General features: G+C 31.0%; 4 protein-coding genes and 1 long non-coding RNA gene across 6 annotated transcripts; 4 read left to right on the top strand and 1 right to left on the bottom strand.

The window, feature by feature from the left end:
* Positions 1 to 8,789: 8,789 nt before the first annotated feature.
* On the top strand, positions 8,790 to 19,891 carry LOC128042857 (uncharacterized). Its single transcript, XR_008198330.1, has 3 exons — positions 8,790 to 8,853; positions 18,197 to 18,277; positions 19,774 to 19,891. It is a non-coding gene; the product is annotated as an uncharacterized LOC128042857 (long non-coding RNA).
* A 10,527-nt stretch (positions 19,892 to 30,418) lies between these two features.
* LOC105790361 (myb-related protein 308) lies at positions 30,419 to 32,115 on the top strand. The gene is made up of 2 exons (XM_012617928.2): positions 30,419 to 30,784; positions 31,275 to 32,115. Exons 1-2 carry the CDS (start codon positions 30,652 to 30,654, stop codon positions 31,928 to 31,930), a joined length of 789 nt encoding a protein of 262 aa, XP_012473382.1. The 5' UTR covers positions 30,419 to 30,651; the 3' UTR covers positions 31,931 to 32,115.
* A 5,623-nt stretch (positions 32,116 to 37,738) lies between these two features.
* On the top strand, positions 37,739 to 51,479 carry LOC105793518 (probable F-box protein At3g61730). Its single transcript, XM_052634485.1, has 9 exons — positions 37,739 to 37,836; positions 38,295 to 38,492; positions 48,869 to 49,155; positions 49,239 to 49,283; positions 49,548 to 49,712; positions 49,845 to 49,892; positions 50,485 to 50,655; positions 50,772 to 50,879; positions 51,129 to 51,479. The coding sequence occupies exons 1-9, from the start codon at positions 37,739 to 37,741 to the stop codon at positions 51,209 to 51,211; spliced, it is 1,203 nt and encodes a 400-aa protein (XP_052490445.1). The 3' UTR covers positions 51,212 to 51,479.
* Positions 51,480 to 58,956: 7,477 nt separating this feature from the next.
* LOC128042888 (non-specific lipid-transfer protein-like) lies at positions 58,957 to 60,396 on the top strand. The gene is made up of 2 exons (XM_052634239.1): positions 58,957 to 59,322; positions 60,250 to 60,396. Exons 1-2 carry the CDS (start codon positions 58,982 to 58,984, stop codon positions 60,254 to 60,256), a joined length of 348 nt encoding a protein of 115 aa, XP_052490199.1. The 5' UTR covers positions 58,957 to 58,981; the 3' UTR covers positions 60,257 to 60,396.
* Positions 60,397 to 61,192: 796 nt separating this feature from the next.
* LOC105790360 (uncharacterized) lies at positions 61,193 to 66,082 on the bottom strand. 2 transcript variants are annotated; one of them, XM_012617926.2, is made up of 9 exons: positions 65,781 to 66,082; positions 64,821 to 64,924; positions 64,483 to 64,638; positions 64,233 to 64,338; positions 63,835 to 64,017; positions 63,145 to 63,301; positions 62,302 to 62,627; positions 62,015 to 62,104; positions 61,193 to 61,606 (listed from the first exon to the last, which is right to left on the bottom strand). In XM_012617926.2, exons 2-9 carry the CDS (start codon positions 64,833 to 64,835, stop codon positions 61,539 to 61,541), a joined length of 1,101 nt encoding a protein of 366 aa, XP_012473380.1. In that variant the 5' UTR covers positions 64,836 to 64,924; positions 65,781 to 66,082; the 3' UTR covers positions 61,193 to 61,538. The 2 variants fall into 2 exon arrangements, with proteins under 2 accessions (XP_012473380.1, XP_012473381.1); XM_012617927.2 differs by having other exon boundaries at positions 62,302 to 62,612; positions 65,781 to 66,075.
* Between the last annotated feature and the right edge of the window lie 219 nt (positions 66,083 to 66,301).

The following is a 66,301-nucleotide window of genomic DNA, read 5'->3' as shown; positions in this document are numbered from 1 at the left end:
CAAAAATCTTCATTTCGAGAAATCAATGCGTCACATCCAATACGTTAGGACCCAACGTGTTGAATTCCCAATAATGAGTTATTATTTTTGATTAAAGAGAAATGCTCGATCGTTGGATTTAATGAAGAAAATCGGAACCCAATACGTTAGGGCTCAATTTCCTTGAAAATCCTAAATACGAGCATTACCTCAATCTTGGAAATTTTCTAATTTTAAATTTGAGTAAAAGATGATGTAACGTTATATTATACATACAAATGCTATAATAATAAATACAATAATAATAAATACATTAATGGCATAAAAATAATATAAACAAATAAATAAATGAAATAAAAAACAATAATCCATGACATGCAAAGCATTAAATGTAAACACAATTATACCACAAAGAAAGCAAACAAAATAAATAAAAATCGAAGACATATAATATACACATGGAAATTATGAAAATTAAAATATACATATAATTTACAAATAAATTTTGGGCTATGAAACTTATACATACATGATGCATTTATGAAAATAAAAGAAAAATATAAATTATAAAGTATATAAAAAATATATTTTTATTTTAAAAATAAATATATTCATATATATATAAATATAATATAAAAAGAATTGGTTAAAAATAGTAATATGTATACATACATATATATACAAAGATAATTATATACATATATATAGTTTATAAAAAAAAGCTACATATAAAAAATAATTACATTAAAAAAAATATGCGTATGTATATATAATATGTATAAGAAAATATATATTTAAAAAATAATTAAATATGAAAAATAATTTTAAAAAAATTAAATAAAGAAAATAAAAAATGGACTAATTTGAACTGTGAAATAAAAAAAACTGGGGAAAATTCGCAAATGATTGAAGATTGGAGGACCTTGTTGAACACGCTAATAATTTAAAGGGGCTGGAAGGGGCAATTTTCCCTTCTCCTCTAAACGGCGTCGTTCCAAAAGGACTAAATGGAAATGGAAGATAAATTAAAGAGCGAAATTTTAAAAAATGAAAAAAACTTAATTATAAAAATATTTAAAGGCGGAGGGGCTAAAAGCGCAATTTACCCCTCCGCTAAAAAACACGCTGATCCTAGGCTGGGTCGGGTCGGTTTCGGGTCGGCCTCCCCAAGACGACGTCGTTTTAGCGCCTGGGGAGGCCCATCGAAACGGCGTCGTTTTAAAAGGCTATTTAAGCCAAAAAAATAATTAAAAAAAACTTCCATTTTCCATTCTTCTAAAAAAAAACCAAAATCAGAACAAAAAAACTCTCTTTTCCTCCGGGCACCGGCCTCCAGTCCGGTCATCGGCCACCGCACCGGCCGCCGATCTCCGGTGCCAGCATCGCCGTATGCGGTGGCCGAAAAAGGTGAAAACTTCCTATTCGGCTCTTTCGGCCTCCCTTAACCCAAATCTGGGCTCAAATCCTCCGAAAATTGACAAAAATACCCCAAAAGCCTTTGGAACCTCTCGACTTCCCCTTCGTCTATCCTCGGAGACGAGCCTCGGCCATCCAAACGGTGTTTCAGAAGTAAACGAAGATAAGTGTTTTTATCCTTTATTTATTTTGTTTTAATAAAACAATAAAAAATGGAAAATATAACATGAATCGAAACTAAGAAAAATATATCAACCTTCGTTTCCGATTGAATCTCTGTTTGTATTCTTTGTATCCGGTTGTTTGTGAAAATATTTGTGTATTTTATTGATTTCTGACTCCTCCCTTTACAGTATTACAATGGCTATTTTATAGCCGAATGAAAAATAAAGAAACAAATCTCGTTTGATTTGATTTACGAATCTTTGATTTTCTTTGCTGTTTATTTCTTTCCTTGTATTGTTTGTTTCCTTTGCAGGTGAAGACCACGGAGATCTGGCGTTTGGCTTGCGGCGGGAGGCTCCCTTAGAAACCCTAGGGTTTCTGAAATTGCTTTGGGCCTGGGTCTAATTTTGGGCATCTGTTTATTTCAGTTTGGGCCTTGTGGCCCGTTTGTAATTTGGGCCTTTTACCCGGGCCAAAATCGGGTATTACAACCTATTTTTTCCTTCTTTTTTTTAAATACTCAATTACTATAACTTATAATGCTTTAACAATAAATTTAAAATTTATTTAATTTGTGCATCAATATTTTCAAGCATGGTATAAAAATTAACTGTTGACTATAGATCGGTTTAAGGAATGTTTTTTTCATTGCGAAAATAGAAATCCAACAACAACCACAGCATATTTAATATTTATGTATCTTGAAAATGTAAGGTTTCTAAACCATCTATTTTACATTTTGATCATGATCTTTTGGTGTTCTTTACAAATTATAAAATGTCTTTTCATAAAAGATCTTATCGCTTTGAGGTTATGTAGACCACTAATCTATAATGTAGATAATTTGTAGAACCATCTTGGTCAAGTTCGAGTGCCGAATATGTTGCTTTTTCATTGGTTAATAAACTTAAGGTCACCAGGGACAAACTTAGGAAATGGAATAAGGATATTCTTGATAACTTGAAGACGTGACGTAAAGAGTTGTGATATTGAGCTTGGACTAAGAAAGAAATTATAAATCTTAGAGGAAGAAGAGCAACTCCATTGGTTCCAAAAATCACGAACCAATTGGAATATTGATGGAGAGAGAAATACAAAGTCCTTACATTCTGTGGCCTTAAGACGATGTGTAATTAACTTGATAATTCAGTTGCAAGACCATCAAGGTAACTAGAGTGAGGATCAAAATAAACTTTGAGAATTAGTGACACAACACTTTTAGAAGACTTATGATACACTGAAGGTTACTAATAGAAATGACATCCATGCAATGCTCCAAGATATCAATTTGCCATCTCTCTCACAATTAAAAAGAAAATTTGGAGTGTCCATTCTCGGAAGAGGAAATCAAAATGATGTTTTTCTTAAATAAGAGCTTATAATTTACCTGGGCTGGACGGTAAATTGGATTTTTTCTATCAACACTTTTGGGATATTGTTGGTCATCAAACAACACAAGCTTGTCTAAGATTTCTACATATAGGGTTCCTACTCATGGAATTGAATGGAACACTAATAACGTTAATTCCTAAAGGACCTACACCAATAAGAGTAACTGATTATAGGCCAATTAATCTTTACATTATAAAATTTGTGCCGAAGTCTTGGTTAACGGATAGAAACCAAGGTATTGATACCTTATTTCTGTATCGATACTATTTTTAAGTTTCATGTTTCAGAAAAATTTGAGGGAAAGTACAAAGTACCGATACTTGTACCTAAGGATTGATACATTAGTACCAAATAGACCTGCTTATGGGTTGGGCGGGCCGACGGGCTTGGGAGGGTTCGGGTAAAAATATAGGCCCAAAATATGGGTTTGGGCAGAAAAATAGGCCCATTTAGAAAATGGGCCTGGTCTCGGGCAAATTTTTTTTGGCCCGAGCCCGGCCCGGATATAATTAATATATATTTTTATTACATTTACTGATTTATTTTACATAAACATTTTACATTTCCCATTTCCCCTCCCCATTTCCCAGACCGCGTTTAAACTTCAGATACAAATCCCTAACCCCTTTCCTTCACCCTTTTTTTCCCCCAAATTGAAAACCCACCTCCACCGATCCACCATCCCACCTCCGGTGTCTGGTCCTCCACGACTCTAGCAGATTTTGACCAAAACTAGGTGGCGTTGTTGTTCTCTTCACTTCGATCCTTCTGCAACTTCCGACCCAAACCCTTCAAATCAACAACTTCAAGGTAAGCCAACTTTAGTTTTCATTTCAATTGAAATTTTCGAGCTTTACATTTTAATCATGTACTTAAGAGAAGGCCGCTCTTTATTGCTGAAAGTTAAGAAACCTTCAATCCCATTCGTTTTAAACACAAACCTAGTTTCAACTCCCATGAAAGAACCCCAATCCGATCAAACTCAGTCCCAAATCGAAGAATCCCAAGTTCTCGACGCATTAAAACAAGAACCCAACATTTACCCTAACTACAGCCAAACAAAGTAGAGTCAATGTCTTGACGTAGCTATTATTACATTCATGACTGCATTTTACCAATAATTTTATAATTGGGATAATCTTATATTTGATACCTTTAATTTTATAAAGTGTCCAATGTGGTACATCAATTATTGATATGTATTTTATTATAGTACTTGTACAATCATAAAATGTTAATGTGTTATATGTATTTTGAAAAATATCTAATATGGTACTTGAACTATCAATACATGTTTTATTATGGTATTTACACTTTCATAAAATGTCAAATGTGATACTTGAACTATTAATGTGCATTTTATGATGAAACACAGATTAGACACATCTTGTGAAATTACAGTACCATAATAAAACATATAATGATAGCGGTAGAAAATGAAAATTTAAGAAACCTTCAAAACTTTGAGGTGCTTCAGAAGTAACACACAATTTTTTTAACCATCTATAACCAGAAACTGATATACTGATAGCAGAATAGTAAAGATTCATCAGCCATGCATCCTCTGGCAAATGGCCATAACCTAACCAAATAAACAAAGCCATGATATGAATTTTTCTTAGCTGGTCATATTTACAAAACACATGATTATGATTTTAATCTTTATCAACATGCTTCTTTTACATTTAATAGTTAAAATATTGTGCCCATAGTTCTTGGTTTGTTCCTCTGTCCCTCAAAACCAACTTATTGCACTATATTATATTTAAACTCTTAGTCTTTTGGATGAGAATGATTGTTATTGATTGTTTGGCTGTAGTTACAAAAAATTATTATTGGATGAGAATGTATGCTGCCACGGGTTTTGTATTTGCATACAAACAATATACGTGCATTCATTCACTCGAGCCTTGATCATCAATTTGTTTCTGTAGCAATGTTCTCTGCATAGCCATTGAAATTTACTAATTGCAAATTTGTAATCAAACAATTTTGAGCTCCTGCCAAATTTTAATAACAATTAGTTTTAAGTCAAAAAAAGAAAAGAAAAAAAAGGCCGGGCCGGGCCGGGCCAGGCCTGGGCTTCATATTTTTTTTCCACGGGCTGGGCCTAGGTAACATCTCAGGCCCATATTTAAGACCGGGCCGGGCCCAGGCCTAGTAAGTGGGCTGAAAATTTTTTTAGGCCCTGCTCGGCCCGGCCCATGAGCAAGTCTAGTACCAAATATGTCAAAATCTTACATTTTGGTCTCTTTTTCATGCCTAAACCAACACAAACTCAATTGATGCTTAAAAGCACACACCATAAACCTACACAGAAACAATTAATGGCATACCAAAACACCTCAATTCAACAATTTCTCAATCAACCAAACATTAAATATCAATTAGACACTTAATCATGTCATTTCTACCTATGAATTCACAAGCCATTTAAGCATGCTTAAGCATTCCTTTCTATCATTTAAATCAAACTAATTCACTTCCAAATTTGTCATTCATATGCTTCATCTATAGCTTAACTTAATACCAACATATACACTTATATATATAATATTTGACAAATCCCAAAATCAAGCATTAAATAAGTTTCAAATCAAACTATCATCAAAATTAACACACATAGGTTAACACATATGTACCTCTCAAACTATTTGTCAAGCATACCTAATCAATAAGACAATTAACATGGTCAAAAATCATGTTTCAATCCCAAAACTACTAAACCCTAATCACTTTCATGCTATTATCATTTCAACCAATTACCACACATTTCAATTCATACATTTACCTAATTTCAAGCTATAACCTTATTCAAGTCATCATATACAAAGATCATCACAAGCTACCAAAACTCAACATTGGCATTTATACCTTTTTATACATATGCTAAAACACTTATAAACATTAGACTCACATTCAAACATCCTAGAAATACATGCCACAACCAAGATTCAAAATGTTCATACATCTACCAATTAGTATAGGATAGTGTGAGCTTCAAAACTTGATCCAGCTTGACACGTTTCGCAAAGTGATCTACAAGGAAAAGAGAAAGTAAATGAAATAAGCATATTGTATGCTTAGTAAGTTCATAGGCATTAAACGACGACTTACCTCAATTTACGATTTAATATGGCAAACTACTAGCTTCTCTATTTTTGCCTAACATGACAACCACATATCAACAAGGTGAGTTCAACATTTATCATATCATTTAGCAATCCAAACATATAACCCTTTAATTCACTTATTCAAACAACATTTAATCAATTCACTAACATATTCATATCATTCCACCTATTTATCAACAATACATCCAATTTCAATTTAATGTTAATCACTATATCATTTCATTATTCGAATTCCAGGTTGAATTCATTGATTCGTCACATTTTCATATCGGCCCTCTAGGCTCATATAATGGGTTCGCATGATCTTTTACCTGTTATCGATATTCGTTTATCGCAGTATGTATTTGTATCATCAAATCACAATATCAAATCAATTCTACTATAATTTATCCAAATTACATTTTATACCCTTATTAACCTAACTCAGACTCGAATGGATATGCAGATCAAACTAGCACACCAATATGACACTTAGTGCCTCATCAAACAATTTCGAAGTAAAAAAGTTGTGCCCTACGCTTATTGATATAACCAAAGTGAAAATGTGTCCGGAACTCATCGACTTATAGTCAAAGTAACCCATACTCGATCTATCTTATGGCATGTCAATTATATCTGATTCTACCCTAACAATTAATAGGGTAATAACCATTCAATTTTCAATTATAGTCAAATCACCATTTATCATATTCAATTCATCAATAAAATAATCATTTAATTCATATAATAGCATAAATCATCTTAATTTCAAGCCAATTCCATGATTTCACAAAGTTACACTATTTTCAAATTTATTCAATTTAATCACTTATCTCAAAAACTGGTCAAATCCATACCAATATGATTCAATCAATCATAATCAACCATGAATTCATCTAATATCTCAAATTACAATTCATCATATTCAATTTATCAATTCTTTATGATTTAGTCCATATATCACCTTTTGTACCAAATTGTAAACATTTCAAACTACTACTACACATAGATAAATTCATAAATCAAATATAAAAAAATCATACCGTATGAACTTACCTGGTTAAATCAGCAAACAATTTGAACTTCAAGGACTATTTAATAATTTTGTCTTTTTCCGATTATTTTCAATGTGGTCCAATTTATGATCTATAAAATAATTCAATTCAATTTATCAGTTCCAAACATCTTATATTATTCTATTGCATGTATATATCAGTTCAATTTCATTTTGAATGCCCTTGAATTTTTCATTTTATTCAATTTAGTCCCTAACAATCGAAATTGCAATATCTTTCAAATTTGAGCTTCAATTTCAAAACTATTCTCAATTACATCCTTCTAAGATCCTCTACCGTCCATAATTATAGAAATTTTATACCAATTTTGAAATATTTACACTTTAATATCTATGTTAAAAAACTAGCAATTTTCACCTTACAAACTAGTTTTTTTTCATATCTAAACTTAAAATATAACAAATTCATATTAACTTCTTCAAGCATTCATTAACGGTAAATTTTAGAAGCTTTAACAATTTTGCAAATTGGCACATGGGCTAGCTAAATTAAGCTCCCACGACCTCAAAAACATAAACAATTATAAGAAAATGACTTAATTGAATATACCAATTTTATGCCGAAAGCCCTCAAACCTATTCCTTCTTCTTTTGCTACGGTTGAAGAAGATGATGAATAGGAAAAATGTTTTATTTTTATTTTATTTTAGCTTTTATACATATTTGAACTTAGTAAATTATGATTAATTGTAATTAAACATAGAGTAATTAATCATTAAGCACAATTAACTAATTTAGTGGATACTAGCTAATCTCCACCCCGCTTGTTATAATTAAAAGGCCTAATTGTTTAATTGGTCCTTCAATTAATTAAAAATTCATAGTGATAAACTTTTACCACTTTGACAATTTAGTTATTGTACCTTAATTAACTATCCATTTGACAAAATTAATGGACCAAACTTTAATTAACCTTTATCCTAACCTCGTAAATATTAAATAATAATATTTATAGACTCGAACATAAAAAATAAGGTTTCGAAACCTCATTTTTCGACACCACTGACTCTCGGGTTGTTACATGAAAAGTAAACGTGGTCACGGGTCGTTTGTCTTTGTAACAGCCCAATTTTGGGTCTAGTCGGAACAGTGGTTTCGGGACCACAAATCCGACGAGGAAAAAAATGTAATGACCTGAATTTTCAATGGTGTCGGAATGGTGATTCGAGATCACTAAATTCGACAAATGAGTAAAAAATATTATTAATTTAGTGAGTATAAGTTAAATGTGAAGTTAGGAAAAATTTTGAAATAGTGAATAGTGCACTAGAAATAAATATTAAAATAATTAGAATCGAAAACGAGGTATTGAGACCTCAGAGATTTTAAACCGAGCCATAAATATTTTTATAAATATTTATGGAGTGTTAAAAGTTAGTATTAAAGTTTCACAAGAAATTTTAAAGTTCGATAATTAATTGAACAAAAGGACTAAATTGTAACAAATGCAAAATTATAGTAAAGGATTAAATAGCTTAAATGATAAAAGGAAGAGGGCTTAAAGGAAAATAGACCCAAGGTCTATTTGGGCTGGACGGCAAAGGCAGAAAATCAGGAGAATTAAGGGCAAAATTGGAATATTGCAAAATTTACTTAATAAAGTTAGGACCAAAGTGGAATTATCTAGATTTCTCTTCATTTTTTCTGCATTCTCATCAGCTAAAACACCATGGAAGGGTTTCTTCAAGCTGGTTCTTCATATTTTTACTGCAAGTAAGTTCAATTCTTGATCATTTCTTGAAATTTTTGTATTTTTATGACTTTTACAACTAGGCCCACTTGTTGAATTCATTAGTTTTTAATTCTATGAAAGAAGTTGAAAGTTGATATGAATATTTGCTGGAAGTATATGATGATTTAGCATGAAATTAGAGCTTTAAATTGTTCATATGCTGATTTTATTGAAAGAATTGAATAGAAAGTGAATGTTTGGAACCTAATAGTAAAAGAGTTTGAAGTTAGAGCTATATGTGGAAATTCTGAATTTCAATAGTTGTGAAATAACTTATAATGTCTACGTAAAGTATTAATTGAGAGAATTAGATCAATTGAGGGGCTAATTGAGAAAGGACTGAATTGTATAAACTGTGAAATTTGGGGCAAAATAGACATCAACATTTTGCTCTAAAACAGTTTTGGACAGCAGCAATAGTCTAACTTTGAAAAATCACCAAAAATTGTAGAGATTTAATTAGAGGATGAATAAAATATGAAATTAAATATTATTGAGTCTAGTTTCTTATAAAAGAAACGGTGTAAGCAATGAAATTGTAAATCATGAGATATAATGGATTTTGTGAGACAAGGTCAGAATGAATTCGGGTTCCCCTGTTCTGATTTTGGAAAATCATTAAAAATTGTACAAAAATGATTATGAGTTATAATTTATATGGTTAGAATCCTTAATGAGTCTATTTTCAGAATAAATAAATGGAAACATTATCCGAATTCTGTACAGTGAGACAATTAATTTTTAGTGAAGAGTGGTCGAAACTGTCAGACAGCAAAACAGGGGAAACTTTAAAGAATAAACTGTACTATTTTGCTAAACCAAAAATTCTGAAAATTTTATGGTAGGAAGATATGTGAATCTAGTTTTAGGGAAAATTTACGGATCTTAATTTGGATCTCTGTAGCTCCGGATAAAAATAATTTAGTGACTCTGACTCGGATAAACAGTTTTGAATATACATTTGAGTGAATAGTGAAATTATAGTTAATGTTGTTTAAGTGTATTATACACATTAAGGATGTGGAATGGAGAGGAGGAGGAGGAAAATTGGGAAATGTATGAATGATTTGTGTATAATTGGTCATATGCTTGATTATAATTGATAAACGATAAAATAGAAATGATACTTATATTTGTGCATTATTGGATATGGTTTAAGCTCATGTGTGAAAATAAAGTTTCATAGTACGTGTGAATAGTATATTTGGTATATGATTGGGCATGAAGTAATGTCATGAATGGTTTATGAATTAACATCTGTTGGTAAATGTGGCACATTAATAAATGTTGTGCTCATCCATGCTTCTAATGCTTATGTTATATGTGTATTTGGCTAACATATTTGGTATACATGCTTAGGCTTTGGCCAAGTAGTGGCTGAATTATGTCACGTTAAATTTATAAGTTATGCATTGAAATGTGATTATTGAATGGAAATTGAAATGGTTTGAATTGAATTATTGAATTAAACTGGAATATTGAAATTGGTGATTGATATGGACTTTATTGGAATTGAAACTGAGAAAGTGGAAATTGATATGTGAGACCGACATCTTGAATCAATTACGAATATTGAATATTGTTATGTATAACGCATTGAACTGTGAAAATACTGAAATAATGAATTATCGCAATATGTGAAACTGATTGAAATAAGAAATTATAATTGATACTGAACTAAGATGGAAATTTATATCGAAAGTGAATTAAATACCCTATTAACTAGTCGGGCTAGTCGGATATAGTTGGCATGCCATAGGATATGGAAGAGTACGGGTATTTGCCGGCCATCGATTAGGCACTTATGTGCCGACTCATCGTTATCACATCGATTCGGCACTTTGTGTGTCGAATCATCGTTATCGTTATCATTACCGACTCGACACTTTGTGTGCCGAATCATTATCGTTATCATATCGACTCGGCACTTTGTGTGTCGAATCATTTATCAAGTATCGATTCGGCACTTTGTGTGTCGAATCATCGTTATCATATCATTATGATTCAGACTTTGTGTGTTGAATATCATCGCTACTGCTTCGATTCATCGATCTTGGTGTGTTTGGTTGGAATCTGTATCCGTCGAGTCCGAGTTAAGTTAATAGGGCAAATGAAATAAAGTTACCGATAAAACTAAATCGAATGATAAGACATATGTGAAAAGTGAAATTTGAAATAAAGAAATAAGAATGATAGTTATATATAATTAGTTGATAATATTAAAAGATTGAATTGTTTATTAGTAGTGATAATTGTAATGAAAAGTATGTGTGTGATTTAATGTCAAATAATGATAAATTTTATGAAATAGATTTTGATAATATAAAATGATGTAAAATGAGAAGTGAAAATGAAATAATTTGAAATAGTGAAATAATATTTGAATTTAATTGAATACAAGTTATTGAAAAATATTTATGGATTTAGTGTATGAAGTGAGTATTTAAAGACTCTAACTGTAAATTGATTATAAAAAAAACGAATTGACAATGGAAATTGATGATGGATAAATTATTAAAATGGAATGGGAAATTGAAATGAATGTGAAATAATTACTAAAAACTAATGTTGTAAGGTTTAGATATGAAATAGAATAAGTTATTGAATTGAGAATTTCATAAACGTGTTAATGAATGGTATAGTCAATAAACATTGAATTAAATGGTAATTACGTATTAGTGTTAAACTTAGTGGCATTGAATTGTACGTGAATTAAATGGAAAATTGCTAGTGATATGATTTAAATTGTGAGCATGAGAAATTGCAAATTGAATGAAATGGAAATGAAACATTGACTTGCATGAGTATGTATCGGGTCTCATAGGCCATATTTATTAAGATTATAATATTGTGAGGATATATTGTGAAAAGTTATAAAAGCATGTTAATAATTTTGAAGTTTTTAATTTAGATGAAATTTTATAACTCGGTTAAATACATTTACAAGTGTATGTGTTCTGGTAATGCCTCGTACCCTATTCCGGTGTTGGATACGGGTAAGGGGTGTTACAGTCTTTGTGATAAATGACTTGATTACTATTTGATAGTAATTGAGTTGTCATGAAGCAAGATGTAATGGTTTCCATGGGATTAAATAAGATCATACTGAGAGAAAAAATTTATCCTAAAGAGATTAAGGATATTCTATGAGGGTAACACATTTATGACAAGGTCATTAAACGAGCACTGATTGAGTAGCTTTCGTAATGGTATGTAATAAATGAGAGCTCAGTCACGACACTACAGTGGAATGACTTCGTAATTAAATAAGTTGATAATTAATAGGCGAAAAGATGGAACTTAATTATAAATTATTTGAGTCCTAATTACATATATCCAATCGGTTCTTCCCCTAGCTCGTTGAAACTAGAAATGAATTGTATGTAGAATCAAATGAACAAAAATGGATGGAAACGATAAAGTTAGAGAAACGTGTCACATTCACAAATGAATGTGTTTTCTCACTAAGTATAGAAATAACTTGAAAATTAATTTATGATGTATGAATTATTATTTAATTAAAGTTAGAAAATGGAATTAAATTACTTAGTCATTGTGAATCATTTGAATATGAAAATTAATCTATCTCCTCATAGGTTTTTTATGGTAAAGTTGCCACGACTTTAACGAAATTAAAATTGAGTTGAGAAAATTATTTAATTAGAAAATTTATTTATCTAATTAAATAAATAATTTTATTTTGAGAAATAGAAAACATGTATTGGGTTGGATGAAATTATAAAGTGTTGAGTTAAAAGTCTAGGAATCACATATAATTGGACTGAATCGAGATTCTCCTATCTCCCCCTATAAATAGATGCCACTAGTAGAACCATTTACATAAGTTTCACATAACTTTGATATATTGATATTCTGCTAGAAACTAGAGATAATTTATTTTCTAAGTATAAAATCTATTTTCTGGGAATCACAATTCTATCGATTTTTATTGAGAGATAATTAGTTTCCTACTAAAAGTAATAAATCGTTTCTGGTTCTGTGTTTGGTTCATGACTGTTTGAGCTCACACTCAAAATAATTTGTGATGCGAGAATAGTAGAGAAGGTCGTTCGATTGAAAATCGAGAATGTCTAGGATCCGTCTCGCTCAAAGCACATGTACTTTTCAGGAAAAAAATTAGTATAAATATCACAAACTTACTCGATTTTTAAAATTTTAATTTTTTACTGTAACTGGAAACCATTTTTCTGAACCGAAATTTTCTAACAACAAATCATATGGCTAAAATAGCAGAAAACTTGAAACTATCACATAATTAAATATATATATTTTTTATAAAAAATATCGATAAACCCAAAATAATATACTAAAATAGATCGATAACAATATACACTATTTCCGATAAAGAAAAACAATACATCCATCGATACAATACCAATCACCTTAATTTTGTTATTACTTAACTATGCAAGTGGGAGATGCACTTAACCTTCAAAGCCTTTTGCAAATCAAATTTAAGTCACTAAAGATCTCTCGTCTCGATAGAGTCTAATAGCTTGTGGTTAAGAGTTATGTATGGAAAAAATTAAAAGAAAAATGAAAATAAGTGGGGCCTCATTGTTTCGTATAATGCCGTAATGGGTGGTGCTACTGAATAATGGACCATCTGCTGCAGAAATAACTTTTTGGACCACAGTCAACAGTCAACACTCATTGCCTGTTTCCATTTTTCCGAGTGATACGTTTTTTTTTGGATCCTAGTTCATGTGCTAGGGTTTATGTACGGTTATAGCTATGATTACGATAGCTATAAGTACAAACATGTGCTATAATTTTAAATATTTTGATTAATCAACCATTCATCAAATTTAACTTTTATAAACAAAACTTTTTCCATATAATAAAATTTTCAAAATCATTTTTATTCGGATTATATTTTATCTCTTTTTTTTATTAAAATAATAAATAAAATAATTTTTATATATTAGTTCGAAGAGGAAGTTAGTTCCTTCTATTAAAATTTCATCCATGGCGTGTCTTCTATTAATTCTATTGCTAAAAATTAACTTACCCATTTTTGAGTAAAAGGGATAAAATGCAATTTAACTTTTAGAGCACGTTTGGTTCGCTGTATTGGAATAGAGGCGTAATGGAATAGAGGTGTAATGGAATAGATGTGTAATAGCAAATCAACTGTTTGGTTGAATGTAATGGAATAGAGGCGTAATAGTAATCTTGTGTTTGGTTGAATGGAATAGAGGTGTAATAGCATAATGGAAAAAACTAAAATGACTAGAATATCCTTAGCATAAATTTGTTTTGGTAAATGATTAGTGTTATTGTTATTTAAATTTTAATAAGATTATTATTATCAATAATAAATAATTTAATCATATTTAAACATAATTATTATTAAATATATTATAATTAAAATATATAATTTAATAAAATTCTTAATAATCAATATTCTTATATGAATTTACTCAAGTCATAATATATGATACTATAAAATATAAATTAACATAATTATTATTAAATATATTATAATTAAAATATATAATTTAATAAAATTCTTAATAATCAATATTCTTATATGAATTTACTCAAATCACAATATATGATACTATAAAATATAAATTAACATAATTATTATTAAATATATTATAATTAAAATATATAATTTAATAAAATTCTTAATAATCAATATTCTTATATGAATTTACTCAAATCATAATATATGATACTATAAAATATAAATTAACATAATTATTATTAAATATATTATAATTAAAATATATAATTTAATAAAATTCTTAATAATTAATATTCTTATATGAATTTACTCAAATCATAATATATGATACTATAAAAGATAATTTTAAATAATTAATATTAAATATATTTTAATTAAAATATATGATTTAATAAAATTTAAAATAATTATAACTAATAAATTATCTTATATGAATTTATATAATTTAATAATAATATATAATTTCATAAAATTCTTGATAATAAATTTTCTTATATGAATTTATACAATTTAAAATAATTAATATTAAATTTAATTTAATAATGATATAAAATTTAGAACACACGAAGCAAAAAAGTATCTATTCTATTTTGATATCGTTGTAACTTTAATTTCATTTCTTTAACAATCACCCAAACAGTAAAGAAATTATGGAGCATGTATAATTGACCTAAAATTAATTGTTGGTATATGTATAATTGACCTAAAATTATAATGCATGCTCAAAGTTTGAACATTGACCTAAAATTAGGGTTATATTTTTAAAGCTATATATAAAGTTTACTCGTTATGTTCCTATAAAATAATCTTATATACAATCAATGTATCAAATATAAATTTTATAAAAATAATTGAGGGACAAACAAACTAAAAATGAGAGCAACTAGGTTTTATGTATATATATGTACATAGTCCATGTTAGGGCTAGAGAATTAAGAGGCAAAGAGCTATATTGGTTTTGGAATGAAAAAATTGGTACAAACTGCAATAAAACCTGAAATTAGGGGAAGAAAAAGCTAAAGTCCACAATGTAGGTAAAGTAATTGATTAAAACAACAAACATAGATGTTTGTGGGAACCCATGGTTTATTTTTCAGCATCTGCTTATAATTTTGTGTCATTGAATTTATGATATAAAATTTCTTTAAATTCTTTTTTCATCAATTAATTTGGGGGTACCATTCTAGGCTAGAGGTGCTCATGGGCCGGGCCGGGCCCATAAAATTTTTTTGGCCCGAGTCCTAGGCCCGGGCCCGGCCCGAAATATGGGCCTAAGATTTTGCCCAGGCCCGGCCCGGGAAAAAAATCATAAGCCCGGGCCCAGCCCGGACCATTTTTATTTAAAAAATTTTAAAAAATTAAAAAAAGTATTTTAAAAATATTTTAAAAATATTTTAAAATTAAAAAAAATTAAAAAAAATATTTTAAAAATATTTTAAAATTGAAAAAAGTATTTTAAAAATATTTTAAAATTTAAAAATTAAAAAGTATGTAAAAATATTTTAAAATTAAAATATATATATTTATTAAATCAGTAGGGCAGGCCGAAAAAGTGGTGCTTGAGGTCTGCCCGCTTTCTAAACGGCCTCATTTTTTGCCCAAGCCCATATTTCGGCTTATATTTTTACCCAAACCCTCCCATATTTCGGGCGGGCCGTCGGGCCGGGCCGGGCCGGGCCGCCCGGCGCATGAGCACCTCTATTCTAGGCCAATGCCCACATGCCTTCATTTATTGCTATTATTTTGCTCTTTCATCATTTGTGGTTCTCTTGGTTACTTCCCCATCTTTTAAGGTACCATGAATATACCATTCCTTCATGCAAATTTTTATTTGAGCTTAAAGTTAGCACAATTTATTTTAATAATGTTTAAATTTGAACGAGATCTTTGAAAGTATCAAAATCGTTAAATAAAGATCATAATTGATATTAATACAAGAATTGGTACTAAAGTTTGATGTCCTTTTTAAATTGTAACGATCTCATCATTTTTGATCCATGTAGTACTCACATTTTTGATATTAATACAAGAATTGGTACACCATTATCTTTAAGTATCAAAATATTTATCAAATACAAATAATAGATTAAAAAAGAAAAACACAAGTACCAAATTATATATTGCTCCTTTTATAACAATATTCGTCTGTGAATTTGTAATGTACAAGTACTTTACCTACAAGATTGAAATCATAAGGTCTTTGATATCTATGTAACTCCACCATGTGTATGTTTAATTATTTTAGAAAAATGGAATACTTGAAAGATATTGAAGTATCAGTATCTTCATACATATATCCAAACATAAACTACACATACATATTTCAAAAAGAGTGAAATGTAAAAGCAACATATGGGAAAAAACTCTCTTAGTTTCATAATTCCACACCAACTTGGAGATCAAATTAGCAGTAAATGTACTTGGGTGTTAATTCATTTCAAACTGGTCGTATTAACACACATTCAATATTTATATATATTAAAACATAATTTAGAGAATAGAGGATCATTCACGAAATTAGTCTGTCTCCATTCATTTATCAGTGAGCAAACATTTCAAAGCATTCAAAGTTGAAGTAGTCAAGTCAGTTTTAAAGATGATTAACAAACCTGCTCCCTTCATACTTTTCAGTAAAAAGATTGAAAAAGGTAAATTTCATAAATAAAAAAAATACATTAACAGATAATGTATGCATTTCTCAGTATTTTAGAAGGAATTACAATTACCTTACCCATTTAGGCTCTAATTAACCTGCTAGTGCATCACTAATGAAGGTATCTCAACTTTGATTAATTACTTGTTTTCTATGTTATCAAGATACTGATGCAGTGATCTTGGTTTTCAAATTTCAACATCCTAATAACATGGTATTACCTGTAACAGCCCGATTTCGAATCTAATCGGACATAGTGGTTTCGGGACCACAAGTCTGAGTTAAAAAAATATTTTAATATTATTTTGTGTGTTTATTATGTGTGAATTTAATTGTATGAAATTTTCGTGTTTTAATTTCGTCGTTTGAGTGTCCGATTAAATAAAAGGATTAAATCACGTAAAATAAAAATTTAATGGTTAAATATGAAAGTATCTATTTGTTGTTGTCTTTATAATTTGGAGGATTTAAGAAGCAATTAGTCCACCATTAGATGAGTGGATGGCAATGGTCAAGAATGACCTTATAATATGTGTTATATATTATATTTTAACAAAGGTTAATTAAGTAAATTAAATATTATGGTTAATATATGTTAAATATAACAAATTTAAAACCATGTTCTTCATCTCTTTTTTTTACCGAAACTAAGAGAGAAAAATAAGGGTTTAAAGCTTTGGAATATTTGGCACTTACAAAGCTTGATTAAGGTATGAATTTTGTTCGGTTTTTGATAATTTTTACGTTTTTGAGATCGTTGCTTTGAATACTTCAAAACCCATGTCTTAATTTTGTGAATTGTTGATGATTTTGAAATATGCCATTGATGAATGCTTGAACATTGTGATAGTTGATGATGAAAAATGAAAGAAATGTGATAGATTAACATGTTTTGTTTTTGAATTTTTAGTGAATTTGAGAAATTAGAGCTAAATTGTGAAAATGAATTTTTTGAGGGATTAAAATGTGAAATAAATGAAATGTGTGGACTTGTATGAAGAAAAGGAACATTTGGCCCTAGCTTGGTGTGGGCAAATTTTGTGTATTTTGTGCAAAAAGGACTAAATTGCAAAAAGTGTAAAATGTTAGGGGCAAAATGGTAATTTGCCCATTTATGTATTTTTGGATTTAATTGAATGTTTTGATGAATAAAAATGTTAAATTTGAATATGTTTAGATCGAGAAACGAAGAAAACGGATTTGGATCGAGGAAAAACGAAAATAGTTGAATAGTCGATCGTGTCCGCTGATATCTGAGGTAAGTTTATTAGCTATTTAATTTTATTAAATCAGTTTATATTACATGTATGAATATCAAATGTATTTATGTTGAGTTAAAATTAAAAGTATATAAATCGAATGAGAAGTATGAAAATTATGTATACATATGTGTTAGGTTCGAATGAGTATGAATATACAAATATATATACATCAATGTCTTTGTAAATAATTTGGGTATGGAACTATAGGCATGTGATGTATTCAACATAGGTATGTATATATGTCAATAAAGTTTTAATTTAGTTAATGTTAATTGTTTTATATGTTTACATGATGTTCGAATAGATATATATAAAGATGTATATATGTATCAAATATTTGTATAAGTTGGATTGAATAAGCATATATATATATATATATATGAATAAATAATTATATTGAGTATAGGTATGAAATTATATTTATATATATGTGTGTTAATTTTGAATATGTATGTGTATAATGTATAAAAGTACAAGTTCTTGTTTGAATATAAGCATAGAGTAATATATATTTGTTAGATTCAATATGTATATATGTACATGTATAAGATCTTGTATTGAAAATGTATATGAAATTATATAGGTATATATGGAATTCAAATGTTAAAAGTACATAGTATATTATAAGTTAAATCTTATGATATTAGTAGTGGAATCTAAAGTATGAGGTTATATATATATAAATGTGTTTCGGTTGAATTATTGAATTATTTAAGTTAGATTTGATGATTGAGATTTATATATATCCATGTGTTTTAAAGATATAAGTTATGAATATTGAGTTGAATTTTATGTGGATTTTATATACAAATATGAGATACAACTTCTGTGAATTGAGATTCTTTTGTTAAAGCTCAGTACCAATCGGATTTATTGCCAGTGAAATTATTCAGACTATACGTTTAGCAGGCTAAGTGCCGGTGATCTGAATCAAGTTATAAACCTAGCAGGCTAAGTGCCGGTGATCTGAATCAGGCTATAAGCCTAGCAGGCTAAGTGCCGGTGAATCTGTTAAATTAAGTGATTATATGTATTTGATATATATATATATATATATAAATATGATTTTGGTTATATGTAATGTATAAGTTTATGAACATTTATTTATATGTATTTGATGAGCATATAAATGTTTGGATCTATGTGTTTAGTGAATAGGCACATATATTAGTTGCTATGAAAATTGTTGAATATACATGTATGCATTCGACACATGTGGATTAGAAGTATAAATGTGCATTTGGTTCATGTAGTTGATAAGTAAAATATAAGCTTTTGACTTATGTATTTGAAAGATCATAGATATGCATTCGATGAAATGCAAATGATAAGTATATTAGAAATTAGTATATGCAATTAATGATTATGTCAGAACTTGATTATAAGCATACAACGTTTATACATATGTTCGCTTATATGTATTTTAGATATGCTATAAACTTACTAAGCTATAAAAGCTTACTTTGATTGTTTTTGTCCATTTGTTTTATAGTTAAAACCAAGTCTGCAGACTCGGGGATCGTTAGCGAAGATCATCACTCTATCTACTATCTCGGTATTAAAACGTTTAAATTTTAACTTATGGCATGTATAGGCTAAATAAAATTTTGGGAGTTGTACTTTAATGTACTGTATATATATATAATTAATAGCCATATGAAACTAGCTTATTTTTCTTAAGGTTTAACTGAACTGAACTGAACTGAAATATTATGTTTTGTTATAAAAGGTTAAAGTAAAATTTATAATTATACTTACTTCATATTTGACTAATTTAATATAAATGTAAAATTCTTGAATTCTATTGAATGTTTGTGTTAAGTTGCGTTTTATTTGGTAATGCTTCGTAACTCTAATTTATCGACGTATACGGGTTAGGAGTGTTACATTACCCAAGTTTATTCTGGTTTATCAGGTTTAGGTAAGATCAGAACGGAGACTCCATTGCACTCACCAAAGCAAGAAGGCAGGTAAAGGATAATCTGCAAGATCTCTCATATTCCCTATTGACTCGCTAGATACTTGTCCTAATAACAGTTACTTTCTGTGTCATATCGTTTCCATGAACTGCATACTTCATGAATCCATTTTCCATTTAAAATGGTACTTTTATTTGCAAGCAGCAATTAATTGATTCTCTAAATTCAAATTTATGGTTTACCTACATCATAAAAGAAGGGAATATAAGATTTCCAAAGAAAATAAATATGTTTATCACCAACCTGGAATTCTTTTTTATAGGTATGATATGATACGTAAGAAAATCTGATTACACTCCAAAGTTAATTGTTTGTTGAGGTATGGACTGGTAAAGTGCGACATTACTTATATAACTGATATGAGACATTTAACTGGTGTAAGATGTATTTGAGGTGTGCCTGAGAATAATCCTTCTATCATTCTTACAAATTTCTATCATTCTTACCATAGTATGCATTTCTTAAGCCTAACCAACAACACAAAACACATCAACAAACAACAGACAACAAACAACAGTATCAACAATATGCATAATAACACTACAATTCAATAGCCCCATCCATCCATATTAAAGCAAGCAACACTATCAACAAACAACAGTATGCATTTCTTAAGCCTAACCAACAACAGAAAACACATCAACAAACAACAGACAACAGTCATCAATTCTTAAGCCAAGGCACCTTATCAACAAACAACAGTCATCAATTCTTAAGCCTAATCCAAAAATTGTTTCCTCGAATGTAATCGTCATCTATGCGAAGAGTATACATGCAATCGGGGAAAACTACATTTCAATCGGACATGCAATACAAACAAAATAACTATGGAAAACTAACCTGTAAATGAGCAAATAGGGGCACAGTGAGATGAAGAAGAACCTGTAATGAGAAAAGGGGAAACCGATTACATGCAGTTACGGATTAATGAGAAAAGGGCACTAACAAGGCAAGGATTCAATCGCTTACATGCGAAAAAACAAAAGACAGTAACAAGGTTGACAGAGAGTTAGAAACCTACCTTTCAGTTGCAGTAACTCAGAAATCAGCAGAAACTGGCAAATCGGCAGAAAAGAAAAGAAAAGAAACAAAGGGAGCAAATCGGCAGAAAAGAAAAGAAAAGAAAAGAAAATAAACAGAGGGCAGAAAAGAAAAGAAAAGAAACGGAGGGAGCAAATCGACAGAAAAGAAAAGAAAATAAACAGAGGGCAGAAAAGAAAAGAAACGGAGGGAGCAAATCGGCAGAGGCTAGAAGGAACAGAAGAGAAACAAAGGGGAAGCTGATGGGAGGGTAAAACAGGGACGGTTTACTGAAGCGGCGCCTAATCTGGGCAAAAGGGATGGATTACAAATCGGTGAATTTCACCGATTAAGTCAGAAATGGATTACAATGGTATTAGCAATACCATGAACCAAACATAGGAATAGGGAGATTAGGTGGGGCCACCGAGCCAATACACCCAACCAAACATAGTGTTAGTATAAGGACTTCAACGAAATTTTAATCATTTTTGGTAGATTCAACCCAAATTTGATTTAAATAATATAAATTATTTTAAAATTTTAATTTAATTATAAAATATATTAATATTAATGTAAATATATATATATATATATTTAATGTTTTAATACCATTTTGCTAGTAAAATGAGTCTATAGGTCAAGTCGAGCCGAAAATAAATTTGGACTTAAAATCTTTTTGGAACTAAGTCGCAGCTTAACTTGGCTTGGATCATAGACAAATCTATTTATTAGAATAAAATTTCAAATTAGACTCTCTTTTTGATTAAACCTTATGTGAGTTATTGCTATATTTATTTTCATTTAAGTCCTATCATGTGTGGATTTTTTTTGAGGTGAATTCTAATAAAATATAATTATTAATTATACATTTTAATAATATTTATTTGATTATATTATTTTTAATTACAATTGTATGAGTGAGATGTGATATGTTTTTCAACTTTGGCTTGAAAAAAGAAAGAAGTAGAAATTGCCCTAAGATGCAGGAATTGATATCCTATTTGGGCTGATTTCCTAATTAAAGAAGCTGCCAATCTTTCTTTTTAGGGAGGGGCAGAAAGGAGATTTCCATCACCAAAATCAACCCTCACTAATATCGGCCTTTTTCTTCTCCAATCAATCCTTTTTTTCCTTTTCCTCATTCACTACACATGTCTTATCTCTTTTCAGTTTGCATATCTATTTTGTTAGTATTTTTGTTGTTTTCACAAGTTGTGATGGACATATGATGGTGTTTTTCGTTCCCTAAAACTTCACCAACCACCAGTAGTTTTTCTTGGAAAGTGGATGGCTCTTCGTCAACTTTTTAATTTGTTTTTGGTTTGAGAGTATTTTAGAATAATAAATGATTTCACGTGTAGATTTGGACCCATGTTGTCTTAAATTTTTTTATATGTTTTTATATGTTTTTCCATTGTTTAATAAATCTTCAATTTTAGAAGCTTTTGTCTACTCTTGTAGCACGTTTTTTTAGTCTTGCTTATGCATGTAATCTTAATTTTACAAGTGATTTTAGGGATGATTATGTTGTCGTCCTCTCTAGTTTGGTGAAGCCTCGATTCTTTTGTCGATTTTTGCTTGCCGCTTTGGACCATTCGGGGTTGATATGTCGTGCTTGAGTTGTGACAAAGCCAATTGTCAACGTGCCATAATATTCTATTGATGCTGAGCCTGAAGCCTTTGTTGTGTTGATGGAGCATTCACCATCTACGACGAGTGTTTGCTATTTTTTTCTTTGAATTGTATGGCTCTATTCATTAAATGAATTAATCAATTTACCTTAAAAAAAAGACGATTTTAGGAATTTTATATATTAGTCTGGATAAATAAATTGAATTGAGCTTTATACGAATAGTTTTAAACTGATAAAAAAATTGATACAAAAAATCGATAATTAAATCGATTTAAAATTTTAAATATTTATTCAACTATGTTGAATCGATGATTAAACCGAAATAAAAAAAATGAATATTTTCAAAGAAAAAGAAGTTAACAAATCTAATAAATAGGTGGGGACTATTTGGACGAATGGTGCCAATAATGTATAATTTTACATGCAACAAAAACCGTATGAACGTGATTGAACGCACCATTAATAGACCCGACCCATGTAAAGACCAATTTTGAGGTCTTGTTTTGTGAAAAATGAAACATGAAGCGTGAGAAGGGCAGATATAGGAGAAGGGCCGTTGAGAAGAAAAAATACATGTGATGGAACATAAAAAAAAAAAAATACAATTATTATAAAAAAGTTGTTGATTGAAGTGATAGCAGGTTTGTTCTTGTAAAAGAAAAAAGAACGCAGGTTCGGACCTCACGAAACATATTTTTGAGAGGATTTTTACTTCAAAACGCTCACGATTTGATAGAACTCAGTTTCGAGTCCAATATGATACCAATATATATATATATATATAAAGTGATTCACTGAGTTAGTGTTACGAGTCAACTTAGCATCAATTCAGTTGTGAAAGTACTAAAATATCTTTACATTAAAAGGTAATCAATATTATTGTAAGGGTATTTTAATCTTTTCATATTTTATATAATCTTCAAATAAAATAATTAAAAAGTATTATTTGGGAATCAATTACAAGATCAATAAATTCATATAAACACCCTTGCCACTCCACTAATAAACATTTATTGATATATTTTTATAAATATATATTTTCAATATAAGATATTTCCGTACACCCACATTTTAGGTGTGACAAGATCTAGTATATATAGGGAGAATATTTAATGCACTATCAGTGTATAATAACATGACACGTCATCATTGAATAAAAAAATAGTGAAAATTTTATAATCAAATACTAATAACTTTCTTTAAACATAATTAAATAATAATTAATTATAAATAAATACTAAAACCCTAACTTCTAAATTCGAGACTATCACTACATCAAAACAGGCTTTTAGCGGCACTTTTTTAGGCCTTTAGTATTTGCGGCGCATTGAGAAGCGCCGGAAAAAACGCCGCTAAAGAAGGCGTCGCTAACTTTAGCGGCGCTTTACCCACAAACGCCGCTAAAGACCAAGACCTTTAGCGGCGCTTTTTCCCAAAAACGCCGCTATAGACCATGACCTTTAGCGGCGCTTTTTCAGAAAACGCCGCTAAAGATCATGAAGCTTTAGCGGCACTTCTCACAAAAACGCCGCTAAAAATATAACCTTTAAAAAAATTATTTTAATCAAATAATATTTATTTTTATGATAAAATGGCGCTATTTTTAAAATAAAATTATTTTTGTGGCGTTTTTTAAAAAACACCGCTATTGCTTACCTTTTGGGGTTTTTTACCCAAATAGTATAGAAAAAAAAATACTGAAATAGGATGTCGAAAAAAATTTACCAAAATAGGTTACTTTTTTCATTGGAGCCTATTAGATAGGTGCCAATGAATAAAAAATAATAATTTTTTGAATAAAATATTTTTATATTTTTAATAATTTTTTAAAAATACGGGTCAAAATACTATCAACGGTTGGGTGGGTGGCGCCTATCGTAGGCGCCAATGAAGGTGTCTCATAGAGAGCGCCAATGAAGGTGCCTTATAGAGAGCGCCAATGAAATTTATGTTATAAATTTTGTGTTTGTAATTATTTAACATTTAATTTATTAGTAATAAATTACAAAATTACGAATAAGTTACTAATAAATTTATAACATAATCCTAAATTACTAACAAATTAATTATAAAATAATTACGATATTGATACAAAAATTACAATATTACAATATATCCCGACATTACAATATTCATACAAAATTATAATATTACAATATTCATACAAAAAATTGCAATATTCATACAAAATTATAATATTACAATATTCATACAAAAAATTACAATATTCATACTAAATATAGATAATCTATAATTAATAATTAATAACAAAAAATATTGCAATTTTATATGAATATTGTAATATTGTAATTTTGTGTGAATATTGTAATGTCGGATATATTGTAATATTGTATTTTTTGTATGAATATTGAAATTATTTTATAATTAATTTGTTAGTAATTTAGGATTATGTTATAAATTTATTAGTAACTTATTAGTAATTTTGTAATTTATTACTAATAAATTAAATTTTAAATAATTACAAACACAAAATTTATAACATAATCCTAAATTTTAAATAATTTGTATGAATATTGTAATATTGTAATTTTGTATGAATATTGTAATGTCGGGATATATTGTAATATTGTAATTTTTGTATGAATATTGTAATTATTTTATAATTAATTTGTTAGTAATTTAGGATTATGTTATAAATTTATTAGTATAACTTATTAGTAATTTTGTAATTTATTACTAATAAATTGAATTTTAAATAATTACAAACACAAAAATTTATAACATAATCCTAAATTTATAACATAACCCTAAACCCGAAAAAATCAGAGCATTGGCGCCTCCCAGATAGGCACCACCATTGGCGCCTCCCAAATAGGCGCCAATACTATGTATTATACGGGTTATATACTGACCCGGGAAAGTATAAAATTATATTTTATTCAAAAAAATTATTATTATTTTATTTATTGGCGCCTATCTAATAGGCTCCAATGAAAAAGTAACCTATTTTGGTAAATTTTTTTCTGACATCCTATTTCAGTATTTTTTTTTTCTATACTATTTGGGTAAAAAACCCTACCTTTTGCGGCGTTTTTCATAAAAACGCCGCAAAAAATTATTTCATTTGGAATAAAACGACACTGTTTTGCTATGCTAAAAATATTTTATTTTGTCTGTTAAAATTATTAGTTAAGTGATTTTATAAAACATTTATTATTTTTATAAATTAAATTTTTATAAAAAATCAAGTACTCTCAAAATAAATATCGATATTTTAATAAGAAAAAATGATTAAATGGCTGTAATTAATTATTAAGTTAGAATTATTCAATGTAAGCAATTAATCTCTCACATATCAAGTTTCTATTAAAGATTGAGACATTAATCATGATTTTATATTATTCATTTCCGATCTAATCTCTATTTTATTAGAGATATTTCTTCCTAACTAAAATATAATTATTTTGCTAGATGTTCGATGTGGAATGATTTTAGTTTTTGTATTTTATTTTATTTGCTATAATTTGGTCCTATATATCCAAAATAGATAGTTACCTATCTCGTATCAATTTGTTACATATTTTATTAATTTTTTAAATCTAATATTTAAATATATCAAATGGTTTAGATTAAATATTTTTAGTCATAAACACCGCTAATATTGTTACCTTTTCCGCGCTCTGTAAGAAACGCCACTAATAAATTAAATTCTTGTAATGAAACGACACCGTTTTGAAAAATTCTAATACATATTAGCGGCGTTTTTGCTATAAACGCCAAAGCTCGTATATTTTATAATTTTTATATTCAATTATTGTATATTGCATATCAATTTTAAATTAATAATCTTTAAAATTTATTATTATCTCTTTTACAATTATATAAGAACTTAATTAGTATATAAATAAAAAATATTAATTAATCTAAACCTTAAACCCTAACCTGACCCCGAATCTCTAAACCCTAAATCACTAACTTTTAACCCCAAACCCCAAACCCCTAACCACTAACCCTTAAACCTTATTTAATATATAAATTAAAAAACACTAATTAATCTAAATCCTAAATCCTAAACCCTAACTCGACCCTAAATCTCTAATTCTTAAACCCTAAACCTTAAACCCTAACCTGACCCCGAATTCCTAACCCCTAAACATTATTTAATATATAAATTAAAACACACTAATTAATCTAAACCATAACCTGACATCGAATCCATAAACCCTAAATCCTTAACTGATCTTAACCTTTAACCCCTAACCCCTAACCCATAAACCTTAAATCACAACCCTTAAATCAGAATCTCTAATCTCATAAACATTCGGCTCTAGACTCGAGACCCAGCTAACACTTTTTGTTATCAAGGAAAAACAAGCAGCTTTTTCTTTCCGGGAGCAAATCGTCCAACTAACCCCACCGACTCTACTAGCTAAATTGAATCCCAACTTCACTTAATTATTTTCTAAAATTCAATATTTAATAAATTTTATTCGAATTTCAATATTTATAATATTTTCCTATAACCCTTTCTCAACCTAAAAAACCTAGCTAGTATTAATTTCTAGTGGGTATTAGACCAAGTAACAACCTCATTTGTCCCCTTTCATTCATTTTCAGTTCTTACTCTTGAGTAGATACTATTAGGTCATTGTTGTGTTCATGTTTGATTAACTAAATATAAAATTATTTTTGGTAATAAAATTATCAATATATATAATTATTTATCAAGATATTTGGTGTTTTATATTACTTTTTGATTTATTTAATCGAACTATCAAAATTTATTATTCTTATAAAAATTTATTCTATTTTTATTCTTTACAACACAACAATTTAAGTTTTATGATATTTTATTTTACTCATAATTTAATATATTTTTCTAGTAAAGTAGTTTAAATAAACTGTGATTGAAAATAATAATAAATAGTTAGGAGTTAGGACGACTTCTCTTTAATAAAAAACATTTTGTATTAAGCAATATTAATTGTTATCATTTAAATGTAAATTTGACCAATATATAATAAATACAACGAAATATCAATTTTTCAACTTATAAAATAATATATATATATATATATATATAATTGAAACATTACTTGAGAATATATCAAAGAATGAGATAATTGAAATGGATTTAGATTTTATTATTATTAGCGGTGCTTTTTCAAAAACGCCGCTAAAGGCCCAAGCATTAGCTGCGCTTTTTCAAAAACGCCGCTAAAGGCCAGAGCATTAGCGACGCTTTTTCAAAAACGCTGCTAAAGGCCCGAGCATTAGCGGCGCTTTTTCAAAAACGCCGCTAAAGGCCCCAAAAACTCAGAAAACGGTGTCGTTGGGCTTAGGCTTTTTGCGGCGCTTTTAAAAAAATGCCGCTAATGCTTATTTTTAGCGGCGGTCTCTAAAAAGTGCCTCTAGTTCTCGACCTTTAGCGGAGTTTTTATAGAAGCGCCGCTAATGCTTATTTTTTAGAGGCGTTTTTTGTCCAAACGCCGCTATAAACACCGCTAAAAGCCTGTTTTGGTGTAGTGTATAAATCCTAAAACCTGAAGATTATTACTATTTATTTATGATAATTATGATTAGTATTTATAAATTTTGTTGGTTTTTTTAACATTAATCTCATGTTCTGATCATATATGTTCTTTTTTATATAATGCTTAGAACTACCCATAACTCCTCATCAATCCTTAAATAGGAGGATAATACGCTTCAGCGCACTCGAACCCATATCCTCTTGTACTGAAAACAATATCGATGCCAATCGAACTAAGACTCAGGGTGGGTATGGATGGGCGATTGGGTGCGGTGCGGTGCGTTTAGCTTAATTTTTGTCTCACGCTACAGTATCTAATCTCACCACCACCGCAGTTTTTACATTAGTCCAAGTAAACGTACCGTCCATCCAAATCTACCTTCAATCGATTAAATGTTGTTTGTCGAAACCTTTTTTTTTTTGAAATCAACTTTTTATTTTAAAATGAAAATGGGAGTCACCACCAATCATTTTTAGGAGGTGTGATCGGGTCACATCGTAATTTGATCATTTTAATAAGAGGTTTGAGTTATTAAAACAATGTTTTTCGGTCTACAAAAATTCAAAAAATGGGTTCGGGAGTCGGTTAAGCACGAGGAAGGATTAGCACAATCGTTTCGCCCAAAATTGATACCTAAGTGATTACTTGATGTCTTTAGTGTCGAAAATTGAAAATTTGAAGAGATTTTAAAATACGATCCTTTATTAAGGCATTATTCAACTAAATTAATTTTCACAAAAGGGGCCTATTTCAAGTTAATTGAGAAGAAAGGATCATGTCCCGTAAATTAGGACACAATGCCTTAGATCATCGAGAACAGAAATGAATGCCATTTAATCATCACTTAAATCCCACTTTTATTTTATTTTAAAGTAAATATTTGACTATCTCGGTTTTAGAAATAAGTCATATTCCTTAAGTTAAGAACACGACTTTATGATTCCAAAATAATGAACATTACTTTGATTTAAAAAATTTCCTTTTTTTGTGCCTCGTGCAAAAACGAATGCAATATTTAAAATAACGTGTATTTAGCTTATTCGGGCATAGTATAAAAACGAGTAAGTACATTTAAACACAACTCGTGGCATTGTTATAACAAAATAAAATAAAAAAGGGAAACGTATAAAAATGCAATGATGATGTACGAAAAAAATAAAAATACCATACTAGTAAATGACGATGATATAATTATAATAATAAAACACCAATTAAAAATGGCAATAATTATATTATAATTACTAATTCTAATACTAATTAAATAATAATATAAAATGTTAAAATAAAAATAAAAATAATGAAAAATAAAATAATAACAATAATAATGAGAGTAATAATAATAAGAACAAAATGTGCAAAATAAAAATATAAAGAACACTATAAACTTTAAATACAAAAGAATAAAGGAATCAATGAATAAATAAATAAAAACTTTCATGAAAAATTAAAATTAAATAAACCAAGGACTAAATCAGAATGAAAATGAAGTTAAAAGTATAAATTATGATAAAATAAGTAAATAAAGACTAAAATGAAAATAACGAAAACACACAGGGACTAAATGAGACATTATCCCAACCTCTAGAACACGCGTCCTTTCTCCAGGAGATCAGCGAATCGAGGACTTAAGTGAAAACAAGATAAATATGAATGGCGAAATTTCTAAAGAGAAAGAATAGCGAAATTAGGATTAAATTAAAGTAACTCAAAAGGAGGAAAGGACTAAAGTTTGAGATATCCCCTTTAAGCAAAAACACATGGATCCTGCTGGGTCAGGGGTCGGGTCGGGTCGGGTCGGATCGGTTCGGGTCGATATAGTAAATGAACTTTAATATTTTATTTTATTTTGGGCCGCATAAAATTGGCCATTACATTGTTATTTTAATTGATAATAGAATAGCACATGAGATTCCTGACAGCCCATTAAATACATATACATACAAAACAAAATTTCTCACGTGCCATATATTTATATAATAGACTGCAACCCTTTCATTACAAACACACAAATCTCAGCCAAAATGCAAACCCATGGTATCTTTTTTCTTTGAAAATTAAAGTAAAAAAAAAACATATTCATGTCTTTTAAGTTTCAATGGTCTATTTAAAAGAAGGCAAAGGTTTTGGGCAATTGTGCTCCTTAGAGCATCGGTCTTTGTCCCACACATTCTCTCTCCTCCAATATTCGTTGTTGATTTCAATGTATTTTTTTGAAGTATTTTGAGTGATTATAAAAGAAAATGGGAAGGGCTCCTTGTTGTTCTAAAGTTGGGTTGCATAGAGGTCCATGGTCCCCTAGAGAAGATAAATTGCTTGTCAATTACATTCAATCTCATGGTGAAGGAAAATGGAAATCACTTCCTAAGAAAGCTGGTAAGTTTGGGAATACATTTCGATTTTCAGTTCGGGTTACATTCTGTTTGGTTAAATTTGATTATTGGTCCTATACTATGCGTATAGTTGTAGATTTAGTCTGTTTCTCCAACTGAATCATTCTAAGCCCCTATAGTTTTGGAGTTTTGGAATTTTAGAATTTTAGTCTTAACACAAATGGCTGTCATTAACCGATTAATTGTATTTTTAGTGAGTAATATGTGAAAGTAAGAAACTGACATGGCATTACACGTATGATGATATGTTTGACGCATTGGATTTTAGAAATAGTAGAGCTTAACTTAATTCATTTAACAACTATCGACAAGTGAGGACTGAATTTTTAAAATCTAAAAAGTACAAGGACTAAAAAGGATCAAATTAAAGTATAAGGATTAAATCCATAACTTTTACAAAATAGAGGGACTAATGGCAGAATTCAACCTATTTTATGTTTTGATTTTGATTTTAGTTATTCGGATATTCACAGGGTTGCTTAGGTGTGGAAAGAGTTGTAGGCTTCGGTGGACGAACTATTTAAGACCGGATATTAAGAGAGGTAACATAACACCCGAGGAAGACGACCTTATCATCCGATTACATTCACTTCTCGGCAACCGATGGTCACTCATCGCCGGCAGACTTCCAGGTCGAACCGATAACGAGATAAAAAACTACTGGAACTGCCATCTCAGTAAACGGCTTTTAAACCAAGGAACCGACCCCAACACCCACAAGAAACTATCACAACAAGCCACGAACACGAGAAAGAACATCAGTGACACAAGCAAAACATTTTCCGAGAGACCCAAAATTCATCTCCCGAAACCCATTAGGGTTACCAAATCTTCTTTCCCAAGAAACCAAAGCTTCGAATTGGACAACCACCAATGCAATGCGAACACCCAAGCAGGAGGAAACCCTTCGTCGGACTATGCCTACGCCGCCGACCATGGTGGTGAAAACATGAGGGGGTTTCTGGCCGATGACCTTGATATTCAATTCGAGTGCGAGTCCACTGTGTTGGTAAGTGAAGATGATAGCTCATCATTAGAGAAGCTTTACGAAGAGTATCTGCAGATTCTGAACCAAAACGACGATGACGAAATGCAATTGGATACTTTTGCTCAATCATTATTGATCTGATTTTAGACAAAGTGTGGGAGACAAAGAAAGAAACAGAGAAACACCGTACGTTGCTGTCTTATGTCGTGCATGTCAACCGGTTAAAGTTGGTTCAACTTTTGAATCTTAAGCTTTCACGTGCCTACCTTTCTATCAACTGTTCTATATAAATTGAAAAAATAAATAAAATTCCCACCGTCCACGTATTTTTTTTTCTCCATTGGAATAAAATTCAAATTTTACTAAACTTATGACTGTGGTCCATATCTCTTAATAATAAATTAGATTTTTAGTATAGGAAAAATCTAATTTGTTATTCTCCTATTAGAAAGAGATATAGATAGCTTAGAATCACAGTTTCATACAATTCTTTCTCGTGAATAAGTACTTCTTAGAACAAAAGAGAAAATTGTTTATGCTCCTTTCTAAATTTTAGGATTTCAATTTAAACCCCTATTAATATAAAAATTTTATATTACCCCGTACAAAATTTTTGACATGACTCTTGAATAGTATAACGACATGAATTTTCTTTCTCTGTAGTTCAACTTTAAACAGTAAATAACATTATTAATAAATTGACATCTACAACCAAGGTCGCACGACGTTGAGAAAATTGCCTGCAGTCCTGTCGACAGCTGGTTGGATCCGTCGCTTCTATCGTTCTGAAATGCCAACATGTCCACAAGCATGCTATCTGCAATTATTGGATCATGTATGCTACCCTAAAAACATTATTGTATAAATTCCACTCAAGGTACTTAAACTATTAATAAGTTTACATTTTGGTCACTAAATTTCTAAAAAGTTATAAAATAATCATTGAAGTTTTCGGAAATTTTTATTGAAGTCACTGGGCTTTTAAGTTTTTTCTTCTAAAAAAGTCAAACTAGTGAGCTCCAAATCACAATCCGATAATTGGTATAGTGAATCAGTATCCATTAACGAGTAGAAAAATATACCTTTAATCCAATGTTGTTTCATAAAAAATTGAACTGTAAAAGAAAATAGGAAGGAGAGCTTTCTATTGATGTAGGTAGTGCGGACAAAATTTGATTATTTTGTAATTTTTTGAAATTGAACAATCAAAACGAAAATTTACTAATAGTTTAGTGGCCTCGGATATAATTTACCCAAAGTTTTTTTTTTTTTTTTTCCATTTTAATGACCATTATTTGATTTGATAGAAAAAGAAAAAGAAAAAGAGGAAAAACAAAACTGTCCTATGTTCTTTATTGTGTGTACAACATGTCAAATAGTTTTTATGGTCCAAATTTAGTCCTAATAGTTTGGTTGAAAGTTGAATCCCATCTTTCAGCCTTTCACGTGCTTACCTTCTACCAACATAGTTGAATTGGTTCATTCTTGGATTTGTCTAAGACTTCTTTTTCCTAAAATAATTAAGAATTTTCCTCTTTTTCTTCGCTTCATTCAAATGAGTAGTTGTATTTTTTTTTTGGGTAGGACCAAATATATGGTCTATTCTTTGTTTTTTTTTTTATATAATGCCTAAAATTATAAAATTATTTATAGTCCATTTTCACCCCTTAAATAAGAGAATAACGCGCTTCAACGTGCTCAAACCCACGTCCTCTTACACTGATAACAATATTGATACCAACTGAACTAAGACTATCTATAGTCCATTTTCACCCCTTAAATAAGACACACGCTTGGATGTCTAGTTGCTAGGATAAAAATAGGTTTTAATTAAATAAATTTAATTTGGATTGCCACGTAGGATTGCCGTTAGGGAGGTAACGGAGCTTAACGGTAGAGTGACCACTTCGTAACAAAATAATAACGTAAGTGACTAAAACGTAACATTTCAAACATAAATGACTAAAATGTAATTTGAGGCAACCAAAAGTGACTATTTTTGTAGTTTACCCTAAAAAAATTTAAATATCGGAATTAGGGAAAAAAGTTTGTATTACAATTTTTATTTTAATGAGATAAGATAAATAATAAATTTAAGTCTTAGCGATATTCATTTTGATTCAGGGGTTGAAAATATTTTGATTAATCTTATTTTTTTATTATAAAAATTCTTACTATAATTATATTTTTATGGGTAGGATGAAATCTTTTGTCAAATATAGCGTAACGATTTATTTGGTCTTCAAAGTTTATAAAAAGTTATTTTAGTCTTTCATTTAATTCATTTCTTTTAGCCTTTAAACTAGCGTTGTTCGTCAAATCACCCTAAGATGGATGAACAAATTAATGTCTATTAACTTTGTTGATTTGACATGCACGTGGATGCTACGTCAATAATTAATTAATTTTTTAAAAAATAAAAAAAGTATTTAAAAAATCAAACCATATTAAAACTATTTTAAAAGTATAAAAATATTTTTTTAATATTTATAAAATTAATTAATTGTTAACGTGGTATTGTCACGTGGATGTAACAACCAGTGCAACTTTAATGGCTAAAAAGATAGACAAAAAAATTAAATAAATGATTAAAATAATTTTTTATAAAATTGGAGGACCGAATATATCATTATTCCTTTAAATAATAAGTATATAATTGCATGATGGTAAACTAAAAACAGAAAATTAATTGTAAGAAAAATGCTCTCAAGTTTCAAACTTAAGTTTCATTTTCACCAATTTGTCCTTTTATATGCGCACAAAATCAAATAATTATACTGTTGTTTGCTTGGTATCATTTTGGCTGTCTTTTATTTGAAATTAAATCACCGCATTAAATAAAATAACTATTTTTGTTTGTTTGTTATGATTTGATTTACAAATATCTAAATTTTGTTTTATTTGTATTAAATTATAAAGTAAAATTTTAAAGGTTAAATATATTTTAAGTAAAGTTCTTAAAATTGAAATGGTGGTCGAATTGGTCAGATCACTGGTTCATATGGTTCGATTAAATGAATCATTAAAAATATAAAAATAAAAATATATTTTTAACAAAAACGGTTCAATCGAAATTTTTAGCCTATACTGATTCGCAGGTCAACTACTCTGATACCTCTCTTCGGGCTGATACTCCAAAGTGACCAGTTTAGTTGGTTCAAACAACCATGACTCTAAGTCTCTACACTTCGTACATTTCGAAGTTAGCCCTCCAATTTTTATTTTATAAAATTTAATCTATCAATTTTATGGATTTGAAATTTTATTTTCAAATTATATATAATCACGTAATATTTTAATTGAAAACTTAACGTTATTAACTATTTAAACTAATTAATAAAATTATAAAAATATAAAAACTAAATTATATTAAAAATTAAAGTATAAGAATTAAATATCAAATTTAAGTATATTAAAAAAACTAAAATTAAAAATTAACTATTTTTCATAAAATGAAAAAAAAAGCAGTGGGTGTGTGCCTCGTGTATGTCCAAAGGACATTCCTTTAACATATAGGTATAAATTAATATAAAAAAGTTCATGGTTGCGTTTTTAGGGAGAATATTCATATTCGAGACAATATTGTTGAGAAGGGTATCATAAATTTTAAAAATATTAATTTTTATAGATAATAAAACGAACATGAAAGATACATTAGTCGTATTTAAAATAAAAGTCCATGTGCTCTTTATATATTTGAAATTTTATCTTTGTACTTTTATTTCAAGAAATTTAGTCTATGTAATTTTCGGATTTAAAATGTAAATCCAATTGTCAATATCGTTAAATTTCTTTCATTAAATTTATATTCATTATAACAACATTTTTGTTGCATGATTACTAAGTGAATTTTTTATTTAAAAATATAACACCAATCAATTTAATAAAAAATTAAAAGTATCAATTTTAAAATTAAAAAGAAAAATAAAAACTAAAATCATAAAAATAAAACAAACGAACTGAATTTCAACGGTGCAAAAAGCAGTGAAACTTGACGCATATTTTAATCATATAGAAAATATTGTAATGCAAGCTATATAAGATAATTATTTAGTACACGCAGTGGCTAAAAATTTTTCACATGAATTTTTAAAATTTTAAAATTTTAAATTAGTAAAGGTAAAATACACTCGACCCTCTTAAGAATATAAAAATTTGATTTAATTCTTTAAAAATTATAAAAATATAGTCTATTAAAATGGTAGAATTGTATTTTCGAGCAAAATAACAATAAAAGCCCATTTTTTTTAAAAATTACTGAAATAAGCCTGATAAAAAATTAATTACCGAAATGACCCAATTTCCCGAAAGCCCGTCCACGTCAGTGCGATGTCAGGGGACGTGGCAAGAAAACGCTTCCTCAAGGAAGCGCTTTGCCTACGTGGTAACAAAGCGCGCCCTCAAGGACGCGTTTCCCTACCACGTAAGCGCTCCCCTGGGGACGCGTTTTGGCCGCGCGTGAACAGTAGCAATGGGTAATTTTGACTGTTGGTGATCCCCCCAACGGTAAAAAAAAAAAAACTATAAAACCCCCCACCCTTTCATTTTTTTTCACAAATAAATCCTTTCTCTAATTTCCTCTCAATTTGCTCTCAAATTTCTCTCAAATCCCTATTTAAAAGAGCTTTAGTTTTTTAATTATTTCAAAAAAAATTAATTTTTTTTAATTTTTTTTAAATTGTAAAAATTTGTACGAATTTAGCAATGGCCGGAGAATTGATTCGTCTTGATGATAAGCACATATCCGTCGAACAAATGAAAATGGTAAGTGTTAAATTTAATTTTTAAATATTATTTAAGATTTTTTTATTTATGTAATTTTAAATAATTATTAATTTATTATTTGTTATAAAAGTTTGTAGATCGGATATTGCAATGTTATATCCGTAATATGCATGGTCCTCCATCATCGTTGGTAGAGAATTACCTGCGAGAAGCGGGTTTTTGGCACGTCGCGACGGTAGGCCGGGGATGCAAGTTAGACCCGAAACTTATCAGTGCGTTGATTGAGAGGTGGAGACCCGAGACGCACACATTCCATCTTCCATGTGGAGAGTGCACTATCACTTTAGAAGATGTGAATCTGCAATTGGGATTGCCGGTGGATGGGTACCCAGTCACCGGGTCTGTTCAATCTAGTGATTGGGGAGCCGTATGCTACGAGCTTTTGGGCGCTATTCCGAAGAATATTAACGGAGGTCGGATCGAGATGGGCTGGTTACGAGATACATTCCCGGATCCAGATGATGATTCAACCAAACTAGAAAGAGTCCGATATGCTTGGGCATACATTCTTCAGATAATTAGAGGTTATCTGATGCCGGACTTGTCATGAAACCTCGTACATCTAAGATGGCTGCTGAAACTCGTTGATTTTAGAGCAGCCAGTGAACTGAGTTGGGGGTCAGCCGTGTTGGCAACACTGTACCGGGAGATATGCGGGGCGACGCGACCCAATAAAGTGAAAATCGGAGGTTGTCTATCACTACTGTAGTCATGGGCACGGTTTCGCTTTCCATTTTTACGTCCTCGAGTGGACCACCCATATACATTCCCACTCATAACGAGGTAAATTTTATCTACCGATTTTACAATTATTACGTAGATTTAAACTATAATAGTATGCTAAAAATTTATTTAATTAGGTGGAACCATCCGGCAAGTTATGCTAGATTACCTAGCTGTCTTGAAGATATACGGCTTCTATTAGACCAAAAGTCGGAAGCACAAGTTAGTATTAAATAAAATTGATATTTCAATCATGAGCTAGTCAATTGGTATTTAGTATTTAGTATTATGTATATAACTAATATTTTCATCATGTTCATATAGTTTGAATGGACACCATACAAGGATCCGACAATTCGGGCAGTAATTCCGGATGAGTACTTGCAAAATCCAAACGCTTGGCACGTGAAAGTCGCGTTGGTCAACTATGCAACCGTGGAGATGCACCAGTCGGACAGAGTATTACGGCAATTTAGATTCCGACAATCGATCCCCGTGGCACCTGAGGTGTTGGATGATCATCACAAAATTGACCTACAGTAATTGCATATAGATTGGCTGAGATTCTGGTCACACTACATCCAAATGTGGGAAGATCTGTATGATTATATACCTACTCGGGAACCGATCATCATTCCTGAGTTAGCGTGCGTGCCGGAATACATGCCATGGTTTAGGATCCATGGCAAGCCGTATTTACTATCGGCAGAGAAGAGGCAACGACAATTACGTGTCCAAAGGGAACAACGTGGCCCTTTAAATCTAAGACGAAGGGACGACGATGCAAGCCCGTCAACGAGGCCCAGAAAATCACCGGGCCTATCATCAGCGGCCATTAAATAACCAGGCCTAGCGAGAGCACCGACACAGTCACTCGACCCAGCAGTTCAACCGACGATACCCACGACACAACCTTTTCAGATGATGCCAGGTGCGTATCCTAGCCCTTTTATGTATCCTAACCCTTATATGTTTCTTTTTTCTAGTCCTATGGCAGGTTGGAGTCAATGGCCCGGTTCATCTCCATTTTCTGTTACACCGAGTGGACCGTCAATGTATATGCCAGTGTCGCAAGAGGGATCGCAAGAGGGGCCATCGGGGAGCTCTTCTTCTTACCAATCGCCATCACCGTATGGGTTTCAAACAGCTTCGCCGTTGGTCATGCAAACACCTCCACAGTCACTATTCTATCAAGGTGGCTCATTGTCCCAACACTGACAACAAGATACCCTATCAAAGGAACCCAGATCCGCTGGAACAACCACAACCCCCACCAAAAGTTGGACGAATGAGGAATCCAGCACGTAACCGTCGACGACCGCCATGTGGCACTAAATCCGGCGGGCACAGAGATTGATTTTTATTTTAATATATTTGTACAAACATTTTGAATAATTTGATATTATTTGATGTAATAAAATAGAAACTCTTCTATATTATTTCATGTACTAAAATAGAAATTTACTTTTACATATTTAATATAATAGAAATTATTTTAAATAAGGCAATATGTTGAATAAAGTAATTGTAATTTACTTTAATATTTTTAATATAATCAAAATTCTTTATAATAACGTTCAACTATTGCGATTTGGGCATGATCGGCTTATATGGCCTGGGTTCCTACACCATCCGTACAACTTATGTTGACTGATTGTTTCTCGGATATCCATATTGTTACGTATTCTAGTCGAGCAAGGTCGACCCTTTGGCTTGCGACGTAAATCTCTATCCAGTAACAGCTCAAAGGGAGCAAGCAGTACAGACGGCCACTTACGTTCATCTGGGACCGGTGGGAATACGTGTCTTTAGACGTTGTACATGTTTTCTAATTTGTAGAATTTGTCAACATAGCTCATCGGATCCAGACGAAGATTCTGACAAGTTGCAATTACATGAGCGCATGGATAACGAAGTGCGTCAAACATCCCATAGTCACAAGTCCTATTTCGTAAGTGTACCGAATATTGCCCGCCAATAACACCTTGGTGCGGTCTGTCAAACTCAGTCACGTGAAACCATAAGTTGTCTCGGTCGTGACAGACTGTGTGCATGGTGTTCGCCCGCGCCTTGGCCTTGTTAATTTCTTGCGCTACCTTACTGCACCACACATGGCCTCATTGCGTCTGGCCTGCATAACTCCCTGCTCACTTTGGAAATAGTGCCGCTAAACGAAAATATGTCTCTCACACAACCAATGTTATCAGTAGATGACGCGTTCCTTTTAGAACGAAATTTATGCATTCAGCCAGGTTTGAGGTCATATGACCATATCGTAGGTCGCCGTCGTATGCTTGTGCCCACTTTTTGAAAGGTATGTTATAAAGGTAGTTCGCGCCTTCGCCGTTAATTGAACGCAAAATTGCCAACATCTTATGAAAACGATCATTATTTATTTCATACCCTGCCAATATAAGTTCATACCGAACATTACATACCACTCTTTCAATTAGAATAAATTAAAAATGACAAACGAAATTATATTAATTAAGACTAAATACCCATGTTAGTCACTTGTCGTCGTTCACTCTTAGATGGATATTGCCTATAGTAGTTACAAGTAACGTGCCTTAGGCAATACCGATTATGTGTGCGCTGCCATAAACTTCCCAGTCGATCAATTGCAGCTAGTATGCCGGTGCCCCGATCCGAAATAACACAGATGTCAGGTTGGGGGCACACATGCCTCCTTAACCTAGATAGAAAGAAATCCCAGTCATCAGTTGACTTCCCCGATGTTATTGCAAACGCAAGTGGAAGAATTCTCTCACTGCTATCCTGTGCCACTGCTACCAATAGCCGATGGGTATATATACCGAACATAAAGGTACCGTCAATTTGTACCAATAGTTTGCAGTATGGAAATGCGTCTCGGCATTGCTTAAAGGTCCAAAACAGTCATTTGAACACTTGGCATCCACGTAGCAATCGATCGTTGTAACACGCACGTTCGGTTTGAAGGTCCATTATGCAACCTGAGACGCATCTCTCTAACACTTGACACCACTGTCATATTTCATTATATGAAGCGTTCCATCCAATATGCATCTTCTCTAACGCCTTCTACTTAGCTATCTAAGCCTTGCGGTAAGAGGGCGTGTACCCTATTTGGCTACGAATATTGGCAATTAACACCGGCACTGAAGTCTTGGGATCTGCCTTCACTGTGGGAAGTATCAAGCTAGCTAACATAGCTGAATCCATCTTGGGATGATATTATGAAATACTTATAAACAGAGTACATTAAATAATGCAACATTACATAATAACAGTATTATTCAGAAACCCTAAATACTGTACCTGCAGCACATGTATGTGGACCTTTGTACTTTTTAATCTCCCACAACCTTGTCCTTTTCCTTAACGAGACGTAGATTTTCGATGAACATGTACCATCTTACACTGCACACTTTGCCTCAAACTTATCAGTTTTAGACTTAACGACGTGGTAGTTAACGCCGTTATTAATGCTGTGTTGTTTTAAAGCACCAATAAAATTATCCTTGATGGAAAACTGATTACCAACTTCAAATTCACCCAAATCCAGTACCGAACTTGTACGATCACGCAACCGGTGTGGTAGGTCTTGAAACTCCAACTCATCATCTGCAGACAGATCGACATTATGCATGTGGGTTGGAGGTGAGTATACCCTGAATCATGGATCTTCTTCTTCATATGAACCCTCTTCAACATCTTCAGGTTCAGTTAGAATAGGCTCCGGTTCAAAAAATAATCAAACTTTCGCACCATCGGGCCTGGGCTCTTGAGGTGGATCCACATCAGAGTCATCTTCTAACCCACCATCATCTACAACGTACGAGGTCCCCTCACCTGTATACGTCGTAGGGAGTACATCATCCCTTCTTCTAGGCGTTTCATAACGTCCCCAATTGGATGTAGATTGCCAACCAGTAGAAGCTGATGCCGTTCCCCTGTATGTATTTCCAGCATCAAACATCGACCCACCAAGGTGCATGTCCCATCCACCGACAGAGTGTCATGCAGGGGTTGTGTATTCCACACTGCTACCAAACATAGGCTGCTCCGTGTTTTGTAACCCACTAACCGAGTGTTGGGCAGGGGTCGCGTATACCTCTCGAACACCACTCGTAAGTGCATCATTTGGCGATGTAAATTGTACATATAATTCAATATACGGTGCTCTACTAGCGAGATGAGTCTGCACCATTGCCTCCAAACTATGAGCACATTTTATGTCGAACGAGTCATATGTCACCGGATCAACAGAAGAACAAAATCGATACATAATAGACAGAACTTTCATTGGCATCGTTTCGAATATTTTACGCCTAATTCTTTTACGAAGTTCTCTCAAATCTATGTTCTGGTTAAAAACCAGTCGCACTGTATTCTCCGACAAAAAAACACCATTCTCGGTATGACAAACCTCATCATCATAGTAAATAACAGCACTAATACGTTCACTCATCTTCAATTTCTATCCTTCTTAGCCTCTCTAATTTTTTTTTGCTATAAGTAACTTATACAATTTGAGGGAAAATTTGGCCTTATTTATAGCCTCAGGCCATGCGCCATTGTAGCAAAAGCGAGTCCACGTAGGAGTTTTTTTCAGGAGCTACTGTAGCAAAAGCGCGTCCATGTGGGAGCTTCTTTCAGTACTTCTGCTGACAAAGCATCCTTCTTAAAGCGTTTTTGACACTGTTTGCTTAGAAACGTCTACTTGAAATTATTTTTTTAGGAGCTACTGTAGCAAAAGCGCGTCCACGTGGAAGCTTTTTTTAGTACTTCTGCTGACAAAACATCCTGCTTAAAGCGTTTTTGACACTGTTTGCTCAGAAACGTCTACTCAAAATTATTTTCTCAGGAGCCACTGTAGCAAAAGCGCGTCCACGTGGGAGCTTCGTTAAATTAACAAATAATTTAATTATGTAACCGTAAACCCCAAACCCTAATTTATTTGAGTTTTTACTTAAAAACCCTAAAATCTAAACCCTAAACTAATTTATTATAAATTTATAATTAATTTAATCAAGTAATTGGGCAAAACACTAAAAAAAGCCCAATTTTTTAAAAATTTACCGAAATGGGCCCGGTAATAAAAACCCTAAACCCTAAATTATTTAATTTTTCTTTAAAACCCTTAACTCTAAATCCTAATCTGATTTTAATTATTTTTAATTATATTACTCAAGTAACCCTAAACCCTAATTTAATTAATTTTTCTTAAAAATAGTAAACACGAAAACTAATCTAATTTTGAAAATTTTTTAATTAATTTAATTGACAGACCCTAAACCCTAATCCTTTATTTATTTAATTTTCTCTAAAACCTTAAACTTAAAAATACCAAAACTCTAACCCTAAACCAATAACCGAAAGCCCTACCAGGAGACACGGGCAAAACGCGTCCTTGAGGAAGCGTTTTGCCTACTTGGACATAAAGCGTGCCCTTAAGGGAGCGATTTTTGTCCACGTAGGCAAAACGCATCCTTAGGGACGCGTTTTCCTGCCACATCCCCTGATATCGCGCTAACGTGGACGCGCTTTCGGTAAATATTTTAAAAATTGGGCTTTTATGTATTTTCTCTACTGTAAAATTATAATTTAATTTCGACTCCTCTAAAGATAATTTCTAGTTTCACCCCTAAATACACAGTGAAAATTTTGAACTCCGCCAATAAAATTGAAATTTTATCATTTGTTTTAAATTATATTTAAAATTAAATAAAAACATAAGGTAAAATGTCAACCTACATGTAAAATTAAAAAATTTCTACCAAATAATTACCCGTAGCCGATAAAATATAAGTTGAATCTTAGTTTCACGTGCTTGCCTTCTACCAAACTAATATATATACATATATATATATATATGTATATATATGATTATGTCCACAATTTGATTTATTTAATTTGTAACGTGCACAAAATCCATACTACCAATGAAAGTCGTCCCAAACAGATTCTCAAGCTTGAAACAGGATAAAGTCGTCCACAATTTGTATAAATTCATGTGTTTTGCACGGTATTGTAATTTAATTTAGGTTAAAATAGGTCATAGGTCCTTGTATTCTTTATCAATTTTAATTTTAGTCCTTATACATTTTTTAGTAATTTAGTCTCTATCTACTTTTTAGATTTCAAAATTTAGGTCCTAAAAATAAAAGTATAGAGACTAAATTTCAAATTTACTGGAATGAGTTTTTTTTTCTTTTGCGATGTGTTTTTCTCTTTCTTATGTTGGATGAGTTTGTACTTTTTTTTTTTACAACTACGATTCCCACCCGGGCTTTTTTCGGGGAAGGTGAACACCCAACCAATAAGCCACAACTTAGGGTTCAAGTTTGTAACACCCCAAAATTTTTTGTTTATATTCTAGTAATGGAATAGTGAATTTGCAAGAAATTTGAGAAATTTATTAGATAAAATAATTCTTATGAAAATAAAGTTGATTTGGATACGATAAGCTATATATGGTAAGTGTGTGTTTGATAGTTTTGTGTATGTTTTAAGTGATGCATGACCATTCATTGAAGTTGTTAGTTACAATTATCATGATGAATATGTTTGTGATTGTAGTGAAAACAACTTTGACATGGATAGGTGAATAAGGACTTGGATATGTTTTATTGTTGAATGGTTAAATATATGAATTGTTTGTCATGATCTTGGTTTGATGACTATATTTTTGTGTAAGGTTGAATGAATAACTTGGGAATGGTTTGAAGTTCATTGAATTAGGTACCAAAGGTGGATTTTTTCCAAAATAGGGGCAACATCTCGACCGCGGGCTTCTTGACATCGCAACGTCATCATCTCAGAGAATGACGTCGCGATGAGTATATGCATGTTGTCGCGACGTTAGTCAAGGAATTTTTAAAATTTTACGATTTGGCCCTAATTCAAGTGTGGAATAGTATAAGAGTATTCTTAAGCCTGTGTAAGTCTTGGAATTGATTGAATATCATACCATATGCCTGTCTTGTTTGCATTGATAAGTGTCAAAAGTAACATGTTTTAATCCCGTTCTTAATGCATTTTTGGATGATTAATCAGTGTAAAATGGTGAATTTTATGCTCCTAATACTTTAAAGTCATGTTTATATAATTATGAGAGCATATGGGAGCGAAAACGAAGCGAAAATTGAACAATTGGAGTAGATTATAGGAGCTACACGGGTTTGACACACGGTCGTGTGAGCTATACGGCCATGTGTCAGGCCGTGTGGATTTCGCGATTCGCATTCTAAATACGCGAAAAAACACAATTTTTAGGTTTTTCAAACATTTTAAGACATATAAATACCAAATATAAGAAGAGGAAAGGGGGTCGTTAGAGAGCATTGAAGAAAAAACTCAGAAAACACCATTGAAGTCGACTCCAAAGCATATTTCCATCAAGATTGAAGATCACCTTTTAATTTCTTTGAATTTTATTATGAGTTTCTTTATTTCTGGTGGTTATACTGACTTTGAGATGCTTTTATTCGTGATTATGAACTAATTTTCTAAATGCCTAGAGGAGATGAAACCTATGATGAATTATGTCTTTTGATTTCTGTTTTACGCAATAAATACTTGAATCTTGTTCTCAGTTATGTGTGTTTAGTTCTTTATTTAATATTTCCTGATTATTAATTCATGTTTGATGTGCTTAATTTAGAGGAGGAATATACCCTATTTAAGAGTAGATCTAGCATAATTGAGTGGAGTTACATGCAATCCTAGAAATAGGACGACATAAATCCACTGGATTAGAGTTAAATATAATAGGGGAATTCATAGATGTAGTTAATGCGATAATAGGGGTTTTAATTAGAAAGAAATTTCAATTCATCAACCTAGAGTCAGTTACTTTTAGTTTTAAAGAGAGATATTAGCATAATTTAGGAATTTCTACGGGTCAAGATATTAAGTAAATAAATTGTTTGATTGAGATTGATAATGACATATGCAATCTAGGTGGATTCTTTCCTGGGTATTGTTTCACTTGTTTGTCATTATTCGATTATTTTCCTGATTTATTTTTTGTCGAGTTCTTAGTTTATTAATTTTAGTTTAATTCAATCAATTCAATTTGTCAGTTAAATAATAGAAATACGGTAATTACTAGTACTTTTAGTCATCGTGTGGGAACGATATCTTTGCTCACCATAGCTATACTATTTATCGATAAGTGCACTTGCCTTTGTGGTATTTTTAGTTGGTTTCGTGGACATCAAGTTTTTGGCGCCGTTGCTGGGGACATCATGCATTTAAAAGTATTATACATGAATTGGATGTTTATTTGATTGTGGTTACTCTAATAACTAATGTAGCATTTTGTAGTTTACACCTGACCATTGGGTTAGGTAAGGGGTGTTACAAATGGGGCAAGGCATGACGGATATTTACCTACCCCGAACCTAACCCAAAACTTGACCAATCTGCTCCAGCATCGACCCAACCTTGACTGTTAAGAGAAAAAAATCCACCCCAAATCCAAACCTAAAATTTAATAGGAAACCCAACTCCAACCAGACCAGACCCGACCCGACCCAACCCGACACGACTTGAATTTAATTTAATTGTTTTATTTTTTATTTTGAAGCAAACAATGTTACATTTTTTAATTTTTTTATTTTTATTTGGAAGCAAATAAGATTATTATTTTTAGTTTAAACTTAAAACTTAATATATATATATATATATATATAGAGAGAGAGAGAGAGAGAGAGATTTATTTATATATTTATTTATTGAGGGCAAAAACTTTATATACATAAATTATATATATCAAGGGCATTTTTATAAATTTCTCGAGGCGAGGCAAGGCAGATTTACCTCAAACTCGACTCTGTACTAACCTAACTATTTTTATAATTTCACCTGACGCACCCCAAACCCAGTTTTTGAAAAGAAATTTGACCGTAATGGATCGGGTCAGGCTAGAATCTATCGAATTCAAGTTTTTTTTTGTTTTGCCATCCCTGTTCCCCATGGTTGTTCATCTTCATCCTCCCCCTTTTCTTGCGTTTTTCTTTACTTCATTTCAAAATATTCAACTTTTTAAGATAATGTTGAAATCTTCGCGAAATCAACCTCCTAAGTCCATTTCCTTTATCATTTTTAGCCATGGCAGCTTAGGGTTTCATGGGTTTTATTGAGAAAATTCATGGTTTGTGAGAGGGAGCTCTAATAAGGTAAGAAATGGTTTCCTACACTTACAATAGTTTGATATTATCTATGACTTATCATGATTAAGTTTAGGATGAATTTGTATTAATTTTTGGATTATATTTTTAGATATGGAAAATGATAAAATAGAGTTTAAAAGCTTAATTGAGGATGGATTAGAGCCTATGGAGGCATGATTAAGTGTTGTAGAACATTCATTAATGTAACTACCATTGGATAATCTTACTTCTCTTATGTTAAATTTGTAACACCACATACCCGACTCAACCCCTGGGTCTGAGCTATAAGATGTCACATTCGTTGCCAAAGTAACTACGATTCCAATTGCGATTCAATTCAGCAATTAATACATACTGTTAAGCTCATTATATAGTTACAACATGTTATATAATCGAATTTAGGTTTTAACCTTGCTTATGAAAGCTCTTTCGATAAACCAAGGTTGGTTAATGATTGAAATGCAACATTTTCAAAACTATTAGATTGGCACTGCGATGTCGAGGGTATCACGCCGCGACCTCGAACAAACAGTGAGTGTTGTCGCAACATTGGGGGTTCGTGGTCACGACGCCACTCTCCATCGATATCACGTCGCGATGTTGAGGATTTGTCGTTGCGACATCACCTACTATTTTCAAAGTAACCAATTTACAACAACTAAACAAATAACCAAATTCATACCTATACCATTTAAACATCATACATACTCTCAACATCTCATATGCTACCATTCAAACAACATTTCTGTCCAGAATTACCTATCCGACAATTCAAACTTAAAATCCAATTCAACACATGTCACCATTTACAAATTCCAACCATTTCAATTACTTATATCAATCCCATATATACATTTAACAATACATGTACATTAGACTAAAACTAACATTGCCAATTCGAGATTTCAAAATTAGGTATATTTTCTTTTAACACAATGCCTAGAACTACTCATAGTCTTTTCCCAACTCATAAATAGAAAGATAATGCGCTTTAGTGCACTCAAACCCACGTCCTCTAACTTCAAATTCAAGATATGTTTGTTACACTTTGTTATCGTAGTAAATTGTTGCAACATCAAATTTGACATCATAATTAAATAACATTAATTTCTTCATCCATAATAATTGTCTACAACAACTTCCAATTACAATATACTTTGAATAGAATTATGTGTATTATTTCCCTGCCCAATTGGTCCAAAATGCTTTAAATAGGCCCAATAAAAGGATCCATTAATTTAAGCCCAATCCACGATTCAAATTTCAGATCCGTTCCATTTTTTTCCCCTTTTTTTTTTCTGAATTACTTTTGAATACTGATGATTTGGCGCGTCGCTTCCTATATATACCAAGAGATTTCCAATGTGCTTCTTTCAAAATCAATTGAAAGAATGAGGAAGCGATTGAAGAGAACGAAGGGAATTTGCAGTTGCTCTTCTCCTCGTTGCATCAATCACTCTACCTTCAATTGGTAATCTCTCAAATCTCTCTTTGATTTGGAGCTTCATCAAATTGATTTTCTCAAATCTTTTCTTTGTTTCCTTTGAGATTTTGAGCTGGTGTAGTTTATTTTGATCTGATATCAGTTGGAATTTAAGCTTGATAATGTCATTTAACTATAAAAAAGTTGAATCTGAAGAAACAAACAATGATCAAAAGGAATTTGAGCTACTCGCCTACTCGAGTTTTAGCTGATTCAACTAAAACAATTTGTAATGAATTTTTTTTCGTTTATGACACTAGTTCTGATTTTTTCGAAGTTTCGCGCTTCATCATGCATCGATGATGTGTTAAAAAGGAAGAAAAATCATTTCTGTTGTTTTTTTCCTATAAAAAAGGTCTCCATGAACCACTGATCTGGAAGTTTAAAACGAGTCTCTGCTATTCAAAGACGGTTCAGTTCTAGAGAGTGTTGTTTCATTAAGTTTCGGCACTAAATGCATGTTTTCCTTCCAGTGGATTCTTGTCTCTGATTTTGAATTAGCTGCACTAATTTTCATTATGATCAATCTTGTGCGCTTGTTTAATTCGAAGATCTGCATGGTAGCTTAGAAATGGCGGGATCTTAAACATTAACAGATTTTTGAAAATCTTCGTTCGTAATTTTCAAATTTTATAATGTTTTTCATATTCCTTCCTTTTTTTCTCGGGAAGTAGAAGGTTTAGTTTCTATTATCCGTTAAATTTTCTTAGTTAGAAAACACGTCCTCGACATTAATCTCCTTTCATTAATTCTGTTACTCATTTCTTATACCGGAGGTTAAATGTTGCAACATTTGTAGTTTGTTCTTGTAGATTTTCGCTCAAAACAGAGAACAGAACTCTTAATTTTCAATTCTCACATACTAATTTTCGAGAAAGTGATTGCTCCAAATCAAGTTTATATATCGATTTGTTTTTATTTTCTCAGAAACCAAACAGTTATTAATTGTAAAAATTTTACCATATTGAGTTGCTTAAAATTAATCATCTCTCATTCACATATATACTCAAAAAGGTATGAGCAGGATCTATGGACATACATAGCCAGGTTTTTGGATGGACGATCATTGGTGATGCTGGGAGCTACTAATAAATGGTTCAACAGTGTTATCATGCAAGATTGTATATGGAAGTTCACATGCTTGAGGGATCTTCAGGTTCCTGATCCTGGTCACGTAGCATTCAGTTGGTCCAAGCTCTATGCTTCAGTTGTTGGTAAACATCAAATCTCTTTAGATATCTTAGACCTGTATGCGCATTAACTGTTTTTTATATTGAAATTCCAATGGCTTCTACAGATGGAAGTCACTCTTTCATTTTCCGCCAGCAGGAGAAACATATTGGTTAGTTGCCAATTTTACTCGAAGTTTGGGAGTAAATTTATGAGTATTTATCAGTTCTTTAAATTATTTCGAGGGTTTTTAGATGATCATATCTTCATATGTTCATGTTTGGATATCTGTCGTACTCAAATCTTGTTGGGGTGTAGATTTTGTTTGATGCATTTGAATTGATTATCAATTTATAGCGAGATTATCAGATGTTGAGCTTAGTACAAGGACAATTTACTAGCGAATGTATTTTGATTTTGTTGGGGAATAAATCAGATTGGATGCGGATTGGGGCGTTTTCATTCGATTCAGAAGTAGCATTTCTGAGCCAAAGGATGAGTGCATCTGTGAAAATCCCAAAACAAGAAAATATAGGTGATATGTTGCAGTCTTGCGGCTCATGTCTGCTAAGGAAAATCAAGACCGGAATCTGGATAGCTGGTACAGTTCAAATCCTATAAATTATTGCCTCGCATTTTTATCTCTTGTAAGATGTATGCATGTTCTTTATTTAAGTTGTGATCGATATTCCATCTAAGTTCTCGATTCAACATGGTTGATTTTTTTTTTTAGATTTACAACTTGTTCGATGCCCAGTATGTGACCAAGAAAAATGTGAAGGTGAGCAATGAAAATGTCTTACTGCCCATGAAAATGCAAAGTATGAGATTCTTTATGTAATGCTATGAACATGAAAATAAAGGTTTAAAGCCTATGGTATTCAAGAATTACATTCCATCTCTGCTGATCTCTGTTCTGTTCTCAACTACTTTCTTGGAATGAGTGTCAGATACAAATATATGTACGACATTGATATGTTTTAATTTGTTTTTTAAGTTTCTGTTGTATTTGGAAGGTTCTTGAAGGTTCATACCCTAATGTTCAAACATGCATGCGCGTCAGATACAAACACTTTAAATGAATCTTTAGACAGGAAATCGTTGTATTTGGCAGGATCATGCTTGACATTTGATGACTTTGAGATGGAAATGTAACACTAACAGAATCATAAAAGCATCATATCATTTTTTTTCCTGTTGAAATATAGATTACTGCTTTGATTTATATGGTGCCAAATTTATCTTAGGGAAATTTCTGGTATCTGCTGAGCATGAGTTTAGACTTTCAATTGTGTCGCATTCATAAAAGCTTCTGCTCTTTTTAAAAGGAAGCAGCAGAGCCTGGAGTAAAGAAGATTTGATTGTTTATGTAGGAACAATGCAGATGTTAGATGCAAGGCATATTGAGCTGTTCCTTAACCAAGGGTTCCAGGATGGGAGTTGGGACTATGAACTCGTTGGATCTCATGAAATCAAAAAGAAAGTACGAGGAGCTTATGGAGCCATTTTTGACTTCAAGTACCTCACAAGCAATTCCACTGCGGGTAAAACCTTATTCTCCACCTAAAATTTGCTCATTCTGTTCGGTATATATATTGAACTTTAAGACATTCAAAAGATGCTATAGGATCTGATTTAGCTTTGCCAATGAAACTTACAGGGATCTTCGATTATAAGTCATGGATAGGACAACCCAATGACTTTCAACCAAAAGCAATCATTGCTCTTCATGCAGTCGCAGTCAACACCAATTTACAAGAAAATCAAGGTAACAAACTCCACAATCTACAAAATATATATTTTTTTTTACCATATCCACTTAAGAGTATGTCTAAAATTACTGATAGCACTTTTTCTACCCACATCTTCCTGCATTGACAATAATACCCATACCAATCGAATTAAAACTCAATATATATACTAAACGTTCAAATTAGTTGTACGGATATTACTTAATTTATTGTGATTGCTCGGGTTTTTTTTGTTTTGTTTTGTTTTGTTTTTTTCCAAGAAGCAGGCGTCTTAATAAAGTACCATACCATGAGAGCTGGAGCTGAAGGGGAAATTGTTTCAATCAGAATCTCTCAACAACTCCTTTGACATGTTGCTTGAACCTGAACCAGAATCGCAGATATTCGATTTTCTCATCATTCAAATTGGTTTGTTCTTTCCTCTAACCCTTCTTTTTATAATAGTTAAAAACAGCTCAAACCATAAGATTTACTTTCAGATTGATTTTGGACTTACCACACGTACCCTTGTTTGAACTGTCCTCATAGATTAGTATAAACATAAGCCCTTTATAAATACAGACCATAGTCAGCAATCCTCATAAACTTGTCTACAAATTTGAGATATTTAGAGTATATAAAATGGTTCAATAGTACGATGCTTATCGAGTCTAGAGCATTTTCATTTTTGTTGGTCTATTTTTTGCCTCACCAAGCTCGAAATAGGATATGAAAATTCATTTTATTATTATATTTATAATTAAATTTAAATGAAGATAATTTTATTAAAAGAATGTAATTTGACTTGGATTATTTCAAATTTAAAAAAATCAATCCAAGTTTAACCTATGGTTTAAGGAAGCTTTAATAGGTTAGGCAAGTAGTAATTTATGTTCTTATTATTATAACTCTTTTATCTCTTCTAAAGTAATTTATTTTATAATTACTTATTTATTCTATAATCTTTTAAAAAATTGTACCATTTTATCCTTTTATTAAAATATAGCTATAGAAAAACGTCGAAATTTGTGAGGACAAGTACAATTTTTTAATTTCTTTTTTTTTTAGGATTTTACACCTATTTAATAATAATTTTATTCGGCCTTAGCATATTTGAAGCTTGAAAAGGAACTTTGAGAATTTGCTAATTTGGTAATGGCAGTTGCGTGCTTGGACCATATATTCACGTAACATCGACCATGAATTTTCTCATCTTCATATTCTAATATGCCAAGAAACATGCAATCACGAGACTTGCATTGCAACAACCTTAAAAAAAAAAAAACTTAGTTTCCCATCCAAACGAACGAATCTCTTGGAAAATTTTACGTTACGCTCCCCACAAAAATGTACTAAAATTAAGTATTTTAATAAACATTAGAAAATTTTGTATTATATATAGAACTACTCAATATAATATAATATTATTTATATTATAAATTCTTAAATGTTTATTTTATGAGTGAATATTTGATGCACTATAGTGCATAGATTTTATGTACCATCATTTAATAATAAGATAATACATCATCCCTTATGTAAAACAAAAAATATTAAAGGGTTTAAAATAAAATTATAATTATAATCATTAAATATAAAATGTAAAAAATTAAATACGAAATTTGAATTTTAAAACCCAAAAACCTAAACCTAAATTTTAAAACTTGAAACACTGAACCCAAAAAATTATAATTAATATTTAGTTATGTTTAACAAATTTAATATTATTTATTTTGAGTTCTTCAATATTTTTATTTTACACCAATAATAATATGTCATTTTATTATTAATTGATGGTGTATGAGACCTATGCATCTAAAGTGCCTTAAATATATATATATATATATATATATATATATATATATATATAAATGTATCTGTTAAACTTTTATAATATGCATATTAGTCAAATAATTACAAGTTAAAATTTCCAAAACTTAAAAAGTTACCCATACTATTTTAATATTACAGTGTGATGTCGTAACATGTTGTATAAAGAGATGTAATAATTTGCACTAATATATTTTTCTTTCAGATTTTGAAATTCGTCAATATTTAAATTGTTTCATTTATATCATCATTAATTTTACTTTTAAATTTTACAGAAAATATTGTGAAATTTATAATCACGAATCTCAAATATAAATTGTAAAGTGAACATAAAAATACAAAACTTTAACTATAGTATAAGGTGTTAACCTATTACTAACACTACGGTAGATGGCAAGTTAATTGAATTTGATTTCAAATTTTTTATTCATTCCTTTGAGTAATTTACGAGAATAATTATTTTAATTAATATTATAATTTTAAATTTAAACTTGAACTTATATTCTAATACAAATAATTAAAATTAAAATTAAATAATTTGATTATTAAATTTTATAACTAAGAAGCATTTCTTAACGTATATCCTCGTAAATGGTATATCTTTTAGCTCGTTTCTGTTAAAATCTTATTACATAATTTTATTTTTCTCTGTCATGGATTCAACTAGAATTATTTTTAAAAAATTAACCTTCTATGTGGCACATTTTATCTTACCAAAGAGTATAAGATTTCTCAATTCTATAAATATAAAAAGCTAAATTAGCTTCTTCTTTTTTAATAAAATGTAAATTTATAATGAAGGAAATATTTACACTTTATAATGAAGGAAATATTTACAGTGTAAAACAAATATGACTATTGATATTTTAACAATTCAACCGTCATATTTTATGTTCTATTCATGCATGTCAAGTTTTGACTAAATTCTTTTTAACTATTTGTTTTATTAAGCAAAAACTTTCAACTGTTAATATATAATAATATAGACAATATTTTAGATCGATAAGATAGAAATATCGAATCTCAAAATTTTGTATGGAAGACCAATTTAATTCTATCGTTGAAATATCAATCGCAAAAAATTATAAAATATTGTAAAACCATATTAGTTTTACATAACCATCTTCCCAATAGAAGTACCATGGAGATTTCTGTACTAAGAGTTAAAATACATTTTGTCCCCTCTACTAAAAAAATAAACAAATTAATTCCTGCACATTTAGATCAAAGAGCAAATTAGTTCTTTTTGTTAAAAATTTCATCCCTTTGTACTGTTAAGAACTAACATGGCTGACAAAATCACCAGATAGTGACACATGGTGGGTCGCATATACCTTATATTGACATATATGGATCAATTTTTAACAGTAAAAATAAATGAAATTTTTAACAGAAGAACCAGTTTGCAGTTTGATCAAACGTACAAGGATTAATTTGACCATTTTTTAAGTAAAGAGATCAAAATGTAATCTAACTATATTATAATCTAACTCTTGATATAGGGTTCTCTATGATGCTTTTACCCCATCTTCCCCCATAAGGAGACACCAAATACTTTCAACCTATATTATAATAAGCACGCATAAGCTTCAAAAGAAACCACAATAAAATCAACAAAAAGGAAACGAAAAGAAAAAGTGATTGGCCACCATGTTTCGCTTAATCAACTTTATAGCCATGCTGGTGTTCCTTAATTTTAGTCGGGATATTACAGAAACTACAGCAGCATCACCATTGTGCGATGTGGTTATCTTTTACTTAAGCCCCTGCGAGGGCTTCATAAAAGGCGGAGCCAATCCGGCGCCGGAATGTTGTGTTGGTGCTAAACGTCTTATTGACGAACTAAAGACCAAAGAAGATAGGATAGAAGTATGCCTGTGCATTAAAGCATTATTGCCACAACTTGGGCCATTTGACCCTAATCGAGTGCCCCTTCTTGGCCAGAAATGTGGTATCAAGAATTTCTTTCCTCCCATCACCCCCGCTACTGATTGTTCCAAGTAACTTTTCTCTTCCTTCTTTTTTTTTTTTAGTATTTTTTATGTCCATTTTACGGTTTATATTCGAAGTTCGGAATTGTCTTTCTCAACAATATCATTTTTAAAATTCGAATTTAAATTGAATTTGAGTTATGACCTATGTAATGGCTTTAACCAACCCATTCACTTAAGTCTATGTTGATTTATTGATTTAGTAAGTTATGATATTGACTAACATAATTAAATCAATTGGTTATCGATTATTAAAATATATAAATTCATCATTGATTGAATTTTAGCTCAATTTGTATGGACATTGTTGTCAATATAGGAAGATGTAAAGTGTATTGAAACGCGTTATCTTTCTATTTATATATCGGAGAAATATTATCGGTAGTTTGAAAATTTGACAAAACTGATCGTATATAGAATGCTGATCTCAATTACATTGAATTTTTTTCTTTTCATTTTTCTTGCAGGGTATAAAGAGAGCTGGGAAATGTGAAAAGCAAGAGTATGGAGAATGAATAAAAATAATGATGGATTTCATAAAATTATGTATAAATCAACCCCTTGTAATTTGATTCCACTAAATAAAATATCAACTTATTTTTAACTTTCACATCTGGGAATTATATTCTTCAATTTTGATACTAAATAAATCACTCTCTTTTAAAAAGATTGAAGTAATTTAATATTGTCGATTCCAAAATGAACAACTAAAAACAATTAATCTTGATGTTAATGTTTATATATTTGGTGAATGTAATCAATGGCTGACTCATCTTTCTATTGTCATGAGCTTATGAGTTTAATCATACTGACAATATAACAAAGACTATAAAATTAATTGAGAAATTCTCACTCAAATTATTCTCAATTGTCAATTATCCCAAACACGAAATCAATGTATCAATCAAATATCAAACAAATTACTTCATCATGAGCAGAGGCGAATGCCGGCCCCCCTAAAATGGAAATTTTCTATTTAGGTCATTAATTTTTTTTAAAAAAATTTTAAATTAGTAAAGGTAAAATTGTATTTTGACCCTCTAAAATTCTAAAAATTCAATTTAATCCTTTAAAAATTATAAATATATAGACTATAAAAAATTAAAATTTCATTCGCCCCTAAAAGTTATTCTGGCTTCACCTCTGATCATGAGATATCTATTAATACCAACTTTATTTCAAATTTTCACCAACTGTCAAAAAGAAAATTAATTGTTGAAGCCTAGCACTAGAGGTGCTCATGGGCCGGGCCGGGCCTGAAAAAATTCGCCCGGGTCCTAGGCCGGGCCGCCCAAATATGGGCCTAGAATTTTGCCTGTGCCCGCCTGGGAAAAATTCATAAGCCCGCCCGAGAAAAATTCATAAGCCGGCCCGCCCGCCCATTTTTAAATAAATACCAAAAATTATTTTAAAAATTTAAAAAAAGTATTTTAAAAATATTTTAAAATTAAAAAAATTAAAAAGTATTTTAAAAAAATTTTAAAATTTAAAAATTTAATAAAAGTATTTTAAAAGTATTTTAAAATTAAAAAAAATAAAAAAATAAAAATATTTATTATATTCGGGCGGGCCGGCCCGGCCAAAAAGTTGTGCCGAGGCCGCCCGCTTTTTAATCGGGCCTCGTTTTTTGCCCAAGCCCATATTTTGGGCCTATATTTTTACCCAAACCCTCCCATATTTCGGGCGGGCCGTCGGGTCGGGCCGCCCGGCCCATGAGCACCTCTACCTAGCACACTAAAATAATCAGCACCTGCTCGAGTTGTTTGATGGAGTCAAAGTATTTTTGTGTTGTTAAAGTCAATCCTTATCTATTTGAAATAAGTTGTAGGATACCTAATGATAAAGTTATTTATGAGAAAATTATAAAAATAGTCAATTTTGTTTGTCTCATATTACATTTTAGTCATTTATGTTTGAAATGTTACATTTTAGTCACTTACGTTATTGTTTTGTTACGAAGTGGTCACTCTATCCTTAAACTCTGTTACCTCCCTAACGGAAGTCTTACGTGGCAGTCCAAATGGATTTTAAATGCCAACTTGGATGTCCTATCTGGCAGTCCAAATTAAATTTATTTAATTAAAAACTTATTTTCATCCCAACAGCTGGAATTTATTTAATTAAAAACCTATTTGCATCAATTGGATATCCAAGTTAGACTTAAAACCCATTTGGATTGCTATATAGGACCATCGTTAGGGAGGTAACGAAGCTTAACAGTAGAGTGATCACTTCGTAATAAAACGATAACGTAAGTGACTAAAGCGTAAAATTTCAAACATAAGTGACTAAAATATAATCTGAGGCAAATAAAAGTGACTATTTTTGTAGTTTACTGATAATTTATAGGATTATATTATTCAAAAAACTCCACATTTAAATTTATGATAAAATTTTATCTCTTAGCTACTAATTAATGAAGAAGAAGAGTTATAAATACTTAGGGTGAGTTTGGATGGGCGGTGCGTTTCCCTGCGGTTAGTGTAAAAACAGTGGTGGCGGTGAGATTAGATACTGTAGCGATACTGTTGCGTGAGACAAAAAGTAAGCTAAATGCATCGCATCGCACCGCACCCAATTGTCCATCCAAACTTACCCTTAGTTGGTAGGCGTCAACTATTGATTTTGCGAGTGTGTTTGATTTTTGTATTTTGCTATTTTATTGGTTTGTTTTATGACAATTTTTTTAGGAGGGTTTGGAGAGTTTAATTGGTTGTAAGTGAAGATTAGCGTGAGGAGAGTGATTTGCAACCATGTAGGTTTAATATTGAGTTACAAATATTAGTTGATGTAAGGGTAATTTAGATTTTAGTCAATAATTTTATCAGACAAATTATAGAATAAAATTATTTACATTCTTTTTAATATAGTAGGCCTATTCAATTTGTTGAACGGATTGAACCAATGATGTGCCCTGTTAGTGCAAACTTGAAGAAACACACTTGTTAATACATAGTGGAAGAGAGTACAGTTGAGGATGATTTATTAGTAGGCTCGCGAGATATAGGTATAACAACACTAAAACAAAAAAATAAATAAATATTGGCTATAAATCAAAATAAAAAATACTATCAGAACCAATATTTTAATTTTATGATAGCACATGAGGTAGGTTTGGTCCTAAAAATAATAAAATTATCATTTAATCCCTTTGAAATTTAAAATTATAAATTAATACAATAATAAAATTACATTTTAATCTTTTAAAAATTTATAATTTAATTTTGACCCGTTTTAAAATTACTTTTCGAATTTGCCCCTAAAATGTGGGAAGGCAATTAAGTGCCTGGCCACTATATTCACGTAACTTATGGTGCTAAGTTACATTCACGTAACTTTAATCCTGAATTTTGTCATTTTAGTACTCTAATATGCTAAGATACATGCAATCACGAGACTTGCATTGCAACTACCTCAAAATTCTTAATCCTTTCGGTATGTATCAGGTCGGGTCGGATCAAATTAATTCTTCTATTATTGGATTAATTTAATTCTTGTACCAATAAAAAAGAATCAAATGAGATAAATTTTTTAAAAGTTAGCATTTACGGTTTAAAAATGTTATTTATTGTTAAACAAAATTACATTTTGAAAGTTTTTATGATTTTTCCGATGCGATGTTTTGTTTTGAGTTGATATGTAAATGGAAAAATTAATTTCATATGGTAAATGTTAACTTTGTTCCAACATGACCTTTTTTTAATTCTTTTTAATAGTTATGTGATCAAATTAATTCATTTAATAGTAGAAGGACTAATTTGATCTAGTCATTAACAAAGGGATTTCGCAAGTACTTTCTCCTCAATAATAATATTCCCAATTTTATCATTGTATTGTATTAACTAAAGCAGCATAAAAGTATCATAGAGGCCCCTACACTAAAAGTCAGATTGCATCTTACCTCTCTTAACTCAAAAAATGAGTAAATTAAACTTTGTATGTTAGATCAAAGAGCAAACTGATCTTTTCTGTTAATATTTCATCCAATTCTATTGTTAAAAATTGGCGTAGCTAACAAAATAACCAGACACATGTGGCGTGCCATGTTAACTCATACTGACGTACAGGGACCGATTTTTAACAATAGAATTGGATAAAAGTTTTGACAGAATGACCAATTTGTTCTTTGATCTAATGTGTAGGGATCAATTTGCCTATTTTTTAAATAGAGGGGACAAAATGCAATCCAACTCTTAATATAAGAACCTCTATGGTACTTTTACCAACAAATACCAAATACTCTTCAACTATATATATGTGCATAAGCTTCAAAGGAAACCACAATAAGATCAAGCCCAAAAAACACCCAATTGACCACCATGTTTAAATTAATCAACATCCTAACCATCCTTGTGCTACTTACATTTAGTTCGGAAATTGCAGATGCCGCACCTCCGTGCCAGGAGGTTATCGTGTCGATTACCCCTTGCTTGAGCTTCATAAAAGGCCAACCCGATCCGGCACCACGATGTTGTTGGGGTGCTAAAGGGCTTGCTAAGCAAGCTAACACCAAACTAGATAGGCAAGGAATATGCGAGTGCCTTAAAGGTGTATTGCCAAAAATAGGACCATATGACCCTAAAAGATTCCCTCTTATTGCCCAGAAATGTGGTATCAATACTTTAATTCCTCCAATTTCTGCCACTACTGATTGCACCAAGTAAACCCACACTCTCTTCCTATGTTTCATTTTATATGAATTATATGCATCTCATTGATTATGTGACAATGAGACACTGCAAAAGCAAAATCGAAGATTTTATAATGGGATCGAAATTGAATTATAAATTTTAGAATGTTAAAATATAAATTTTATCATTTTATTAACTACAAATTTTAAGATTTTAAAAGTTAATTTTACAAAATCAGGGAAAATTTAAAACCCTACATGTTCCTGGGGCACCCTTTATTAATATACTTAGGGTGGGTTTAGATTGGCAGTGCAGTGTGTTTAGTTACTTTTTGTCTCATGCTACAATACCACTACAGTATCTAATTTCGCCGCTACTGATGTTTTTATACTAACCATAAATAAACACACCGCTCATTCAAATCCACCCTCAATCAACTCTAGTATAGAAAAAAAACCTTAAATTTAATCTGATTAATCTCAACTCATATTAACACTTGTTTTAAGTAGTTAATAAGCTTAACCAAGCTTTTTTCCTATCTTTAATATATATATTTTTTAATTAGCATCATCGAGCTTATCAAAGAAATTCAAGTTATTCAATTATTATTTTGAATAACATCCTAAATGTCATTTATCTCAACATAATTAGACTTAATTATGGGTCAAATTGTCCGTTTAAGCTTGAAAATCTGTCAGAAAAATAAAAAAATTTGAATAAAAATATAAACCCGAAAAATAGAGTCGAACAAAAAAACAAAACCTACTTTTTAAATGGACCAAGCCTCGATAAAATTTTTGAATAAGTTGTTTTGCTGCTATTTTGACACCATTTTATTATTATGTTACTACTATTTTATTGTTATTATTTGGATATTATATAACTCTTATTTTATTATTATTTTTACTATTATTTTAAAGATATTTACTATTGATTTTATTTTATTTTGGTTGCAGGGTGTGAAGAGTGAAGTGGGGGAAATGTGAAAATGAAGAGCATGCCAAATGAATAAAAAAATGGGCAGAACTTTTCATAAAATGATCTGTAATCAACCCCTTGTATTGCACTTAAGTTATGATTAATTAAATAATAATTACAATTAAATTTAATCTAATTTTTTATAACTTAATTTAAACTTATTAGCTGTCGTGTACGTTTTTTAACTCTTTCAATAAATAAATTTAACATATATTATATATTTTAAAACTTTTTAATAATATAGAATTTACTTATATGTTTTAAGTGGACAATTACCCAATATTAATTATTTTCACATTTACCAATTTTTATTAAAATACGAAAAACATTTATTACAATTTTATTTAAATATAAATTAAATGTATAATTTTAGTCAGTGCAAATTAAAAGTTAAAAATTAATTTAGTTTACTAAAAGTATAAAAGAAATAAACAAAATTATAAAATTCAAAATTTTATTTATTATTTACAAAGTAGAAAATAAAAGCAAATCAATCAAATGGTATTACCAATTGAGTACAGTGGTGTATTTAAGGGGGTCGCAGAGCCCGGCTCCTAAAATAAAAATTTGTGCATTTAGGCATTTTAGAAATTTTAAATTAATAAAGATAAAATTACACTTTAGCCCCTTAAAACTGATAAAAAATTTAATTTAATACTTTAAAAATGATAAAAATATAGGCTATTAAAAATTACAATTTAATTCCGGCCCCTGACTGAGTATTATATCAAATGAGATGTGTTATGTTTGAAACTATAAATTCGAGAACATATCCTCATTTTAATTCTTAGTAATCTTAAAGTTCGTTTTCGATAAACTAAAAGAGTAATTTCAGGTGATCGGAACTAAAAACCTAACAGGCTACCAACAGACTATTTCGATATACCTCAGGGAAGTATTGCAATTATAATTTCCTAGATGTAGGAACCAAATAAAAAAATCTCATATTGCCAAATAGTCATGCAGTCTGTTGGCAAGAGTGTAGGACCAGGGACCGAACCCCGGCAACCTCAAATATCGGACAATAATAATTAAATAAAGTCTCGTTTCAACAATGCGTGAAAAATTACAACCGGGGAACATGGCTGGTTTGGTGTTTGCTGACTGCTATTCGATCGACCGAGATATAAAATTATACAGCTTAAAGCTTCAAATTTGCTAAAGACTCGAAATGCCTACTGAATAGATGTCAAATGTTATTCTTATTGGTCTAAATCTATCCTACCGGTAACAATTTTAAGATGAGAAGGTAAACACTCACCTTGGTCTATGGTTTCTCTTCCTCAGATGGAGAGTTTGGCTGGTCAGGTACGGAATCAACAAAAAATTCCTCCACTGTAACAAGTTAAGACTTATTAGTGTATGGTAAAAGAACACGGGTATGCAGAGTATATATCGAATGGTGTAAATGTCAACGAACTGCGTATTTCAAAATGGCACATTGATACCACTTGCCTACTCACTACTATAACTCACAAGACCATGCGGAGATCTTAATTGCACATTGCAATAAATTCAAGTGTACGAGAATGTGTCTGACATGGATATGTTCATTTTTTTTCATTTTCCATGTATCTGGAGGGTAATATCTTCGTACTTATATCTAAATATGTGACGAATACAAGTATTTTAAGGTAAATGAAGAGTCAAAAGCAACATAGGCTTGAAATATTATTCGTTAACATAATAGATATCACAAAGTATCGAGTGGGCATCAAAGTAAATAGCATTCTGCAACCTTACCTATATCCTCTTGCTCTGAAGAATCAAGCAAAATTTCTGAATCAGAGGCAAGGAAAGGAGAACCAGGATAGTTCCCAAGGGCTCCTAAATCTGTAAAAATTCGGTGAGCCGCACTTTATGACAACAAGCTCCATAAAGAAAAACAATAAAAAAATGTTGGGTTCCTAGACGGTCACTAAGACCAACAATGAAAGCAATGCACAACGTATTAAGAACAGAAAATTGAAAAACAAATACAAAAGCATGAATATTCAAATGTATGTGTGAGTGTGAGAGAGATAACACACCTCCCAAGTTTGACAAGTCTGCTGTCAGATCTGTAAGACTGAAATTCCACTGAATCTGATCCAATGATCTAAGGGAATCTCTAGAATTCCCGGCTCCATTTTCAGGTCCCAGCTGCAATCCTACTGAACTTGCCACATCTGTTGTGAAGGCTGAATCAAGTGCTGATGTGTCTACTCCTATCCCTGACATGTCTGATGCAGTGAAGGGAAAATTCCCACTCGATGCCACTGATGTAGGGCTCACGGGCATCTCTGACATAGATGACACGGTAGTGGTTGGAGGAGCTGCAGGTGTTACATCAGTGGCATTGCTGTCCATCAACATGCTAGAGTTAGAAGAGAAGCTTCCATAAACTTCTTGTACTTAGCCAGGAAAAAAATTAATAGCCAAAAAGCAAGGCACAATAGGGATAAAGCTGGAGATAGTTTGACAAGAAATTAATATCTAAACATTCTTTAAGAACGTGGTGGTAAAAATTATTCATGTAGCTAAGCAAAATCATTATAATTACAGCTTAATTGAACAAAGTTGCTAATGAACAATATGATATAAACATTAATGCAATCATGCATGTTTCGCAAATCTGACCAAGCAGCTCCTGAATATTTCAACCAAAAGAATGCAGAAAGAAATCAGCGGAACATAACTAGATGGCAAGTACTCAAATTGTTAATTAGGCAAGCTATCTTGGGAGAAATAGCATAACTTATAGCATGAGAACATTAAAATAAAGAGAAAAAGCGTCTCCATGCATGCATGTTAGCAAATATTTTGCAAACTTTAATAGGCAACTAATGATATATACATATAAAAAAAAAAAAAGGAGATCGTTAACTTCTTACTCTTTTTCAGAATTCATACGCATAGGTTGAAAATTGCTGGGTGCAGGGACTCCATTGACCACATGACAGCTTGATATGCCCATAGAGTCAAGATGAGGTTGCCCTGCAGCCGGAATTGGTGGTTGTAGCACAGGGTATCCCATCGGTAAGTTGTTGACTGCACTGCAAAGAAGTGCAGTTAAATAACCACAATAGTGACATAAACATGCAAACCAAATACTCAGAACTCCTACAATAAATCCTCTGCCTCTTAAGTATATTTCACAAATACTGATCCAAAAAGAAAGTTGTGATTTTGTTTCAATGCCCCATCCTTCTCACTAAATCCTCTAATAGAGAATATAACTGCAAACTTCCTGAATTAGAAATAATCAAACAAACAGCTAATAGACACCATATTGAGTTTAAATTTTAAAATACAAAACCATTCTCTAGAAATCTTCGGAACCCAAGTTTCCTTTTCCTTACGTTGTGAATTTGAAAGGAGGATTTGATATCTAACTTTGAAATTATTATATCAAGTGGCAGTCAGAAATATTTATCGTGTTCAAAAAACAATACTATAGCAATGTTTCTACTCAAAAAGTTTCTTAAAACTTGTGGCTATTCAATGCCAAAAATCATTATCACTTTATAAGATAACTAAAATAATACAAGCTTGTGTTTAGCATTTATTTAGTCAGAACCTACCAGGCATGGGATGAATTCCATTTTGTATTGGAGCCAGGGGAACCTTTGGAGGCACTGGATATTTCATCATATGATATTGATGCTCAAGCAAATGGTTAAATAAAAGGATTTGTTTCTTCAACTTCAGCCTTATGTAATAGGCCCTGAAAAATTCAGCATTTTCCTCTTCCAGCTTCTGCCATACTGAATAAACATGAACAGTAAAGAGAATAACAGAGTTAGTGCCCAAATCAATCACTTTTGAACAAGAAATATATTTTATTCAAGGATATGATTGCAGTAGATTGGTTTTCATTTTGCTATTGCGGTTTATGCATGCACATTTAATGCATTTTATTGAAATTTCCAAATTTAAAATATATATGTGCAGAGTAGTAAAGATATTTCAGCAAGAGCACCTAAAGTTGTGAATCCAGGGTCTATCCTTGCTCGATTCAAGAGGGTTTTGACAACCTCATCTCTATTCATGTAGAGTTGTAAACATCGTTCAATTAAATTCTGGACCTGCAGCAATCAGTTCACATAAATCATTAAATTGTATATAACTAATAGGAAAAGATAAATAGAACTCGACCTAGCATGAAGCATCAGGAAGGAAAGAAAAAAAAAACGAGATAAATAAAACAAAATAAGGAACTGGTTTCTTACCAGTTCAATATCTTGGCATGAAACTTTTCCGCCATTGTTGCTTGAAGCAGACAAAGAGCCAGTGTCTGCTAAGGAGCCATTTGCAGTTTGATTGTTCTGCTGTTCCGTTTTTGGTTCATGTGAATCTTCAGTAGAAGGTTTTTTATCTTCTGTGCTCTATAATTTGAATAAAATTTATCTTAAAGTTAGTGTCAAAGAACTGACAAGCAGATTAATGCGGCAATAAGAAATCTGTAAACAGTTCTTACGACCACCTACAACTCCCTGCAATGACTACTTAGCTAACACGGAAGCGAGCAATCACTTGTATGTAAAATTACTTATTAAAAGAGAAAAACCTGCAAGTTCTTCATTCCAACTGAAAGCCGATATCCAGCATCTCTTTGCTCAGCTCAGACACTCCCCATCTAAGAATGTCTGCATCTGAGTAACCATATCCAACCTGTGAAGAAATTTACAATCACAATGTTGTGAGCCAATAGCACCATGAAGGGAACTGTTCCTGACTAAAAGCTATAAATTTAGACAGATAAAAACAAAACCCTGTTCATAATGATAAAAACAAAACCCTGTTCATAATGAAACAAGAATGCACCCCATATGCCACTTACTAGGGTTAGAACCAAAAACAAAGAAATACACCATGCTTAGCTATTCTCAAATTCACCAATTAATTTCCTAAAATTAAGGACGTTTATTCATCATTAACTCCAACGCAACCGCATTGCTCAAAATCGACCGTTAGGTCAAATTCATTAACTCCCAACAAAATTATAAAACATGTCCTAATAAATAGAAATTTTCGAGGCAAGCATCAACGAAAAGAACTACAGTGTTTCATTTCTGGTACTACTCAATTTTCAAAGGCAAGTTACGCGTCACGCATTTTACACTCAAAAAAGAAAAAAATAATAAAGCAGAAAAAGAATTCCAGCTTTTGAATCTAATCAAACAGATCTAAAAATAATGAAATAAAATTCGCAATAATCATAACCAGCTACAGTCAATTTCAGTAAATAAAACGAAGATTCTAAAAGGAACCCAAAAGAATTGCATTTAGCTATAATAAACAAGTAAACAATAAAGAAAGTGAACCAGAATTTTAAATTAAGCAATTCTAAAAAAATAATAATAATTTAAAGAAATAAACAAACAAAATTGCCGACTCTCGAAAGCATGAAAAAACTAAAATATCGAATATTTTTTACTTCGACGAATTAGAGATCCAAACTTAAGAATTCAAAAAAAAAAAAACACATAATAATTTTAAATAAATGCTTAGGAAAATTCTACTGTACCAAACAGATACAAGTTCAAACGGTACGGAAATTTCCCGATTGAAGCTAGAAATTCAAGCTCTTGGGGACTTGAGAAATGATTTCTAGAAATGCCTTTGCAGAGATATTTTTACTATAACGAGGAACAAAAATAAAAATATTTTTTTTAATTTATAGGGGAAAAAAAACACTGAATGTCAGAGCTGTAGTGAAATTTATGGAAGATTTTGAGGGGTTTTTTTAGGGTTTATAATGACATTAATTAATTTTAATAAATAAATTTATTATCGTTAAAAGCTCAGAGAGAAAAAATCTCAGGCTGAGATTTTCTTTGGCATTTTATTGTAGTTTTTAATTTTTCTGGTAATAAATTAAAAAGGATTCCTCATTGGGGGCAGAAAATGACTGTTGAAAGCAATCAACCAATGGAGTGATTAATAATTAATTTTCTAGTCCTTTTAATAATTTGGTTAAAGTCACTAAACTATTAGTAAGTTTGGGTTTTGGTCACTCAACTTCAAAAAGTTACAAAATGGTCATTA

This window comes from Gossypium raimondii, chromosome 8 (assembly GCF_025698545.1).
Source record: "Gossypium raimondii isolate GPD5lz chromosome 8, ASM2569854v1, whole genome shotgun sequence".
NCBI classification, from domain to species: domain Eukaryota; kingdom Viridiplantae; phylum Streptophyta; class Magnoliopsida; order Malvales; family Malvaceae; genus Gossypium; species Gossypium raimondii.
This window is presented reverse-complemented; position numbering and strand designations above follow the sequence as displayed.

Coding starts and splice junctions, on each gene's coding strand:
- LOC105790361 (XM_012617928.2), top strand. CDS start 30,652: ATGGGAAGGGCTCCTTGTTGTTCTAAAGTTGGGTTGCATAGAGGTCCA. Junction 30,785..31,274: donor ATCACTTCCTAAGAAAGCTG/GTAAGTTTGGGA, acceptor GGATATTCACAG/GGTTGCTTAGGTGTGGAAAG.
- LOC105793518 (XM_052634485.1), top strand. CDS start 37,739: ATGCACCAGTCGGACAGAGTATTACGGCAATTTAGATTCCGACAATCG. Junction 38,493..48,868: donor ACAGTCACTATTCTATCAAG/GTGGCTCATTGT, acceptor TTATTTTCTCAG/AAACCAAACAGTTATTAATT. Junction 49,156..49,238: donor GCTCTATGCTTCAGTTGTTG/GTAAACATCAAA, acceptor TGGCTTCTACAG/ATGGAAGTCACTCTTTCATT.
- LOC128042888 (XM_052634239.1), top strand. CDS start 58,982: ATGTTTAAATTAATCAACATCCTAACCATCCTTGTGCTACTTACATTT.
- LOC105790360 (XM_012617926.2), bottom strand. Junction 64,339..64,482: donor CATGCCAAGATATTGAACTG/GTAAGAAACCAG, acceptor TGATTGCTGCAG/GTCCAGAATTTAATTGAACG. Junction 61,607..62,014: donor TTCAGAGCAAGAGGATATAG/GTAAGGTTGCAG, acceptor AACTTGTTACAG/TGGAGGAATTTTTTGTTGAT.